This window comes from Tenrec ecaudatus, chromosome 15 (genome assembly GCF_050624435.1).
Source record: "Tenrec ecaudatus isolate mTenEca1 chromosome 15, mTenEca1.hap1, whole genome shotgun sequence".
In the NCBI taxonomy this organism is placed as follows: domain Eukaryota; kingdom Metazoa; phylum Chordata; class Mammalia; order Afrosoricida; family Tenrecidae; genus Tenrec; species Tenrec ecaudatus.
The window spans coordinates 44,034,874-44,106,962 of NC_134544.1; the positions used below are offsets into that span (position 1 = coordinate 44,034,874).

At 42.4% G+C, this 72,089-nt stretch overlaps 1 protein-coding gene across 1 annotated transcript; it reads right to left on the minus strand.

Annotated features, from left to right (window-relative positions):
• Positions 1-6,202: 6,202 nt before the first annotated feature.
• On the minus strand, positions 6,203-39,410 carry MEP1B (meprin A subunit beta). Its single transcript, XM_075533240.1, has 14 exons — positions 39,329-39,410; positions 38,287-38,331; positions 38,145-38,188; positions 33,568-33,646; positions 28,983-29,100; positions 25,431-25,609; positions 24,917-25,135; positions 21,778-21,930; positions 18,811-19,026; positions 17,330-17,773; positions 14,708-14,887; positions 12,800-12,926; positions 9,260-9,464; positions 6,203-6,241 (listed from the first exon to the last, which is right to left on the minus strand). The coding sequence occupies exons 1-14, from the start codon at positions 39,408-39,410 to the stop codon at positions 6,203-6,205; spliced, it is 2,130 nt and encodes a 709-aa protein (XP_075389355.1).
• Between the last annotated feature and the right edge of the window lie 32,679 nt (positions 39,411-72,089).

Below are 72,089 nucleotides of genomic sequence, written 5' to 3' on the forward strand. Positions count from 1 at the left end.
TCACATCTCCCTTCCCCCACTTTTCTGTTGTATGTTCCCCAGGGAGGAGGTCACATGTAGATCCTTGAAATAGGTTCCCCCTTTCCAACCCACCCTCTCTCTGCCCTCCCAGTATCGCCACTCACACCACTGATCCTGAAGGGATCATCCGCCCTGGCGTCCCTGTGTTTCCAGTTCCCATCTGTACCAGTGTATATCTCTGGTCTGGACTAGCGATTTTGAAAGGAGCCCTGCTGGTATAGGGGGTGACCTGTTGGGCTGTGAACACACAAAGTCCGCACTTTGAACCCACCAGCAACTCTTTCAGAGAAAATGGGGCTCTCTGTTCCCATAAAGCTGTACAGTCTTGGAGATCAAGGGTTTCCTATAGGGTCACTACAAGTCAGAACTGATACTTGATGGTCATGTGTCATGATGTTGAAGATGCCATGCGCTCCCCAGGTGATGGAATCAGCAGAACTGTAGGGGTTTTATGGTCCTTTGGGGGTCTCAGATTTAATAGTGCTCAATCTCTCTTTGGTACGGAAGGAAGTTGATTAACTTGTCAATATCCCCAGATACCAAGAGGTGCAAATAGTGAGTAAAAGTGCTTCCATGAATATTTTCTTACTAGGGAATGATTTTGTCTGTAGAGTATGGTGGACCATATATGCTTGAGTAGAAGCTGACCCTAATATCAGCCAAGGTACCAAATTTTACCACAAAAACTGCATTAAAAATGTGCTGGTAGCCCTCAGCTTAAACCTGAGTATATATGGTAGTGAAATTCTATGCAAAATGTGAAGTTCATAAATTCATCATTTGAAATGGCAGAGTATTAGACATATTGATAAAGTCCCCGTGTAAAGAGTTAAAATACTATGACACATTCCAAATTTAAAATCCCTCAGGCCTCTCAGAATTGTAAAGCTAGTGGGCTGCAGGCATGGAAACTAGGATTATGCTACAACCGCAGTCCAGGGTCATGTTGGCTGGGTTCCAGAAATACACATTGTTCTTTTTCAGTCAAAAGAGGTTGGAACAAATAACCCCACAAACTCACAATTACACCTAGAACACCGAGCAGGCTGGCAGAGAATGAGCGCATGGGAAATGGATTTCAGATTTTTCAAATCCCAAACCCCAACATTGCAGGAAAGAAAGCATTCTATTGAAGGAACCCATTTTCTGCATTGAAAGGATGCTGAAATTTCTTAAATGCCTCCAATGGAGAAGCTGCTGTCATTGTGTGTCAGTAGAGGGTAGAGTTGATTCTAATTCATTGTGACTCTATAAGACCGAGGGTTTCCTGGATGGCAATTTTCATAGAAGTGGCTCCTCAGCTCTTTGCTCCCATGGTGGCACCAGAAACTTAGAACACTGTCCTTTGAGCCAGTCAGGGTGCAGCATAGTGCCGAGGAACACTCAACATTCCTCTAGTTCTTTAGTGCTTCCTCCTCCCCACTATCATGACCCCAGTTCTACCTTTCAAACCTGTCTAGACCAGAGCATATACACTGTACAGATAAGAGCCCTTGACACACAGAATCCAGGACAGATAAACCCCTCAGGACCAGTAATGAGAGTAGTGATACCATGAGGGTAGGGGCAAGGTTGGGGGAGAAAGGGGAGAAAGGGCAATCAGATCACATTAATTGACATACAACATCCCCCTCCTAGGGGGATGAACAACAGAAATGTGGGTGAAGGGAAACAACAGATGGTGTAAAATATGAAAATTAAAAGAATTTATAAATTATCAAGGGTTCACAAGGGTGGGAGGGTGATGGAGAAGGGAAAAAAGAGATGCTGATACCAAGGGCTCAAGTAGAAAGAAAATGTTTTGGAAATAATTATGGCAATATATATACACATGTGCTTGATACAATTGGTGTGTGTGTTGTTTATAAGAGCTGTAAGAGCCCCCCCATAAAATGATTTATTAAAATTAAAAAAAATAGATGAAACATTTAAGCACATAAAAAAAAAAAGAACCCTGTCCTTTCAGGCTAGCAACTGAATGCTAATTATTACCTTACCTCAAGACCTTTACCTAACAAATCACTGCGAATAGGGAGCAGGGGGAAAGTAATAAAATAAAAAGGTCCTGGTGCTGAAATCATGCAAGTACATTGGGTGGGATAGAGACTTTGCATTTTTCTTCCTACTTTAAAGCTACTTGAATAGGTATTTGTTTGTTTGTTATGGGTCTTCTGATGCCTGTTACCCAGTCTGATGGCCCCTTGTGATCCCACCCGTTGGTGTGCTTCTTCGATGTAGGCTTGCTGCTTCTTGGCTAGATGGCCGCTTGTTTAATTTCAAGCCTTTAAGACCTCAGACACTATATCTTATAATATCCGGGCACCATCCACTTTCTCCACCAAATTTGCTTGTGCACCCATTTTGTCTTCAGCAATTGTGCTGGGAGCATGAGCGTCACAGAATGCCAGTTTGTTAGAACAAAATCATATTGTTGAGAACAAGGGTTGGTCGGAGAAGAGACCCAAAGCCCATCTGTAGACAATGGGACATCCCCTACAGAGGGGTCACAGGGAAGGGATGAGACAATCAGGGTGCAGTAAAGCACCGACGAAACACACAATATTCCTTTGATTCCTTGATGCTTCCTCACACACACACACACACACACACACACACACACACCACTATCATGGTCCCAGTGCTGTCTCTCACTTCAGACTAGACAGGAGCGTGTACACAGGTACAGATAAGAAATAAGAGCTCACAACACACGGAATCCAGGAATGGGAATAGCGATACCAGAAGGGTAGAGAGAAAGGGGGGAAGAGGAGGATGGGGGAACCAATCACAATTATTGACAGATAACCACACACACTTAATACTAAACCTATAAATACATGCACATAGCTCTAGTTCTCCATCATCATATATAATATATTTACATATGTATATGCCTGTATTTAGACCTCTACAAATGCCCTTGACCTCCTAGTTTTTTTCCTCTATTTCCTTTTACTTTCCTCTTGTCCAACTATCATGCTCAGCCTTCATTTGTATTTCAGCAATTCCTCTGTTACATTGCCCTTGATCAAGCCCTACCAGACCTCTTAGAGTGTCTTTGATTTTCATTCTTCTTTTCTGGATGGACAGAGACCAATAGATGTATCTTAGATGACCATTTCCAAGCTTTTAAAGTCTCATTGTCACTCATCGAAGTAGAATATATGCAGAATATTGTCTCTGTGAATTATCTTATGTCGTTTGACATTGTTGACTCCCAAACACAATGATCCTGAGCCCTGAGCCCTAGAAATGCATTCCCTTGAGCTGTTTGGTTATATCTGTGAGTTTTCCTAACTCTGCCTCCAGTGTGCAGCACCACATGCATGGATGTATTTGCAGCAGAAGTAAATGTTCACATTCAGTGTCCTCTGCCAAAATTACCTGTTTGCTTATCGGTTACTCCGACTCTCCTTCCCACATCTGTTCAGCCTGCATATCCATGAATTTATTAGATCATCATTATCGCAACACTGCCTTTAACTCTTACCTGCTTCTCGGTGCCTCTTCCTGCCCGTATTACTTGTTGCTGGCCTCCCTCTGAACTGTCTTCCCTTTTAGCTAGGGTAGCAATGTCTACATGCCAGCTAACATTTTCCCCTCTCACATCTAGCAGCCATCAAAGGATGTTCCTCTCAGTCCGAAAACTTCTTTTGACGTTTTACAATAGTGGTCTCATACAATATTTGTCCTGCTGTGACTGGCTACTTTCACTCAGCATAATGTCCTTCAAGTTCATCTGTATCCTCAGGAGTTTCACGGCGGCATCATTATTCTTTAGCATTGGGTAACATCCCATTATATATATATATATATTCCAAAGTTTGCTTATCCATTCTTTTATTGGTGGGCATTTAGGCGGTTCTCATCTGTTTGCTATTGTGAACAGTGCTGGGATGAACATGGGTGTACATACATCTGTTGATATGCATATAACTATTTGTGTTGTAGCTCTTATTTCTCTAGGATATATACTTAGTAGAGGGATTGCTAGGTAATATGATATATTATTTCCAACTATTAAAAGAAGCATCACACTGCTTTCCACAGTGGCTGCATCCTGTTATAGTCCTACTAGCATTGGATGAGGATTCTAGTCTCTCCACATCTTTGCCAGTGTTTGTGGAGTTTGAGTAGAATTGGTGTTGCTTCCATTCTGAAAGCTTGGTAGAATTCACCAGTGACAGTCTGGGCTTGGACCTTTTATGTTGAGTTTTTATGTGACCTGATCAAATTCTGATTTTGTTATAGGTCTGGTCAGATTTTCTACTTCAATCTATGTCGAGGTAAGTAGTAAGTTTCTATAAATTTGTCCATTTTTTGGAGATTTCTGATATTTTAGTAGTGTTCTTCCGTCGTGACATCACCCATTTCATTTTTTATTCATGTTGTGTGCGTCTTCTCCTTTTCCTTTCTTAGATTTTCCAGTAACTTATTGGTTTTATCAATCCTTTCAAAGAACCAACTAACCCCTTGTCTTGGTGACACTATTGCGTTTCCGTTTCCTGCTTCATTTATTTTTGTTCTAATCTTTACTGTGTCTTTTGTTCTGGCATCTGTAGACTGGCCTTGCTGCTCCTTTTCAAACTGTTGGGGATGTTGGCTCTGCACTGATTTGGTTCTTCCTTCTTTCTTGATGTCCGCAGTGAGTGCCCACTTTGGAATGTCCACTTTTGCTCTGTCCCAAAGATTTGGTTTCTTTCATTCTCATTTGATGCAAGGAGTTTTTCATTTCACTCTTCAAATTTTTCTATTACCCAGTAGTTTTTAAGCAGAGTGGTATTCAATTTCCACGGACTTGATCTTTTTTTCTTGATCTTCCTATTGGTGATTCCTAATAATATAGCATTATGATTTGAGAGGGTGTTTTGTAGTAGTTCAATGTTTTAAAATATATTGAGTCTTGCTTTGTGGCCTACCATTTGGTCTAGTCTGGAAATTGTTTGATGTTATACATTCAATATCTCAACCAAGTTCATGTACTAAGCGATCATGTGACATGTAAAGTGGGTGAGCGAGCATGTTTCCCAGAGACCACATGTGCCCACAGAGAGTCCGTGAGCTGCCCCTCAGGACAGGCATCAGGAAACTGAGATTCTACAGGAAAGGTCATTCTCACGGGGTGCCGGTCATTCTTGCGTCACTTGTGAGGCCACTGTACTCCCACAAATAAGGGAACTATGGGAAGGACCAGTAACTTGAAAAGCTCACTCTAATTATTGCTTTTCCCTTTACAGACAATAGTTTACTTCAGAATTCTTTCTCTTGTGTTAAAAAAAATCGACATTTCACCAATTTGATCTTTACCCAAAATAGTGATTTAAAATACAGCTAGTTATTTACCAAGAAGGTTTATTTTTAGAAGAATGAGGCATTGAAAAATATTTAAAACTTCATTTTTTACAATTTAGGTGAAATCCATGATGTGGGATCCTTTTCAATTTTGCTTGCTGGCCGTCTTGACTTAATCTTCAAAAAGCATGTTGCTAAAAGAGGAAAGAACAATTGATGACTTAATTTCTAAATTTAAAAACTGTCATCTAAATGCATCACAGTGTCATAGACTCAGTTTTAAATGAAGTCCTCATTAGCAGTCTCCTGGCATCCTCCCAGGTGGCAGGCAGCCCCGCCCCAGCCTCCTCTGCCACGCTCCAGGAAGAGACCTGGCCTACTGGGTTCACATTATTCTGAAACTGGAACATGACGGGGAGCACAGACTTCAGCCCCCGAAAGAAGGTCATTCTGATTTAAGAGATGAACGAGATTGCTGAAGAATCTGTTCTCAGTGAGTGAACAGTAGAAATATCTAGGTGAGGGAAAATATATGTCCTTGACCTTGGGGGAATGTGTTTAAATGGCACACAACTCTGAGCAGCATGCATAGCTTCTACAAGTCGGGTCCCCTTTATTTTTATTTTAAACTTGTTTGGGCCTATAATTACTGCATCATACAATTTAATAGTTCAACTGTATCAAGAATGGCTGTGCAATTCTCATTACAATCAACTTTGGAAGCTTTTCTTCCTTCTGGTACGTGTGAATGTGGACTCTCCCTTTCCCCACCCTTCCCTTCCATGCTCGCAGGCAATCCCTCATCTGGCGACTGTCTTCATGTCACCACCCATCCTGCTCTCCCTCCACAGCTAACCATAGAGATAAAAGGCAAACAACCAACAAGGACCTAGCCACCATGGCCACATCGAACAGAGAAGACCTCAATCTAAGAAAACGCAGAGTCTATCAAAATTTTAGAATAAGTTCACATTGGATCAAGAGGGGGATCAAATTATAAGGTGTTACATGCCCGCAAAATTCACTTTACAATACTCTTTGTCTGATACCAGGGTTATTGTTGCTCCTGGCCTATGTGTATTGGGGATTCACTGGGGACTCAATCCATGCAGGGACCCTGCAAATGGATTTGCGGCTACCACTATCCTCCTTAGTTTTCTACACACTAAGTGTTTAAAATTTAGGCACTGGTACTGTTCCCTCCTCCAGGTTTGGATTTTATTACTTATAATCCTTGGATCACACTGCTGATGTCCTTCTTCCGTAGACTTAGCCTACTCTTCACTTAGATGGATGTTTATTTTGAGACAAGACTTTAAATGGTCAGAAGCTATTTTAAAATCGCTGGGCATCATCTGATTTCTTTACTACACTTTGCTATGACCCCTATGTCTTTAGTATTCTGTTCATGAAGGTGAGTAGTAGGCAGGGTGATGTCATAATAATTAATTGCTCTTTTAATTTAGCCATGATCAAGTGAGAGCTCAAAATCCATTCAACTAACTATGGTTTCTATAAGTACCTGGTTCACTTTTAGAAACATAATTGTCATTTTATTATACTATATCATAGATCATCCCCATGGGGCTTAACAAAATTCTATTAATAATAACATCAGTTTAGTCAGTGATAAAGCACTGTTGAACAAACAATTTTATACATGTGTAGGACGTATTAGACCCCAATACATGAATTGTTCAGTTGCCTATATTCAAAACGTGGTTGACTGGACACTAAGTACACATACCATGAGGGTTGGAGATAAGGCAATACTTTTATTAAAATTCACTTATAACAGAACTATGCCCAATGCCCAGTAGACTAACACATGTCACATAAAGGCATAGAGAGTGTCTTGGGCACCCTCAGTGCAATAGATTAGAATCTACCCAAATTGCCAAGACCACCAATTCCATAACCTGCAGGTGGCGATCGGCTGCTTCTTCTCCCCCTGGGCATTTCAGCTTAAAGTTCAAGGGAGTGTCTCCATTCCTTGGTTCTGATATAAGTAAGTTTAAGGTAAAATATTTAGTGGGGTTTCCAATTCCAGCCCTTCCAGTGTGATCTATGAAAGGTGTTGTGTATCCCAGGACAGTCTTATGCCCGGGTTGTCCATGGCATGTTGCCTGGGTTACCAAAGGTTAGTTGGGAATTAGGTCAAATGTTCCCAGTAAGAAAGCAATACTGGACCCATTTCCCCCTTGGGTTTCTACAAGCAATGGTAAGTATGTTTCTCTATGATGGGATTCCCCACCTGGCCCCCACACCACATTGTCCTTTTTATATTGCATCATAAGACAAACTGGAAGTAATTGTTTAGAAACAAAGTAGCATATACATTTGAAATGTTTTTTTTCTACTGTTTGTGAAGGAATTCATTTACTGATGTTGAGAAGACATGAGCATAGTGTACCACAAAACTATTTGCTCTCCGTTCAGTACCATTGTCTGCCTACGGTTTGACTATGTAAACAAATTTAACATCGCAGTAACAGGCTGTCCACTTTTTAAATCTTAACTATAAAATTTAGTGTGCCTTGAATACCATTTTTCTAAAAATAAAATCCCCTTCCTTTAATTAAAGTACTTTTATTTTCTGAAATATTTAAATGGAACATCTTGTCTTCATTCATTTTGCTAATAATTTTCAGAGACTCTATTTTGGATGAAGCAAAATTGGAGCAACTTTAAAGCTATACTTTGAAGTAACATTCCGGTTTTCTGGCCTTTTGGGGGTGCTCATTTGTAAGTCGGTGGATAGCTAGGCTTCTGAAACCCTCTCCACGGTGGGGCGTCCAGTGGATGATAAGGCCCACTGCGCAGGCCGACCCCGCAGGACAAAATTATCCTGCAGGAAATGCCATCTCCCAATTTTATGTCCTTCCTTGGGGCAGTGGGGTGGGGGTGGGAGTGGAGGTGGGGAGAGGCTGCTTCGCTCCACTGACTGGTGCTGTGGGAAGTACATGGACCCCATGCTTCAAAATAAAGGCTAAGGCCTCTACCTCAAAAGTATCACAGTTCAATTCCTCCCTCTGCCCAGTCCGAGCCCATTCCAGAGGTTGTTCCAGGAACAGTCTCTTTGAATGAAGCCTGCCACATGCAGAAAGTAACTCAACATCTGCTTCTCTGGTGAGCCCAGCCTGAGATGGGGGTAGTAGTAAGAACCTATTGCCCGCTTAGACCTTCTTTCTGAGGTAAACCTGGAGCATCTCACTTAAAAATCTGACCTCAGAGTCAACGATGCACATGACTTAGACTATTTTTTTAATGGAAAAACTTTCCAATCGTGCCTGCCCAATCCTCCTACGAACATGAGCTTTGCCCCTCAGAAAGGCCTTTTGAACTAAAACAGTGGTTACCACTCTCTGTATCTGGAAGATCCGATCTATGGAGAATCACTGACCCTGACTCCAGGAAAGAAATTTAAGAAATGCAACTGTATTCAATTTTGGATAGAATTCCAGGAGAATAATGAACTTTCCCAAGAGTTTCCCACGGACTCCACTTTAAGAGCAACTGGTTTATAATAAAGGTGGCAGAGTTGTATAATCTCAAAGCAGTTGGTACCAGCAAAAATAAATAAATAAATGAAAAGGAAGTTTCCAAAAATATATGTTAAAAATTTCTAACTTTTAAATTTTGGAGCTAGTTATTAGAGCTGCACAATGTGGTTAATAGCACTGAATTGTACATTTTAAATGATTAAAATATGTCTTTTATGATATCATATGTATTTTTTAAAGTTTCATTAGCAAAAAAAAAATCCATGATATTTGAATTCCATTTTTCCACCAGCTTTTTTAAAGCCACCTGTGAGGATGTATATTTATATAATGTAGATGTTCATATACACACACACAATAAAACAAGACATACATACACACTAGTGTCCTCCTTCCCCATAACATGTCATCCATTTGAATAAACAAACTTCAGACACACTTACATTTTCCAGATTCATGGCTGCTGTGTTTGAACTTAGTTTTTCACGATACTTCTTCTTGGTGCAATAGACACTGACGAGGGTGACTATCAGCATCAGGGCAAACACAGCGACAGTGGACGAAGTGGCGATGATGATGGTGTCTCGAGTTGAGCCTCGCGTCTCGCACCTTTCCCCCATGTACCACCAGTCTGGCCCCGACGGACACCTGCACAGTTAAGAACACGACTTGAAATCTGGAAATCTGCTCTCCACTTAAGCCCCTTGCATCAAATGCCTTGAGAATGATTGGGGCAGGGAATGTATGGATGTGCTTTATACAATTGATGTATGTATATGTATGGATTGTGGTAAGAGTTGTATGAGTCCATAATAAAATGTAAAAGAAGAAAAGAGAAAAAAATGATTAGGGCAAAGACTGTACAGATGTGCTTTATACAATTGATGTATGTATATATATGAACTGTGAAAAGAATTGTATGAGCCCCAATAAATTGTTAAAATTAAAAAAAAAAAAGAAATCTGGAAATCATCCAGGTCATTGGCACGTGGAACCATGGCACAGGCTCAGAACAGAAGGAAAACCATTAGATTGATCAGTACCTGGAGACCAGACTTTCATAGAGGTGAAAAATCGGAAAATGGAATTTCTCCTGCTGTACGTTGCTGTATTATGGATTCCTCCTCGCGTCAGCCTCATCTGCACGGAGACCGAGCGCCAGCCCTTCTTCTCAGACACTTCTCTGTGTGCTCCAACCACCACCCTCCAGGTTGGCCTGGTCAAGCCCTTCCCCTTCTGTCCACCTGGGGACTCACAGGCTTACTCTCAGTCTGATCATAACATACCAGCTCCAAAGACAGAGAGGAAGGTAGAACGGACTCTTAGATTCCTAGTGCTGATGGAACAAACAATACCACAAAGTGGGGGGCCTCAAAGAACAGGAATTTCTGTTTTCACAGTGAGAGGGGCAGGGGGGTCGGTTCTAGGTACTGGCAGAACAAGGCTGTCGCTTTCTCTGTGGACGCTAGGGTAACCTCCACGTGTCTTTCTGCTTCTGTAGCTCCACGCTTCCTTGGTTGCTTATAGATGGACGTTCACACAGGCATCCCTCTGCCCTGTGTGTGTGTGTGGGGGGGGGGGGCTATTCTTCCCTCTCTCCCTTTGTGTAATTCATTTTACTTCTTATTCTCCTGGTTGAAAATACAAACAGAAGAGATACCAATTCAACAATTTCTGCATGTGCAATTCGGAGACACTGGTTACACTCTTCACGTTGTGCGATCGTGTGGACCCTCTCTTTCAGAGTTGTTCCTCTCCCATAGGTTCCACAAACATCCACTCACTGGCCCGAAAGTTACCTGTCTAATCTCAGAGTTCCTGGCGCTGATTTGATCCCCAAGAGCTAGTTATTTAAAAGAGCACAATCTTTAAGGCTGGTGTCCTTTACTATTTAAACTATTGCTTGTTTTAAAGAAGACTTCAGGGGATATTTTGGGCTTCGGGTTTAAAGATTATCGCAAGGAAGTAGTCTTGGGTGTTCTGGGTTCCACAAGAATTTGAAATTCTCTTCTGTATCCTCTTGACCCACTTTGATTCTACTAAGATTCTACAGAATCTATGATCAAAACATTCAGTAATGGTGTCCAAGGACCACCCAGTTCTTGTGATATGCTGACGTGCATGGAGGCAATCAACTTACACGTTCAATTTCCTCCTCCTGTCCCTGACTCTCCTTCCTCCTCTGTTACTTCAGGTAAATAGAGACCAACTGATATCTTTTAGATGACCTCTAATAAGCATTTAAGACCCCAGCCACTACACACTGAATGAGGGAGTAGCGCTGAAACCCTGAACATGCCAACAGGCCAATGAGCATGGATGTTCCATGCAACTATGACTCTAAGCCTCCAAACCACAGAGCCAAATGCCATGACGAGTATCAATCTCCATAAACAGCTCATTAGCTGCCCTCTGCTTGTTCTTATAAATAGGAAAACTAATGAAGTACTGCTACAAGATCATAGAAACCTTTATTTAGCCCAAATATAAAAATGTGAAGCTATTGCTTCTTAACACATCCTCCATGTAGCCTGTCTACCCCTGAAGGCATATTTGCACCTCTCTCACCACTCCCCAAAGCATTCTGCATGTTTCCATTCACACCACGCCGATGGTCTCACACCGTGTTCCTTTAAAATGTCCTTTGACTTTTTAGACCAAAAAGATGCCTGGGGGGAGAAACCAGAGTTTTACAGTAAAGTTTCCCAGGAAAACGTCTGGAGGGCTGCTCTTGATACCCATAAAGGCACATTGTCGTGATGGGCAAACGAACAAAGCAAAACCAGACCCATCACCCCCATTCTGCAAGGTAACCCAGACCCTTCCACGAGTGGAGCTATTGCTGCAACTGACAAGTGCCTGCAGTGCCCCCCTCTTCTTTATCATCAGAGTAGATTTTGTGATTTGTGTCTTTTTTTAATGTGTGTATGTATTCGAGTACAAAGAGGCTTAAGAGATCATGGGAAAAGAGAAATGGAAATTTCCACTAACTTTTTGAAGCCCCACCCCCAACCCTGGCCATGTGTCTATAAAGTTTTCTGGACTGTTTCCAGTCCCCAAAGACAAATAAAGATTATATTTGTGAAGCTAGTAATAAATGTAATAATAATAAAACCTGTGAGGAGGTAAAAAAATATCTACCTACATCATAACTGGCTTGTGACTAAGTCATTGAAATAGAGCCTGATGATAAGACAGGAACTGCTTGTTCCCAGAAAGGAGCTTACTGTGACCTCATCCGCATAACACAGGGAAAGTTCTGTTTCCCCACAGGGGCATCTGTACAGGGATTAGGACTCCAGAATGATGTTTTCGGGGCGGAGCACTAGGTATTGGAGACGGGTTCATGTGCTGCCTCCTAGTGCTTCCACCTCTTACTAGTAGACCTTAGTCAGACCTTCCAGAGCCTCGGGGTCTCCAGCTGCAAAATGCGATCAAGCACACTTACTGCTCCACAGCGTGACGAGGATTTAGCAAGATGTACCTTGTGAGGAATATTTCAGTTAATCAGAATCTAACATAAACAGGATTTTTTTCAGGCGATTAGGATAAAATGTGCACATTTTTTCCCCATCTGCTCTTTCATTGTGGTGGTTTCAAGCCCTAAACAAGTAAAGACTCGCGCACAGCGAGTCGATTCTGACGCATCTCGACAGAGTAGAACTGCCCCTGTGGAATTCTGAGACTGTACAGCTCTGCTACGGGAATGGAAAGCCTCATCTTTCTTCCTGGGTTCAACTGTTGCTTTCGAACTGTTGACTTTACAGTTAGCAGCGCAATGCCTGATCCACTCCGTCAACAGTGCTCTACAGAAATTGCACAAAGCACCACATGGAGAGCAAACGTGGAGAGCCTACAAGTGATTTTTATGTGGGAATCAATGAATTTCATCCATATGAAACATCAGTCTCGAATCGCACATTGCGTGAATGATGCACTTCAAACCCCAGAACCCAGAGATCTCATGTCGGTGACCCCTTTACCTGCACTGGGCTTGGTCGTTGTGGAGGGTGCAGATGCCGTCGTTCTCACAGGTGACGTTTTTGCAGGCGTCCTTGATGGCGGGGGGTGGGATGGGCTCCGTTTGTGTAGAATTGAGATGGGAGATGTCTAACGGGTGGGGGGAGAGCAGGGATGGAAAGTCAGCTTTGGCTTTCCCGTGTGAACTTCACATTTCCTAAAATGCGATATTCAGGAAAACCTGTAGCCTAGTCCAGTAGCATTCACAGGCAATGAGGTACAGCACAGTCTGTGAAAGCAAGACCATGTAAGGCAGAAACCAGTCTGTGAAGGAAAATGCAAATATTTTCCACTAATAGAGTTTTGTTTTGTTTTTTAAGTGATAGGATTGCACCCTCTCCCATGCAGAAAAGCATGGCAGTGCCACCAAACCCTGACTGACAGATTGTACTGTAATGTGTGGGCAAGCTGACATCTAGCTGCAAAAGAGAGTTGGGCCAGCCTGCGAAGGCTACAGCTTAACCACACACTTTCTGGACAGGGAGGCTCCCAAGGATCCCATGAACTTGATACCAACACTCAAGAGTACAAAGAAGGAAACCAAAGCTCAGGTGCAAGGGAATCCAGGGCGCCATCCCAAAGTCAGTAGATTTTTCTTGGTGGAGCTAATGGAATCCAAATGGTATGTTCGACCTTTCCTCTGCTTTGCTGAAGGTCAGCCTTTCATGGATTTTAATTGTGCTTCCTTCCATCATAAGTGGCTATTTTACTGAGATGTAAGTGGGTTTTAATAGTAAATGAGTTAAAACCCTATATTGCATAAAACAGGGAAGCCACAGACTTACTGAAAAATGTATTCATTAGTTACCATGGGTAAGTAATTTTACAAGACAATAGACAACTATTATTACTGCCAAAAGACATACAGTCCTGGATTTTGAACGTCTGATTTACATACACACACCCTATAGCGATGACTCCTAATGTCCAGTGAGCCTACTATCTTAAAGCTGGAAGGTATAAGTAAGCATCGTAACAAGGCGATACTACCTTACGACACCCTCCAAACCATTATTGTTATTACTGTGGTATTATGGTAAGACGTTTTAGTATATCTGAATGTTTTTGTAATTTTTTATGCACAAAATGGTAAATCATGTGCTGTTCACTATGACAATCATCTGACTAGCTGACGTCAGATAGCATACCTAATTATTTCCAGTTATGTACACATTTGTCACATTTAGGAGACTCTGACTATAATTTTGGCAATGGCCTATATTCAGAACTAAACTAGTTGCCACTAAGATTTCAACTTATGGCAAGACTATGTGTACCAAGTAGAACTTCGCTCCTTAGAATTTTCAAGGCTGTAATCTTTTGAAGCAGATTGTAAGGTCTTCCTTTCAAGGTACCTCTGAGGAGATTTGAACTGCCAATCTTTTGGTTAAGTAGTTGAGTCAAATGAGTAGTTGACATATATCATATTGATGATGTAATTACTGTATTATACAGATAGACATCTTTGAAACAAACCATGAATGTAGGCCATTTCCTGTTGAATTTCGTGTGTTTTTGTTATGTTTTTATGTCTGGAATCCTTACATATAATTCTGAAGTATGAGCCTGTTAAATATAATAGCTATGCTTTAACTTATTTCCCAAGTTCTCCAGGCTCAAGGTTGCCATCTCCTGCTCCGTGTGGTGATGAGTGAATGCTTCACTCTAGAAGCCTTCTTGCTTCGATTTAAATTATTTTCATATTATCAATGATCCATACTTTCCCCCCACCAAAAAAAAATCACTCACACCCTGTTCCTCCCACATCACTATCTAATATACCCAAAACTGGAACGCTGACGAACACAGTAATCAATCAATGGCCACACAATAAAAGGATGGCTTCTCTACTGCTGCTTGTATTGACATACCTTCCACGGTCACAAGGAGGTAAGCATCATTTCCTTTTATAAAGTCTCTGCTTCTCAGCCTCTGGTAGGTTATAAAGGCGCTGGTCCCATAGCCCTGACTTCTTCTGAACTGAGTTCCATTAGGGAAATTAGCCACTTCTCCTACTTTGGAAGGCCTGTCCCAAAAATAGCTTCCATCATCTGAAAAAGGCAATTTGTATTAATGGATTGTGTTCTGCAGCGTCATAGCTTTCAGTGCTAAGAAAAGAAGAGGTCATGGGAGACACAATCAGGATGGAGTGCCAATAATTAAATGATTGCTACCGACGACCCATGATGTATTTCCCCTGGCAAATCGCGGGCTTGTTCATGGGGACTGTCCTAAAGGAACTGAGATTGTGTGGTAGGAAGGACCATACTCTGCAATCTGAGTGGAGGTAGCCAATGTTTCCTAGGTGGGGAGAGAACATCAGCATTGACTGAACCGTGCAGAAACTCCCCTGACCACTAGACATTGTCTTTAGTGGTCTTTGTAGTCCACGATAGTGCTCTTAACTGAGTTAAAGCAATATGTTGCTAAGAGGGTGTGTAACACTAGAGTAGAGCAATTTATCTCATCAACTCAATTATTCACCAAAGTCCGTCAGGAGAAGACTGACAACAAGGAGTACTGCTTCAGGGAAAAGGTGTTGACCCATTCAGCCCTGAACCCTTCTAAAGGTCATTGAGGAGGTAATGGTTGTTTGTTTGAAGTGAAGACATGCTGATTGTCAAATCCCTGCAATGCTATTCCCTCTGAGAATATTCTTCCTCCCACCCCCATCACATGAAGTCTCTTCACTTTCTCTGACACTTGGGTCCACCCTTTTAATATAAAAGAGTCTCACTTGGCAATATATTGAGTTTACCATTTTTTATTATGTCCCCAAAGGGCAAATAATTTCTTAAATTAGAAATGTGATCATTTATTTCGGGACAATGCTCCTTTTGGGAACTTGAAAAACTAGGAATGATGTCACCATTGGCAAGTCCTCCAGAACTCTACAAAAAGTTAGAATCCATTCCCATACCCTCTCTGACACTCCAGTGTACCTGCTCAGCTTCTTTCTGATAAAAAAAACTCCCCCCAGTCCAAAAGCTGGGTCATTCTCTATAATCCCAATGGTAAGGCCAGGGGAGCATGGGATTGGAGAACTCAGTATCTGTACCAGCCTTGTCTACATGTACTCTGGATCATACTTGATCTTTACTAATTCTCAGAACAAATCTATGAGGTTCTGATTTCAGGCAATTCCCAGGTAACAAGCAAGATGTACCCCTATGTTTGTACGTCTTTAAGTGCACTGTGTGGGGGAGTCAGGCCTGGTACATACGATTCTTATTTAGCCTTCCTTTTGTGCAGGGTGGGGAACCTTTCTTGGGCCAAAGACCATTTGGTTAGTTATAGCATTCACTGATCATATTGGTAAAAAATTTAATTAACTCACCCCAAATGTGTGAGTTAGCAAGATATCCAGCTGGTTACATGTTGGGCTGCCAGCTGCCAAGTCAGCAGTTCAAAACCACCAGCTGTTCTGAAGGGGAAAGATGGGACTTTCTACTCCTGCAGAGAGTTACAGTGTCAGAAATCTACAGGGGCAGTTCTACCCTGTCCTAAGTGGTTGCTGTGAGTGAAAATTCACTCCATGGCAGTGAGTTTAGTCTGGGTTCTTAACATGCTGTCTGGATCTGCTTCAATTGTGAGGATGGTGATATTAGCTGGTATTGGTGATTTCGCAGGCCTGAAAGAGCGTGGTAGTAATGAGGTTTTTGTTTCATTCTGTTTTCTTTGGCAGAGTGCTAGTGGTGTACTGAGCAGCAAGTTGGCTGCCAAATGCAAGATCAGCTGTTTAAAACCACCAGCTGTTCCTCAGGAGAAAGACAGGCTTTCAGATACTGTACAGTTAGTCTTAGAAACCCCCAGGGGCCATTCCACCCTGCCCTATAGGGGTCTCTATGACTCAGAAATGGCTCGATGGCAGCGAGTTTGGTTTTGGTTCTTCAGCCAGTGGCTCACACACACCCCACTCCTGCTTCAGTGCAAGAAAAGGCTCAAAGTCTTTCCATTTTCAGCATGCACAGCAAGTAAAGGCGATTGTGATGGCCAAAGGGGGCAGCTCCATGGTTTCAATGAGAACCAGTTTAGATAGATAGCATCAGAGGGCATGTAGGAGTGGTGGTTAAGGCAGGCATTCATCACCCAAGGACTGCCTATACTGTCCAATGTCACAACTGAGGATTCTGAAAGATGGTTCACCTGGGGTCACGTAACCAATGAAGAACACACGTTGGCTTTGAACCAAGGTCCTTCAGACTGGAAAATGAAAACTCCCTGTACATTAGGAGCCTGTCTGTGGTTCTCAGTTCCCAGGAGGACAAACAAAATCTTCTTGATTTCTCAGGATCCTTGCTGGCATTCCTGACTCCTACCTGGGAGATGCAATCCGTCCCTGCTAAGAAGTTCCCCCTACTTATTGTTGGATCCTAGCATTTGAAGTCCAAAGTTCCCTAGGTACCTGGCAGTGCGGTCTCCCTTTCCCACATCAGCTGCCCCTCCCAAAGTAATAAGCATGCAAGAAGCAATAAAGAAAATGAGTCACGAACCGGTGGTCATAAATGGGTCTGTAGTTACACTCCGCTGGTTGGACATACGCTGCCGGATGTCAGGATTTTGATCCAAGAGTGTCATCGTGGCTTGTTGCCAAGGGCACGGCCACTGCAATTGATCGTCATTGGCCCCAGAGATCAAGTGGAAGTAGATCCCCACATTAGTCAAATGGTTTAGATTCAAGTGAACCTGAAAGGCATAGCCTTTAGAAGAATAAAATGGAGGGCTATAGATGCTTCCATTTGGCTTGTCAATGAGCTGTGTGAAATTCTTTATGTGCCAGATATGATGAGGGCACCGTGTTTCTGAAAGATTGATGTCATCGATTGACAGACCACCCAATGATGAACCAGAGCCTCTGATTCCTCCAAATACCACTCTGAACTTGTTGGTCACGTTCAATGGTACATAGTAAAGTTGCCAGCTCCCAGTGGGTATCTCTGCAAAAGAGTCATTATGATTGCAAAGGAGACGTAAGGTGATGGAAAGGCATACAGTACTGTGAAGACACAGAGACTTCCAATGGGCTCGTTGGAGCTCTAAGCTTCACTGACAAATGCTCACCAAGAAGGACTGGGTTTCTCACTCCCCTCAGCCCCGGCCCATTTACTTCAAGGCCTTTCCGTGGGGTCAGACTGTACTCCTATATTTGGACGCTTATCTCAGAAAGGTGACCCTTTCCCAGACAGGGATAAGCAAACTACAGCATCGGCTTCATGAGCGCTCCGTGTTCTGCTTATGTGCAGAATAGACAATATTCATCAGCGAATCCTCTAACATCATTTGGAGAGAGTTAGAGTCTAAATCATCTGTTTTCATGGGTGGTTAACATGACCCACCTCCCTGACACTTGATTGGATGAAAGCCGAAAGCCTCTCCCTGTTCAGGAAGTGCTGCAGAATTTGAGTTCAACCCGACTTGAAACAGTCAAAAGGCCTGCACTGAGAATTTTTTTAAAGCTATAAATTGGCAAGGGGGGTGAGGGGGTGTCCCTTTTCCACTCTGATACATCTGATGAAATTTGAGCTGGGGTTGAAACAGCCAGAGTGCTTGTGGGCATAGAAGCCATTGGGAGATGAAATGAGAGGTCACTGCCAATGTTCAGGGGCAAGGCCCATTCTCCCTGAGGCCCATTCCTCCCTCGTCCATCGCACAATGGCCTTACATCGAGTTAGAGCTTTTCCCATTTCGTCTAAGTTAATCCGCATCGGATCTGTATTTCTCGCCAAGAACTGACCTCTACCGTGTCAGAGACAGATAGACAGTTTCTGAAATGACTCTCACAGCCCACAGTGCACAGAGGATCATTGTTTTTCATTTTCCTATGTACAGATAAAATAAGGAGGGCCAAATTCGAAGCTGAGAAGCCATGAGTCCATCGATAGCCTCTGTCCTCTTGAAAGTGTGGCATGAACCAGAGCATGGGAAGTGGCCTCACGCTAAACCCAAGCAATGCACGAGAAGGTTGAGAATGTACCTTTTATTTCTTTCACAAGGGTTAAAGTGCCATTCACATGGCCTGCAGAATACTCCCGGACATAGATGGCCAACTGGTCGTTTTGACTTCCGCTGTTATACAAATAAAATTCCAAGCACTGAAATCCACGCTTTGGGTACAGTGTTCGACTTTCTAATTGTGCCGTGGCTCCCACGTTCACAGAGCTACTGTCAAAATGCATGAAGAAACCAGAATCTGTCAAAAAGCACAAAAGCAGAATTGAGGGAAACACATACTGGAACATGGGTCTGTTAGCTGTGGTCACTGACAGGTGGCCCACCTAATGCCAATATCGAAATCACAAACAGAAACTTCCGAAGTCTTAGCTCCACATTGGCACTTGGCAAAGGTAGCCGATGGCTGTAATAAAGCAAAGCTCAACCCTATCTATCATCTATGAGATGTTTACTTACAATAGGAAGGAGGAGTTTGCTTGTGGACACTGATCTTTGCTTACTTTCCCTGGCTGTGGGTTAAAAAGATACAGAACATTTAATCATCAAACGATACCCCAAACAGAAAAAACTAATGCGGTACAGAAAATACCAAGCAGCAGGACCAGAAGACATATGATGCAAAGACCCCATGTAAGTGTCCCCACCCTGGTCGATCTCTAAGTGGGACCAGTTACCCTTGGTAAGACGCCACAGAGAGCTGCAGACCTCTGAAACTATGAAATAGGGTAAGAGAAATTAAGCCCAAGGGGGCGTGGCTAGACACCTCGATTGCTGGCCATTGCTAGCATCAATGTCTCACCAAGCTGACCCCTGGAGAGCCTTTCAGAGGGCTAGATGCACTGCACTGAGGACCGGAGGAAAAAAGCCAACCTTTGTGCTGACCTGTCGCTTGTGTATAATGCTTCTCAAATTCTTTGACTTTAACAACAATAGCAACAGAAAAGTCATTCCACCTCTAGAGATATGGGAAGTATAGCAACCAGCAAATGGGGATCCTCCTTCTAATGATGAGACAGTGAGATTCACAGTGAAAAAGTTGGGAATAACTGAACTAGATCATTTCCAAAGTCCTCTGCCTCTGTTGTTTATAGTTCTCACCCTAGCTCTAAGTCAACTCTAAGAACGCACAAAGCTCGTACTTCTGGTTTGGGGGTGCCTATTCATTCTCACTGTCTTATTTCAAATATTGGCTTAGTTCCCACTATATGCTGGGCACATGCGCTGCTGATTGCAAGGTTGGTGGTTCAAACTCTTCAGTCATTCCAACAGAGAAAGATGAGGCTGCCTGCTCCCGTAAGAAAAATGCATAGGCCCAGAAAACCCATGGAGTAGGTCTGCTCTGTCCAGTAGAATCAATATGCCTTGTAATGGAGTTGATGGCAGCGGCTTTGAATGGGAGTTTGTTGCTGTTGTTTGTTTGTTTGGTATTAGGCATCTAACTAGGCTTCTAGTAGAGGCAGTTTATGAAAGAAACCACATGAAGCTACCTTGCTCTTAATTCAAATAGTAGCTTTCAAAAACAGAAACAGGGGTCAGTTAACTAGGTCTTACTTCCCTTCCCCCACCCCCCAAACTCCCCAACTTTTCCTCTTACCCTGAAACCCCATGTCATTATCCCAGAAAAACCAAACTCACTGCTTTGGGGTTGATTCTAACTCCTAGTAACCCTACAGGACAGGACAAACTTGGCCCTGTGGGTTTCTGAGACTGTAACTTTTTACACAAATAGAAAGCCTTCTCCTCCTCCTGGTGGTTTCAAACTGCTGACCTTGTAGTTAGCAGCCCAGTCTGTAACCAGGACACCACCCCAGCTCCTTCCCCCTAAGGAGTCCTGTCAGTGTTAGACTGCTAACCATGAGATCAAAGTTCAAACCCACTACCTTCTCCACAGGAGAAAGAGGAGACTCTCTGTTCCTATAGGGACGTACAACCTCAGAAACCCTTGTATATAAGGTCACTCTGAATAAGAATTGACTTAATGGCTGTGGTTTAATTACCCCTTAACAACTCCATGTGGTCCAGTGGTCAAGCACTCCGCTGCTAACTGAAAAGGCAGCAACTCAAAGCTACTCAGCAGAAATACTGAGCAAAGTGGCAATCTGCTTCCAGAAGGATTTACCGCCTTGGAAACACACGAGGGCAATTCTTTGTCCCATAGGGTCACTGTGAGTCAGAATCGACTGGGTGGCATTGTGGCTTGTTTTGTTGAAATCATCCCCCTGCTTAGCTCATTGGAATGATCAAGGCTTGGTCCTGAATTCTAATGTCTCATATGTAGTACTTATAGCCAAACCAAATTAAGGATGAAAAAAGATAGTCATCTGAAGAGAATTAAAGAAATTACACTTTTTACCTCCGTTTTAAGAATTTTTGTAACAGGAGCTCAGAAATCACAATCTGTGGATGTTCTGAAATTGAATAGTGACCCAGCCCAGTGCTCTTCACTGGGAAGAGTTGCTTGTATTTTACAACCTCCCAGGAGACAACCTCACTAAACTTGTGGTGAGGAAACCCTGGCTACTTACTAGTGCCTTTCAAGTTGGGCTGCTAACTGCCAGGTCAAGGGTGCGAATCCACTAGTAGCCCCATGAGTGAAAGATGGTCTGGTCTTGTAAAGATTCAGTCTCGGAGACCTAAAGGAACAGTTCTACTTCCTCCTGTGGGTCATCAGGAGTCACAACCAACTCCCTTTGATGGCAGTGGATTGCCCCTCAGGCAAGAGCCCTTCCAGAAGGTGCCATTTTACCCTAGGGCCTTTATGGATAGAAGCATCACTACGGTAACTCAGAAAAAAAAAATCAGGAATCATGGCAAAAATTATTTTGCCATTTCCTAATTATAAGTCACAGAGCCCATTCCTTTGTTGCAATCAAATGGATTATCATAGATAATGCTGAGAGTAATTAGAAATAGAGTCCCAATCTTTCATAGCGAAGGGAGAAGCTATAGCCATTGAGTGTCAAGTAGAGAAGGATCTTGCTCCTGTTACCTTTGCACTGGCCCATGTTGGAGTGATCATTCTGTGGGCCCCCGGGAACCTGGGAAACACGCTGCCAGTCAGCATGATCTCCTGAACTTTGGATCATGCCACATACATTTTCCAGTTCAAAATTGCACGAGTCCATGAAGCTGAAAGACGAGGCTACATGAGAAAGAAAATAGTTATTGACACACATAGAACAGGATGATCTAAGGACTCAAAATGGATTTTGTCTGGAATGTGTGGCCAACAGACTTAATGGTGCCCGGCTATGTTTAGTGAGCATTTTGATCCATGATTTCATAGAGGAATCCCAATCAAAACAGGGAAATACAAAAGACAATGTCAAATTTTCATGGAATCCAGATTGTCTGCAGCCATGAAAGTTGCATGAACCCCTAAAACCTCTGTCCTGGGGGTATCTTTAAACTTTGAAGCAAAAAAAAAAGAAAATCTCTTTTGGAATCTTCACAAAACAAAGAACAAGTTCACTTACATGGCGGGCTAACTACTAGAGCTTCTACTCCCTGGCAGGGGCACATTCCACACCGGTGGGGTTGCTAACCACCAGTAACTCTCCAGAGAAAAGAGCTGAGACCTCCTGCTCCCACACAGCTGTACGACCCCAGAAACCCACAGGGGCGGGTCTACCCTGCCCTACAGAATCACCATGAATCATAATGGACACAATGGCAGTGTGTAAAAAATACCTGCTTTCGCCTTGTGCCCCTTTCAGAACTATCTTTGTGGGATCAAACTGATCATGGCAACTCCTAAGATTCAACGGGAACCTAGGAGGGCAGTGTCTTTGTGTGAATGGGGAAGTAAGGCATAGTTGAGTCCTCAGCCTCAGTGGTGGAAACCCACCAGCCGCTCCGAGGGAAAACGAGGTGGCAGTCTATTTCCATGCAGATTCCCGGGCTTGGAAATCCTGCGAGGCGGTGGTACCACGAGGCCATCATGAGCTAGCACGGACTCCGCAGCAATGGGTTCTCACAGAAGGCCCACTCAGAAAAGGAGCGTCGCATGTTTACACACGTGAAAAGCGAAATCAGTGTGATGGGACGGTTCGTGTAGAAATGGTTGAATTGGTTCAAACTTTCCTGTACATATTCTCAACAATAACAATATATAACTGTTTAACTTTTTAAAGCCCACCAAAGCAAACGAACAAACAAAAACCCCTGAGCTGATCGGAGAAGTACTAGGAAAGCTTAATGACATGTAAGGAGCCATCCAGTGTCAGATTAGCACGGTTAGCGCTGGTCCACTGGGTCAATTCACTAACCTGGAGTGAGCACTTTCACATGACCCCGCATCAAGGACTCTAATTCTAGCGATGGCTGGTCTTGTTTCTCGCTCAACCCCACGGCATCTTCCTACAGACTCAAAGCCCCTGTTCGAATTTACAATTCCTGACAGAGAGAAAGCACCCAATGTGGAAACTGGGAGCAGATGGAAACTGAAGTCGTTCGCTACGGATTACTGAATAAGCACAAGCAAATCAGTGTTTACTTAGCGTACTGGGTAATCTGACCCCGGAAACACCTCATGGATTTCGGGTGACTGTGGCTTGAAGAACCACTCTACCTGTGGAACCACTGCCAGGAGATGGGGAGCCAATCCACTCTCGCCCCCATCCAGCAGTTCTGTGAGAGGAGGAAAACCCGATGGGCAGTTCTACTCTGAAGCACGTGCGATCGCCACTCCACAGCAGCTAAGAGCAAGGAATTAGTAGAAACCTGAGTCTCTTACTCTCCAGGTTGTTTAGAATTTAAAGTCCCAGCCCAGACTCTTTGATCCCACTGATCTGCATATGGAACTTGGACATTGACTGAGGAAGACTGAAGACCAATCCGTGCATTTGAATCAGGGTCCTGGTGAGGAATAAGAGAGAACCAGGACTGCCAAGAGAACAAACAAATCCGTCTTGGAAGGACAGCCAGAATACTTGGAGCAGGTTCATCAGGAGAGAAGGGTCTTTGGCAGAGGACATCCCGCTTGGTAAAGTAGAAGTGAGTGAAAAAGAGGAAGACGGCTGTTCAAACCCAGCAACCGCAACATGCCAACAATACGATGCCTCATTAACGAAAAGGAGTTTTGACCCTTAAGGTTTGAATTAGTAACAGCTTAAAAATCCGGCCTGGGAGGTAAACAAGCAGCCATCTAGCTCAGAAGCAACAAAGCCCACCTGGAAGAAACACACCAGCCTGTGTGATCACGAGGTGTCAAAGGGATCAGGTATCAGGCATCAAAGAATAAAAAGAACATATCATTGTGAATGAGGGGGAGTGAGGAGTGGGGACCCAAAGCCCATCTGTAGGTCACTGGACATCCCCTTACAGAAGGGTCTCCGGGAGGAAACGAGCCAGTCAGGGTACAGTGGAGCAATGATGAAACATACAACTTTCCTCTAGTTCCTAAATGCTTCCTCCCTGCCCCCACTATCATGATCCAAATTCTACCTTACAAATCCGGTTAGACCAGAGGATGTACACTGGTACAGATAGGAACTAGCAACACAGTAAATCCAGGACAGATGATCCCTTCAGGACCAGTGTGAGAGTGGCCATACCAGGAGGGAGGAGGGAAGGTGGGGTAGAAAGGGGGAACCGATTACAAGGATCTACATATAACCTTCTCCCTGGTGAGACGGACAACAGAAATGTGGGTGAAGGGAGATGTCAGACAGCGTAAGATATGACAAAATAATAATTTATAAATTATCAAAGGTTATTGAGGGAGGGGAAACAGGGAGGGAGGGGAAAATGAGGAGCTGATGCCAAGGGCTTAAGTGGAGAGCAAATGTTTTGAGAATGATGATGGCAACAATGTACAAATGTGCTTGACACAATGAATGGATGGATGGATTGTGATAAGAGTTGTATGAGCCCCCAATAAAATTATTTTTAAAAACCCTGCCTGGGACATTTTCCTACTGAACCTAATTTGTTTTCAGATCTGCAGGTCAAGCCTGTGAGAAGAACATTGCTGCGTCCAAATTTCAGGTTGGGATCTCTTCTGCATTTTCCTGACAATCAAATGATTATTCTTTCAGAACCCCACAACACTCAGCCAAATGTCACCATCTGACATCTTGCTGCTTAGCGAAGGGCACTAGGAATTGGTGAACGAGCCTATCACATACAGCAGTTATATAGTCGGTTCAACTTTAGCAGATCAGAGTCGCTGAAATCCATTCGCTGGCCGATCACATCCATGAAGTCGGGGATCCTCGTTACGATGGTTGGCTCTGTCCCATTTTGAAAGGCAGTTTTACTGTAGTGCATGACCGAAGTGTAATCATAGGGCACATTCAATGAGTCTGACTCCTGATCATTATAGGTGTTAAAATTGTGTTCTCTGCCTAAATGACAAATGAAAAAAAATTAATTGTGTTGTTTGCACAAAATTCAGTAATATCGAGAGACTAATCTTGGCTACAACTGCTACATAGTTTCTTTTAGGAATGCTTCATGTAATAGTCAAGCTTAGACTTGTACTATCCTCAAGCACACTGAGTATAGCCAAAAGGTGTTTATAGGTCTTTACATGGAACATTAGTATTAGACCTATGGTTCTAAGAAGTGCTTGGGGGTGGGAAGAGGCTTCTAAAACAAAATTGTCTTTAAAGGATGTGAGATCCAACAGAGCAAGCATACCTGACTGGATTCTGTCCCACATGATATTGACGTAGTCATCCCGATCAGAACGTGATTGCTCATGCCAGAATCCCAGGGCGTGGAGGAACTCATGTTGAATCGTGGCTATTCGGTCACAGTTGGCCCCAATGGAAAGTTCTTGCCTCCCGACATGCCTATTTCCGACGGAAGACCAGCATCTATAGGAGAATGTAACAAGAAGTGGGAGCGAGTATGACTGACGGATTATGGTGCAGGTTTGACTCCTCAGAGCAAAATCTTCAATGTTGAGTCACTTCGTCTCCTTCCCCAAATCCTTCACTTGTTATCAGGACACTGTGTATTCTTCTCAGGTGTGACTATCTTCCCAGGTAGGGAACTCATCCAAATACTGTATATTACATAGACACAAGCCATTTCCCAGCCAGACTAACTCTGATTTTTCCTGTGGAGTTCAAAGTCTTTCAGTTTTCTTTGGTACCCTGGTGTCCACTAACAAGGACATTACAGGGACACTCAATACTACTTGGAATTGCTGGACTTAATGAATGTGGGAAGAGGGAGAACTGAAAGTGATATAACTATGGAAGTGTATGATATGTGAATATTACATTATGAAACTACTTAAAATTTTTATCAGGTGTCAAAAGATCCAAAACAATTATATAAATGTGAACAAGGGGGGTTGGAGTGGAGACCCAAAGCCATCTGTAGACAATTGGACATACCCCCACAGAAAGGTTATAAGGAAGGGATGATTCAACCAGGGTGCAGTATAGCACCGATGAAACACGCATCATTCCTCCAGTTCCTGAATGCTTCCTCTACCCTAGTACCAGAACCCAGTTCTACCTTACAAATCTGGCTAGACCAGAGTGCACAGATTGGTAGAGATAGGAGCTCTCGACACATGGAATTCAGGACAGATGCCCCTCAGATACAGTAGTGGGAGTAGTGATATCATGAGGGGCAGGGGCAGGGGAGAAAGTGGGAGTCACAGGTTGGATATATAGAGCGCCCCCCTCCCCACCGCCGAGGGAACACATAACCAAAATGTGGGTGATGGGAGACAATGGACAGTGTCAGATACAAAATAACAATAATAATATATAACTGATCAGTGTTCCTGAGAGTGGGAGAGCGAGGGGATAAAAGAGGAGCTGACTATGATGCTCACTCTCCCGACACAACGGCTGGAGCCAAAGTGGGTGAACAAATAAATGTGGTGAAGAAAGCTGATGGTGCCCGGCTATCAAAAGAGATAGTGACTGGGGTCTCAAAGGCTTGAAGATAAACAAGCGGCCATCTAGCTCAGAAGCAACAAAGTCCACATGGAAGAACACACCAGCCTGTGTGATCGAGTGGTCCCAAAGGGATCAGTTACCAGGCATCAAAGAACAAAAAATCATATCATTGACTGCACACCTCCATGATAGGATCGCTGAAGACAAATGGGTGCACAGCAAATGTGGTGAAGAAAGCTGATGGTGCCCGGCTATCAAAAGAGATAGTGTCTGGGGTCTTAAAGGCTTGAAGGTGAACAAGCGGCCATCTCGCTCAGAAGCAAATAAGCCCACATGGAAGAAGCACACCGGCCAGTGCGATCACGAGGTGCCCAAGGGACCAGATATAAGGCATCATGCAAAAAAAAAAAAAGATATAATTGTGTGTATGTATGTGTATATATGTGTATATGTATATATGTATGTGTATATATATTATATTAAATGAAGGGGGAAGTGCAGAGTGGAGACCCAAGGCCCAAGTGTCGGCCAATGGAGATCCCCTCATAGAGGGGTTTAGGAGAGGAGATGGGTTAATTAGGGTGTGAGGTAGTATCGATGAAGAACACAGCTTTCCCCCAGATCCTGGATGCTTCCTCCCCCCAACTACCATGATCCGAATTCTACCTTGCAGGGCTGGATAGGACAGAGGCTGTACACTGGTACATATGAGGGTTGGAGGTACAGGGAATCCAGGGTGGATGATACCTTCAGGACCAAGGGTGTGAGGGACGATGCTGGGAGAGTGGAGGGTGAGTGGGTTGGAAAGGGGGAACTGATTACAAGGATCCACATGTGACCTCTTCCCTGGGAGAGGGACAGCAGAGAAGGGGGGAAGGGAGACTCCGGATAGGGCAAGATATGACAAAATAACGAGGTATAAATTACCAAGGGCATATGAGGGAGGGGGGAAAGGGGAGGGAGGGGGGGAAAAAAAGAGGACCTGATGCAAGGGGCTTAAGTGGAGAGCAAATGCCTTGAGAATGATTGGGGCAGGGAATGTATGGATGTGCTTTATACAATTGATGTATGTATATGTATGGATTGTGGTAAGAGTTGTATGAGTCCCTAATAAAATGTAAAAGAAGAAAAGAGAAAAAAATGATTAGGGCAAAGACTGTACAGATGTGCTTTATACAATTGATGTATGTATATGTATGAACAGTGAAAAGAATTGTATCAGCCCCAATAAATTGTTAAAATAAAAAAAAATTAAAAATATATATATTAATAAATTTTTTTTTTAAAAAAGAGGAGCTGATACCAAGGGATGAAGTAGAAAGAAAATGTTTTGGAAATGTTGATGACACCATATGTACAGGTGTACAATTGAATGATGGATTGTTATAAGATTTGTAAGTGTTCCCCAATAAAATGATTACTTAAAAAAACACTTGGTCAGTGGTTACCATGGATGAAGGAGGAAGAATTCTTAGGGAATGTTGTTATGGAGTTTATGTTAAAGTGGTGGAATAATTTGGGGAAAATATCAATAATGGCTGTACAATGTGAAGAGCGTAATCAAGGGCACCGAATTGTACATGTGGACGTTATTGGATTTGAGCATTTTTATTGTGTATGTTTTTGCCACAATTAAAAACATAATTACACCCATAACTAGGAGTACACGGAAGAGGAGCATTCCACAACTGATTGTGGTAAGGATCACACGGCGCTCCTCGGCATGATTAAACTACTGAAGTGTACGATACGGGGATGCAGTACCAAATAAAACTGTGAAAAATTTTTAAAAAGAATGGCTGGACTTGGTATAGATAGCACTACCTTCTTATCTCAAGTTATGAATTGCTAAACATATGCATATATAATTCTTCTGCCCATAAGACACTCAGAAGTCAACCTTTCATAATACCACATCAGCAAAACACATGCACTGTAAATAAGTTAGTAATACATATAAATAAAAAGAAGGAAACAATGAACAATTCTCACCATTCACCCATTCTTTATAAAGAAATTGGTCTTTAAGTGATTGTGCATTTCTTGAAGGGGCAAATAAACAAGGAAATTACAACCATTTGCCACCACTCACAAGAGTGTGAGATAGAAGAAATCGATCCCCTCTGCCTCATGCCAATCACTTTGGTGGGCTGGTTACAGGTATGAAACATAGTATTTGTTACAGCGAGAGGACCTAGGTTCCACTCATCATTTATTCTTCAGCAACCAGCAAGAGTTGCCCGCATATTAACGGTCCTAACCCAGGCCAATGTCTGGGATATGATGTCCCTTACACAGAGTTCTCATCTGAGCCAGGTCTTCAACCTACCCGCTGCCCTTAAACACGGCTATGTAGTTAGCTTCTCCAGCCCAAGGCTTGAAGTCAATGCAAGTTTTTAGGCGATAGCGTTCAAACGCATTGAGGATCGCTCCCTTCGCATTCATTTCTGAAGAAAGAACACAAGCAAAATAGATTTATTAAAATAATGACCACGTATTAAATAATTCACTGTGAAAATAGACCGTGATGATATTGCTTGAACGAGTGAAAAGGAAGACGGTTCTCAATGAAACAGATTGACAAAGAGGCTGCAGCAACTGGACTCAGACATAGCAAGGTTGTGAGGATGGGCCCGGACCAGCTAGTGTTCCCTGCTGCTGAGTACAGGTCCGCAAGGAGTCAGAACCTGGAACTGACTCATGGTCCCTGACAGCAATAAAAACAACCCCTTAAAGGCAGCCAGTGTTTTGTTTTCATAAAATTTAATATTCAGCACCAATTAAGTAAGTGGCATACGCAAGTGTTTTATTATTCTTCGGATCCCTTGTTTTGCCTTTCCCACACATTTCTCAGGAGCCGTTAGATTCCTTGTGGAACAAGAAAATGGGCATTTCTTTACCTAGGAGACTAGACGTTGGAACACAGGACACTAAAATAAACAACTATCACATGTTCCACCCAAGAACCTACAATGTGTGCATGAAATGCACCTAACATTTAATAGAAGGACCTTGACATTATTTACGGGGTCCATGAATGCTCCGAAATAGCATGTAAAGTGTGTGTGTGTGTGTGTGTGTGTGTGTGTGTGTGTGTGTGTGTGTGTGAAAGAAAGAAAGAGAGGTGCATTCTCTGGGAAGAGCTTTCATAAGATGCTCAAATTAATCCAGGGCCCCAAATTGGGTTAAGAACCACTGCTTTGAAGGAAGCGTGGTGCTATTGGGATGGGTAAATATGTAGAAATGAAGAGGCTTGAAAAGCCACAAAGACGTGTGGAAAAGAAGCTCTGGTGTCACGTGGAGGGAGCAGCTGTCTCAGCTGCACACGGAGAGACCACCTCCAGCGGGGCCAGGTATCAGTGAAGGGAAGGGCGCTGGCCTGCCCGGAGGTGGGAATGTAGTGTGGCAGAGGAAATCCCTTGGACTTTGGAGCCAGAGAGCTAAGTTCATTCCTGTCCTAACCTTTGCTGATTTAATGAACCTTTGGAATGGTAACATGAGGAAGTAAACCCGCATCGCAGGGATTTTGTGAGAGTACGAGCAGAAAATGCAGGTGGTGTCCCAGGTAACGTGAGTGTCTATTATCCAGGATTCATTTCCTTCCTCCCTTCGTTAGGGACCATTGCCCAGCCTTTCGGGGAATAATACTCTGAGCTCCTCTTTCTAAGCAGGTCTAAGAGGGTCAAGAACAAGGTTCCCATAAGTGGGTTTTGTTTGGCTCACTACCCCGGAATCAATCCTGATTCATACAGCCCTGTCGACAGGGTCAAACTGCCCCTGTGTGTTTCTGAAGCTGTAAATCTTTACAGGAGTGGAGAGTCTCATCACTCTACCACGGTGCAGTTGGTGGGTTCGAACTGCTCACTTTGTGACTAGCAGTCCAACACATTGGCCACTACGCCACCAGGGCTCCTTTCCTAAAAATAAGGTCCTAAACTCCATGCATGCAAAAAGGATACCCAGAGGCCAACCTTTCACACTACCACATACTATGCATTCAGCAGTTCGAACCCACTCCTTGCTGCTCCTCTGGAGAAAGAGGAGCCTTTCTACTCCTGTAAAGAGCTAAGAGTTGGAATCAATTTGATGAGCTTGGTTTGGGTTATTTTTTAATTTTTGTATTTTCACTAAATATTATATCATGAAAATATGCTTCATTGTTAAATATTATTTGTATCCTTTGGGGAACTGCATTGTATGTCCGGAACATATTTCAGTGCTTCCTTGTGGCAAGTATTTAGGACTCCGGGTGGTGTAGTGGGTTGTGGGTAGGGCTGCTAACCTTAAAGTCAGGAATTCACACCCACCAGTTTCTCTGAGGGAGAAAGATGAGGCTGTCTCTTCCTGTAGAGTTTTAGCCCCGGAAGTCCTAGGGAGCAGTTATTTATAGGGTTACTATAAATCAGTGGTCCTGGTTTGGACCTTTGGTTTGGTCAAGTATTTAAATGTTTTCCCAAATATTCTCCACTATAAATTTACATTACATTTGGATCATTATTTCAAGTCTAACACCTCTTCAAAATAAGGCATGATGACACCAACCTGCGTGTTACTGTTTTAAAAACATGAACGTACTGGTTCGTCCTTAACCTTGTATCAAAGCTCAGTGATAGAGTCATTTTGAGAATCAAATCAGAGAACATATCTGCAAGCTTCGCAAACTGCAGAGCCCCCTACCAAGATAAGTTCTTTATTTACCAAGGGACTTGATTAACCAAGGACTTTAATTCACTTACTATCATAGATGCCAGATGTCAAAGAGCTCCACCTGGGATCATCCCACGTAGGTTTTTAGGCTCTAAATCTAAAAGGATAAGCAAGCCTGGAAACCAAACAAGCAGCTGCTCAGAATTTTTACCCCCTGTTAGTCCCTTTGGGTTCTTAGCACGTTGGTCTTTATTTCTATCCCCCACCTTGCTTACCCTACTCCACACTATCTCTGGTACTCAGACATGAAATTATAACTTACTCACTGGGGGCCATAGTCACCACTTCAAGTGTTGTCACTTGCAGTTGACCTGCATCTAGCAGTCAACCAGAATCAGAAAGCAAAGCTAGCAGACTAATCTGCAGGGGGACGACAATACTAGGGAGACACACACCCTTTATATGAATCAACCACTTCAGATCAAAAAGGCTGCATTTACCCAATGGCCAAGGTACGAAGGCTAAGCAAAAAAGGAGTAAGCACAGGAAACAGTGAGGAAGTAGGATAAGTGATGGAGCATTGAGAGGATTACAATGAATAAGCAGAAACAAAATGTGTACGAATTGTTGAATGTAAAACGGATGATCTGCCCTGTAAACTTTTACCCAATTCACATTTTAAAAGTTTAAAAAACTAAACAAAACACTAACACCTACTAGTAAAATTTTACGGGTTTGTTTACCAGAAATCACTTTTAGAACTCACTTCTAGAAAACTCTTCATAAACATTTACTTTGCTACATGTAAGCATGAACTTGCTTAGTGATTCTATGGCCCGAGTCATTTCCAGACGTTGTACATTTCTGGCCTGAGAAGGGACACTCTTCTTTTTGGAACAGAGGGGGAAGTTCAATTCAACACGATTACCCTGGAAAGATATTTTCTCAATTGGAATCAAAATCACAGAAATAAACATTTTAAAAAGTCTTTTTAAAAAGATTTTTATTATAATGGTAAAGACTATGTAGCATGAGAAAACAGACATAAAGCAGAAAAAGTACTGGAATTATATAAAAACATGCACCATTTGCATTAGATCTGGGCTAAAATAGTTACATCTAGTGTGTTTCACTCGTGAATGTTTATCAGTTTATTTTATTATTATTTATTAACTGCTTATTATTATAATGCTAGGAACTGTGCTAAGCCTCCAATTTGCAAGATGAAAATGAGCTCCTGTCGTCAAGGAACTCACTATCTGGTTTTATTTTAAAGACAAATACCTAGAGCTGCAGTGGTTCTCCGCCTTCCTACTACCAAGACCCTTTCACACAGGTCCTCATGCTGTAGTGACTCCAACCATAAAATTATTTTTCTTGTTACTTGCTGTAGTTTTTCTACTGTTGTTACTAGCTGTAATTTTTCTACTGTTATAAATCAGGCAACCCCTGTGAAAGGGTTGTTAAACCCCCAAAGAGATCGTGACCCACAGGTTGAGAACCACTTGCTTATATAATAGGCTAGGGTAGGGTCACTTTGGCTTAAAAAGTGACAAAACCCTCAAAGATGCAACCAAATGAAAGATCACTAGCCTTTCATGGACTACTCTTAGGAGAATAAAATATGCTAATAAAATATATAAAATAAAATAAGATGTATTTTAATTCATCAAAAATTAATTAACCTTAAAAAACTAATCACAAAAGAGTAACAATTGATCTCTCTTCACCTGGAGCAATAGAGAAAGACTAGAGGAGGAAATGGAAGGTGTGACTAATTGCCTCTGTGAAAAATTAACTCTTTGGAAATAGAGGACAGAACTAGGAGGCAAAGGGCATTTATAGAGGTCTAAATACAGGCATGTGCATCTGTAAATATATTTATATATGATTATGGGAAGATAGATCTATGTGCATTTATTTATAGGCTTAGTATTAAGGTCGGAGATGGACATTGGGCCTCTACTCAAGTACTCCCTCAATACAAGAACACTTTATTCTATTAAACTGGCATTCCATAATGCTCATCTGCCCGACATGATCACTGAAGACAAAGTGGGTGCATAAGCAAATGTGGTGAAGAAAGCTGATGGTGCCCAGCTAAGATAAGACAGAGCAGAGATACCCCTGGAAGCTCCTGAACCACCAAGCCACAAACAAACCAGCAAAAACCTTTAAAAACCAAATGAGTCGTCTTTGGAAATATTGTAACAATAGTCAATCAAGAACAAACATTAGTTATTGCTATTCTACGGTGGATTACTAACCCAAGCTGTCTTCCAGTACATATGGAATGGTGTGAGGCCATCTATATTTTTCCCCGATTATGGAATTTCTCTCTTGTGCCTGTCAACAATAAAAGAAGAGTTCATTAAATGAATCTAGGTAGCAATTTCCCAATCAACAATTCATCTGAAAATAAAGTTTAAAGCTTTTCTTTTACAATGGTGTGGGTGTGCATGGCATGTGTCTCTACTTCTCTCGTCGTACAACGAGGTTTCCTGGAGGAATTCATTCATCTCAATCATCAGTGCCATAGCGAACCTTAAATACGTAATGCAAAATGATATAAGGAATTAACTTTGGGAAAGTAAGCTAGAAGCACTGGCTGTTGCTATTAAGTGCCATTGCGTTGGCTCCGACCCGTGGCAACCCATCCTCCACAGAACAGACACGGCCTCGTCCTAAACCTTCCACACGATTCTCGTTTGGTTTGAGCCCGTTGTTGCCACCACTGGGTCAATCCCATCTCATGGCAGGCCTTCCTCTTTCTTGTTTTTTTGATGCTCTTTAACTGTCCCAAGCATGATGTCCTTGTCCATGGCCTGGTCCCTTCTGACACCATGTCCAATGTATAGGAGCTGAAACCTCCTCATCCTCCCTCCTAAGGGCCATTCTAACTGCACTTCTTGGGAGACAGATTTGTTCTTCTGGCAGTCCACAGTATCTTCAGCATTGTTTGCCTGCACCACGATTTAAACGCATCGATTCTTTTTCAGTCTTCTTTATTCAGTGACCAACTTTCACATGTACATGAGGAGGCTAGAAATGCCAGGGCTTAGCTCAGCCACATCTTAGTCTTCAAAAGACATCCTTGCTTTTCAACACTTTATGCAGCAGACTTGCCCAATGCAAACATGGTAGAATTTTTTTTCAAACATGGTCGAATTATAGATTCACTTCCTACACTAGAAATGAAAAATATACAAAAAGGAACTGAGCCAAAAAAACCTCAATTATCTGCATTTCGTATACATGAGAAAGTTGGACATTGACTAAGGAAGACTGAAGAACGACTGCATTTGAACGATGGTGCTGGCCAAGAAGATAGAAAGAACCGTGGGCCGCCAAAAGAACAAACCAAGCTGTCTCGGAAGAAGTATAGTCAGAATGCTCCTTAGAGGCAAAGATGGAAAGACTTTGTCTCATGTGCTTTGGGAGTGTTGTCAGGAGAGCCCGTTCCTGGAGAAGGACATCGTGCTTGGTGACATAGAAGGGCAATGAAAAAGAGGAAGGCCCTTGACAAGACTGACAGACACAACGGAGGCAGCAAGGAGCTCAAAAGTCAGAACAACCGTGCGTAAGGCGAGACAGCAGGCAGTGTTTGGGTTCTGTTGAGTCAGAATCGGTCGATGGCACCCAACAACATAACAGCACCAGGTCTCGGCGGAACAGAAAGCCTCGTCTTTCTCGCGGGGAGCAACCCAACTTGTAAGGTGCCTCTCCTCCAGGGCTCCGGAGACGAAAGAGAGATCGTGCACAGCCCTGGAAACCAAAGAAAGCCAATCCGCTGCCATCAAGTCGATACCAACTGGACCTTTGTTTGTTTTTTAATGCAAGGGGAAGCTGTTTTCATAAAATAATGCCAGTTGTTTATTTTCAAGACCACCTTGCTGTGGAGGCTGAAGAACATAGAGTAGAAAGCTCTCTGTTGCTGATGCTGTGGTGGTTGTGGCTGTGGTGTTGTGAGGTGCTTGTCGAGTCTATTTGGGGGGTCACAGCGATCCAGTGTCGCACAGTAGAACTGCCTCCTGGGGGTTCCTTCTCCATGACCAGGTCTTTTCTCCCACAGAGCTGGGTGGGTTTGACCTGCCACCTTTCCATTAGCAGCCCAGCATCTAATCCTTGCAATATCTGAGCTCCTTGGAAAAGATGATAGGAAGTCAATATTTTGAAATAGAGACTAATTAAAAGGTGGTGGGGAAGATCCAAAGAAGAGACGATGGATGTCAGGCTTGGCTTTTGGTGAGAACTGAACTGATTTGGAACACAGGCGGGAGGGTGCCTGGTGAACTGAAAGAAAGGGGAAACAACAGTGACTTCTGATGTTGTCACTTATTCAATGGCATAGGGAGGCGGGTGGTGATTATTTTATCAAGAAGGAAGCCCAGGGAGGAACAATTTGTGCGATGCTGGGAGTTTGGTGAAGGACACCTGAGGTTTGAGACATTGAGACCTTGAGATGGAACTGACACATTGTCCTTTGCAGAGATCAGTTTGGAACTCGGAAGAGAAAAGAACCGTTGTTGTTGCCGTCGACTTGATGGTAATTCAGGACAACAGCCGGGATGCGGAGCAGTGCTGCTCCAGAGGGTGTCAATGGGGTGAACTTTCAGAAGCAGGCCAGCAGGCTTTTTATCCCAGGTGACACCTGGGTGGGTTTGAACCACGAACTTTCCTGTTCATAGTCCAGTACTGAGCCATTTGGACCACTTTGGAATTCAGAAGAGGAGTGGCGTCCAGATAGATGTTGCAGTCATTGACAAATCAATGGTAGCCAACACCTGGCCACAAGGTGAGATGGAGCAGAAAATGCAGATGGAAGAGTCAAGCCAGGATGCATAACTGATTCTGGAGAGGGCACCTCCCCGAGGCGCTAGAGGGCTGTTCACTTTGCTTTAAAGGAGTCTGGTGGCACAGTGGTTAAGCACTCAGTGGCCAGCTTAAAGGTTGTGTCATCAATTGGAGCCCACCAGCTGCTCCATGCAATCCGCTCCCATAAATATTACAGCCCAGGAGCCTGGGTGGCATCCTTGATTACACATTGGGCTGCAATCCACTAGGTTGGCAGTTCGAAACCACCAGCCACTCCGAAGGAGACAGACAGGGCTTTCTACTCCCATCAGGAATGAGAGTCTCAGAAATCCACAGGGGGTTGCTATGAGTCAGCACTGACTCAACGGCAGTGAGATTTTGAGAGAAAGCCCTCTGCGGCAGCTATCCCCTGTCATCAACGGTCACACGACTCCTAAATCAGAATTACTCATCAGCACACATCACTTATGATAACAAATGTTTACATGCCTTTAAGCTATATAAGAAGTGCCTGTGTATGATTGCTTTCAATAAAAATCAGTATATTTTTAATGACAGATTTGGAGGACCTTTACTTGGAACTACTATTTTTAGCTGAAGTCAGAAGCCATAAAACCTATTTACTATGGTAGGAAGCCTGATTTATTGAGGAGGTTTATAAATTCTATTTAATTTTGCTTCTATTGGATTTGATTGGTTAGGTTCTATTTTTAAAATGAAGATGTCATTGCTTCAATGGTGAAAATCAACCCAATCACTAAGATCAATTACAGTAAAATGTATTTCTGTCTGTGTTTCTTTCTTTGTTTTTAAGCTTTTTCTTGTGGATGGATCACCTTTATATGGCCATTCAAGCTAGTCTTGTAACAGCCACCAAATGATCGGGTGTAAATAGAGTGTAAGAAATCTAACAAGGAGATTTACTATCATGCAAGCCCAGAGCAGGAGGTGAGACCTGAGTACTACCAAGGAGAACAGACAGGAGTAGAGCGTGTCTTTTGGGCCCAAGGTCACTATGCTGAGAACTTCCCAAACCTGGGACACAGAGAGCGTAACACCAGAGATGGCAAGAGAGGGCCAGGAGCAGCAGCGGCAGCAGAACCAGATGGCCAGTGCGCTTCCGAGCCCACTGAGCAAGATTGCTGAGCACCTTTGGGAAAAGGCTTACTGGCAGAGTGGGGTGCCTCCGGGCACTTATTGGTGGACCTAAAGAGCTTGGTAATAACACGTGTTAGAACAGGGCAGAGCTCGGGTTATCTCAAGAGAACTGAGGGACTAACAGGGAAAGAAGGAAAGCAAAGTTTGTCTGTGGGCACAGCTGAGAAGAGGCTGTCCTGATAAAAAGAACAGTAGCTGAGCTGTTTCTAATCCTGAACTGTAGCCTGTTAATTCCCATGTGGCCTGTGAATTGTGTGTGCTCTTGCAATAAATTATCGAACCCAGCAGAGAAGTAGAGACTGCTGTGGGAGGGATGGTTGGTGTCAAAATCAGTAGGATAGTTGGAGAGGGGAAGCCTCACAGGAACCAGTCTTGAACTGTTGTTCTTTATTCTCTCTCCCCTTGTGAATTTAGAGGAGGCCAACTGCCTCCACCATGCCTCTTTTACCGCATATAGCGTAGTGATTACATGTCGGGCTGCTAACTGCAAGGGAGGCAGTTCAAAATCACCAGTGGTTCTGAAGGAGCAAGACAGGGCTTTCTACACCCAGAAGCAGTTCCAGTTCCAGAAACGCCCTGGAAGCAGTTCTCCCCCGACCTCTAGGGTGGTTATGAGTTGGCATCGATGGCAGTTGGGTTTGGGTTACACATAGTGAGTGATGGGGGTCTTGATCACACAGGATGGCTGAGTGATGGACTACGAATAGACTGCTATGCCGATGTGTTCATGGGATAGATACCATACCATGCATTCTCTACCCTTCAAGATGGTTGGCCTTAACAAAGTCCACATGCCCAATCATTCCCAGGTACCCTGTATTGTAGCGTGCAGTACTGAATGAAAGACCTTGCTGGCATTGTTCCAACTCACCCCATCAAGTTTGATGTCCCCCTCAAAAAGATCCAGCCCCAAATCTAGGGAAGAAAGATCAAAATACATGTTAGCAAATTTTTAACTTGAACACCTCACTTTAAAAAGTAGATTCTTCATAAGATAAAATTAAAAAACAAACCTTCATTAATATCAAATATGTCCTGGTCAATTCCACCATCGACATCTCTGACTAAAATAACAACAAAAAGAACATATTGAGTATTGTGGTTATGAAAAAAAGGCCATTTTTATCAATTATCACATCAGAAATATGCAAGGTGCTTTTGCCTTAGATAGATGATTAATAGTTTCTGATTCGGCATACATTGGTTGATTAAGAAACTCCCATAAACTTAGATCTGGAATTTTGCACATATATTATACACTACCCTCTCTTGCCCTCCATATGAGTTTAGGAATAAGACACACTCTCCAATATGAAACTTAATTTGGAAGATTCAACTATATGAATGGGTTGAGTAAGAAATAAATGTTTAAATGGGATCAAGCTAGTGAAGTCTATCCAAATACATATCGTCCTTGCCAGTACAACTTGGAACACTCCAGAAAAAAAATTAAATTTAATTCATTCTTTTAAGTTACATAGGAGTAAATAATCTAGGCAAATATGCAACTGGATAGAAGTAGACTGCATTATCAAGTCCATCATGATTTAACATGAAAAAACAATAGAGTCTCTAGGAAATCCTTTGAGATGCAGTCAATTGCTCAACCACTTGCTAAAAGGTTGGTAGTTTAACCCCCTGCCCCCACCCCAGAGGACCCTAGGAAGATGGATCTGTTGATGAATTACTGAATGGTCACAGCCTTAGAAAGCCTACGGAGCTGTTCTCCTCCGAACACACATGGTTTCAATCAGTTGGAGTCTACTTGATGACAGTGATTGTTGCTGTCGTGTGGGCTTTCTTTATGTTTGTTTGTGTGGGATACTCATGTGCCAACTATTTAGTGGACCTATGCTCGACCACCAGTTATTATTCTAATTGACATATGGGTCCTTGCACCAAAAGGCGAGAGTTTTGTTGACCGGTCAGTGCAACTCTGTTGAACCAGACCGCCATGACTTAGCATTCAATGTGCCCTGGGTTCCTCTGCTCTGCCGTTAGCTATCCCCATAACCTCCTTTTACTATAATGTAGAGGAAAATTCAAAAGACTCACCAAAGCTTTCTGGAGTTGGCTGGGAAAGAAATACGTATACACAGACAGACATACACAAAGAGACATTAGGATACCACGACATGCATTATGTTCTTGGTCACTAGCATTACAGATTGCTTCCTGGTTTATATCCAAGACTGCTACACTGGAGTTTAAGAGAGCTTCTTTGATCAAATGGTCTTCTCATTTCATACAGAAAATTAAACTGCCTGTTACATGAATTTGAAGCTGAAGGAAACAAGAAACTAACTTCACAGATTTTTTCCAAAAGACAGATGTTAAAATCTAGCCCTTAAATATGTAAATTAGTCATTAGTATGTTCACTTTAAAAAATATTTTCTAAAATAATTGTTCATGGAACAATGTTTGAAAAGCTGAAAAATCTATTTCCAGTGTGAAAATATTAAAAGAACTCTTTAAAAGAAACTTTCTTCAAAACCTTCATATTCACATTCTACTTTCATGTTTCCCTCAAGAAAGCTTTCAGACACCAAAGGTTAAGAAAAATTTTTTTATATATTATGATAAAAAATAATGACATTTTAATAGATTCTCTACAAATAATCAAGTGAGACACTAGGCTATTGCATTAAGATAAGTAAACTTGAGAAATTCCTTAGTCAATGTCATCTACTAAAGCTCATGAAACTGATAGACAGTAAATCTGGGTTTCATCAACTAAAGGCAAGTCACTTTACCTGCTTGATATTTAGGCTATTTATAAAATATAGACTGCAGTGATACTCGAAGTTCACCTTTCAGTCTCATCAAAAGAAAGCACATTACACAACAAAGAAATTATCAGGTAAAATCCCAAAACTTTATGTCATGTCTCTGGCCCCTTCTCCTTTCTCATTCCCTAGCCCCAGTTTTTCCCACTCACCAAAAAGAAACACTCATGTCACTTACACATTGAAATTATTTTCCAAAAGGAGAAATACATGGTTATTTAGCAGCCAGTAGGAACTAGCTCACATATTTCTAATCATTTTTCCTACATGATTTCCTTACCAAGCCAGAGACCACGAGGAAAGCGGCACAGCACAGAAACCAAGGCAGACAGCATGCATTCATGCTGTGACTTCCAGATGAAAAGTGCACACTGTGAAACCCAAAGTAGATTCCACCTTTTAAAAGGTAAACATCGTAACATATAGCCTTTGATCTCAGTGACCCATCTTACAGGCCAGCTCTAGGAATACTCCCATTCAAGGAGGTAAAGTCCAGGATCCTCCCCACAGTTCTGCAGCAAGCTGTAGGGAAGGGTGGTGTGTTGTGTTTTTTTTTTTTTTACCTCTTTCTCCTATGTCAATATTCAACAGCCAGGTGCCTGGCTGAGATTGGTCAGTAAAATAAGTTCTATAATATCTACCTACTGTTCCCTAAGAACATGAAATGCCATGTTAACAAAAGAATATACCAAACTAATTTTTCATCTCAATCTTTCTCATACTAAACATTGAGGAAGCTTCTCTTCATATAGCCTGTGCTGTTTAAACACCCCGAGTTGTGTCCACTGCATTGTTGATCCGTTGCTTTATTTAAAAACGCATTGAGCTATTTTAGCTTCCTTAGGAAAGAATGCCTGAAGAACTGTCTATAATGATTACAACTGACAACAGCGACCCAAAAGATGACACCGGAAGTTTAGGGGACATGAGTTTGTGTCCAGGTAGGGGACGCGCTCAGAAAAGGAGCGGTCAGAATGGTGCACAGCTCAAAGAACACGATCAATGTCACTAACTTGTACATGGAGACTTGGTTAAGTTGGTGTGTGATCTGCTGTATATATTCCCAACAGAAAATAGAAAATAAGTCACTAAAACACAAAATTGAAAACTTGAGTGCTTACTAATTATGGCATTGCAAAGTTCATTGCTATGCTGGAAATCTGGCCTAGTTGATACTCAGCTACAAAGAAACAAAATAGCAATATAACTCATACTTGACAATTCCCATCAAGAGAACTTGGGTAGTGGTAAAAACAAAACAAAAAAAAACTAAGAATGGTCACTGGCTTTCTAATAAAATAATGTTCATAATCTATCTTGATTATTTCTGGGGTTTTCCTTCTTGTGATAGCTTCTATCCAGGGAAGTCTGCTTTCTGACTCCATTCCATGTGTCTTGATCTCACCTTCCTTGCGTGGTCGGATAAACATTTTGAAAGATCAACCTTCCATAACATTTTCTTTCCCACTCCAGCTTAATATTTATCCCAGTCTGTGCTAAAGAAACAATGAGGCGATGGGGGTGCAAGGGGGGGTGGTGGTGGGAGGAAATAAATAGCGATAAGGTATGTACAATATGGAGGGTGCTATCTATATCAATAAATTACATAGATAATAAGGGCTGAAATATAAAATCTATTATCTAACCACAGTTTTTTAAGTGTTTAAAATAAAAAATAAAATAAGGAATATGAAAAGACATGTAGCAAAAATAAAATATTTGGGAGAATGCTATACAAATAAGTATTCCCACCATCTCTGGGTAAGACAAGAGTTAAAGGGTTAGATATTGATCCATTTCTGATTTGCTCCTAGAATCCCCCAAATAATTTTTAAAATATAAATTACAAACATTTGAAGGATATTAAGCCAACTGCTGAAAACAGAGAATACCAGAAAGACATGTACCGGTATTTGTGCCTTATTGACTATACAAGCAATGCCCATGAAAACAGCGGTCAAGAGATCAAACGATGCATTTTACTGGGTAAATCCACTTCACAAGACCTCTGGAAAGTGTTGCAAAGCTCGGATGTCACTTTGAGGACTATGTGTGCCTGACCCGAGTCATGGTATTGAAAGCACTGTGGACGACCCAAAGAACCAACACATTTGTTTTGGAAGAAGTACAGCCAGAATGCTCCTTAGTGGTGAGGATGACAGGACATCATCTTTGGAACTTTGGACATAGTATCAGGAGAGACCAATCCTGGAGAAGAATATCATAGTTGGTGAAATAGAGGGACAGTGAAAAAGGAAGGCCCTCCATGAGATAAATCGCCACTGCGACGGCTGCCATGGGCTCAAACACGGCAATGCAGGCTGGCGCGGGGTCGCTTCACTCTGGTGCAGAGGGTCGCGACGAGTCGGCACGGGCTCGACAGCACCTAACATCACCATTACGAAAACAAATGGCATTAACGCGGCGCGTCTGAGTTTGTGTGTGTGTGCGAGAGCTGAGATTTGTCACTCGACCATCGAACACCAACCACTCTCTGTGTTGGGGCTGTTGGCATCTGTGCTGAACCCTGACTGCGCTGTGGAAAGAGTCTCTCGGGGAATCCCAGGAAAAGCCGTTGACGGAGTGATTGAATGTGCTTTGGCGATGACTGACGCAGCCTTCAGTCTTTGTGGAGTGGTCAGCGCAGCTCTTGGAGACAGCAGCTACGCTTGCTTGGTTGACGCATGTGCAGCTCCCCCTTGGATCCCCAGTAGGAAGAAGCCATAACTTCCGCGTGGGGTCTCAGAAATCAGTCTTTGCCTTTGGTTACCGCTCCACCCCTAGTCTTCATTTGTTCCCAAACAGTATCAGGAGCAGGGAGCCCCAATCCTTGAGACGCTAGTGTTTGTGGATTCTCGGAGACCATCAGGACGCATCAGCAAAGAGTGGTCCTCTTGCCAATGTCGTTCTCGGAAGCCGCATGGAATAAGACTATGTTCTAAACCTGAGGGTGGCAGATCGGGAATGGGAAAAGGCTTGCTTAAGGAAGTGGTACAGAGTTTTCAACAAAATGTCCTGTAGACTGAATCCTTTCTCTCGCAATGCCCATGCCCTTCATCTCAAAAATAAATCATGAATATGGCGCTGACGCTGGGCGGGACCATCTACTGCTGCATCGCCCTCTACATGGCTTCCCAGCCCCGGAACAAATGAGCACGCCTCTGGGACTGAGAGCTTTGGGGCATACATCCCTTGAAGTTTTCTTTCTTTTTCTTTCATTTTCAAAGCTTTGAATGGGCTACCTAATTTTTTTTTTGTAAGAAAAATGGAAAAATTGTGAAAATACTCTAGGCTTGTTCATGAAGTGCGTGCATATGGCCTGTCATGTAAACAAACGAGCCTGGACCCCGGTTTTCCCAGAGGTGCCAGCTGCCAGCTGCGCTGCGTGTTCCAGAGTAAGGGATGGGTGCGGGAGCCTTTCTGGATTTGGGTGTGACCCAGGAAGGCAGAGGGGCCAAGCCCGGGTGCGGTGCGTGGAATCGGCGTGGGCGTTCGCAGTCACCTTGGGGATGTTCCCGTCAGGCAGTACAATGTTAATGCAAGTTCTTTGCAGCCTGTTTCTGGGCTGTTTCTTTCAAAGGGTGGCGTGCCGCCCCTCAGCTCCTACTGGAATCTCCTGTGTAAGTGTTATGTATTTATTCCCCCACGGCAACAGGACACACCTGTTAGGGTTGCTCTTTAGATCCAGGTCAGTTTCATTAATGCAGCTGTGCCCCAAATTCTCCTTTAACTTTAAAAAATGGCTTTAAATTGTCATTCTTTTGACTGGAATAAATACGTGAATGAAAAAAAAACCAAACCAACCAAAATGTCCAGAAACAAGAGCATGGTTATTTTGATAAATGACTCTTGGAGTAGAAAAACTTGTCCAGATTTGGAAATAAAACAAAAACAAACTAAAATAAATAAATAAATCATGAATAAATGATAATTTTATTAACTTCATCCTAGTACTTTAGTAAATCTGATAAGAATTCTATGGCATATTATGGAGGGTACATTACTTGACAATAAATGAAATGGATTGAGGTAGTTAGTTTATTGTGCCAACCTGGCTGATAAACACCTGTGGGGTTAATTGAAGGGCGGAGGGATAAATGACTCAGTGAGCCTTGCCTTTCTAGTTCTCAGGTCTCTTGCTTTGTGATCATTGGACCAGGTTGCAGCTGCCTTAGCCAGTTCCCTGCTTTAGCTGGCAAGGCTCACTTCCTGCAAGATATCCCCAAAGAGAAGCCACATGGACCTACCCCAGTGCAGCCCTGGGTGCTGGAGCACCCATGTGGAGGCCCCTGCCAGCGCTGAGAGGCTTACACATTCACTGACCCAGCTTTCCTCCTGCAGTCAGCATCATTGCGTCTGTTTCGTGAGATGGAGGAGGACTGTGTGGATTGGTGTTGGACATATGGGTTAATGTTGGACTTGTGGGCTTGAGCAGCACTGGGTTGGGATGTTTTCTTGATGGGCACTTACCCTTTATATAAAACTCTCTCTTATACATGCGTTTCTGTAGACTTGTTTCTCTAAAGGACCCAGACTGACACATGGATCTAGGAAGAGGTAGAGAAACCCTGGTGACACCGTGGTTCAAGTGCGTGACTGCTAACCTATAGGGCTGCGGTTTGATTCACCAGCAGCTCCAGGGGAGAAGGAGATGGGAGTCCGCTTCTAGACAGATTTACATCCTTAGAAACACAATGGGCAATGGTAGGATTCAGTCAGTTAACACTGGTTAGGCAGAACCAATACCTAATATTTTGTTGAGTTCAGTGAACTAGTTATCAAATGGCCCTTGTAACCAGTACTCTCCCTGAGGTGGGTGACCAGGCAGCCACCCAATGTGGAAATCACAAATTGACATGCCTTACTCTAAGAGCTCGTGGTAATGTTCAGTCCATCCATAGGTATGAAAAATTAGATTGCGTATACTTGTAATACTTATTTAAACATTTCATAAAACTTGTTATACTTTTGATGAGGGGAAATATTACATTTGTATTCCCTTGCATTTGTTACTTCAGTAAATAAACATATAACATAAAGAGAAACAGTGCAAAACAACCAGCTTTGCCCTCTGCCCCAAATTCCCACGAGATATTATGAGTGAATATGCAATTCTAAAAGAGTTCAAAGAGCGAAAAATATTGTAATGACAATTACTAAAAGTCCAACAGAAGTGAAGAGGGGTTTTTCCAAAATGAACATAATACGTTCAGAGAAGAGAAGTCCTCTAACTCTTTCTAATATGCCAAAGACAATGACTCTTGCTAAATGGCCTCCCTCTAAAGGAATGGCACCCTATTCCTACAGAAAGAGGATCACCCAGCCGATGATGCTCGGGTAAAAGCACAGAATATCGCAAGTGAGGACACCAACCAAGAAGCAACATGGAAATGTCTTAACAATTTTATTGCTTTTGTGAGGTATTATTTAACATTTTTCATTCATATTTTAAAATTTATTTATAACCTAATCTAGTTTTATGTATCTCTTGTTGTTCCTATTTAAGTATTAATTGTGTGAAATAATATACTACTTTTGGTACATAGTTTTTAATACTTAAAATGATCATTGGGCCACAAACCAGTTGATAAATTATTTGAATCCCATCTCGGCCTGGGAGTTGTGCTACTCTGTATTAGGACTCAGTAGAGGTTGGGATTGGTTTGGTCTCCTTTCATATTAGAAAAAAGAAGGACAGTGGTAGAGTTAACTAAATCCCTGAGTAGCTATTAGAGCATATATTCAATAGGGCCCCCTAATTAATTAAACAGCAGAGGATCTCAGGACATTATCCTCTATACAGAACTTTTAAGCCCCTCCCTGAATTACTACTGCTTAGCCCATTTTTCAAAATTATGGTATATCTTGTTGAGTCTCTTCTATTATTTGCAAGACTCTTCATGATTTCCTGTTTATAGACACACCATTATAACGGAGCTCTGGTGGCATAGTGGTTACACTGGCCTGCTAACTTCAAAGTGAGCAGTTCGAAACCACCAGCCATTCCTCAGGAGGAAGACAGAGCTTTCTACTCCTGTAAAGAGTTACAGTCTTGGAAACTCACCGGGTCAGTTCTATCCTGTCCTGTAGGTCAGTATGAGTCAGTATTGACTCGATAGCCGCAAGTTTGGGTTTGGTTTTGTTTTTTGGTTTTTTGTATTATAATAACAACTCTTGACTCATGGCAGCCCCATTGGCCAGGGATTGAACCTGCATGAAAAGTTGAAGGTTGGAATCCAGTCAGAAGTTTATCAAAAGAAATTCCTAGAAATCTAACTCTGAACAACCAGCAATTAAAACCCTAATGTAACACAGTTCTATTTTGACATACATGGCATCCTAGTGAGTCAAAATTGACTATAATAACTGGCCTAATTCACTCAATCTCAAATGTTGTCTATTGCCATTTTTGTGCAAGCCTGCACACATGTGGATAGAAGAGATTAATGACTCTCGTTGATGTTCTAGATGGTGCTAGCATCCTGCATCAGTGATCCTGCAATTGATGGAGCAGCATTCACAAAATGATTTGTCCATTTCAAAAACCTCATTGCAGTAGTTACATCATCTGGTGTCAATTTGGGACTTGAAAGGATTAAGAGTGAAGGAGTGGAGTCTGGTCTGTCAATTGGATCATAGTCAATGAGGCCCCTGTGTGGGCATGGCTTTCTCCTGGGAATTCTGGAAAATCTGGTTTCTCACTCCCTGGAAGACATTGCAACTGACAAGACACATGGAACTACGTTAGTGCCCTGAACTGGAGAAGCCACATGGACCTATCCTGATGGAGCCCTGGATGCTGGAGAAGTCACGTGAAACCCTGCCAGCACTGAGATACTTACAATGCCACTGAACCCAGAAAACTTCCATCCCACTGGCCTGTGATTGTTCTCCATTCGGCATCATTGAGAATACTTCTGGAGTCTGAAGAGGGCTTTATAGATTGGTATCTGGCATAGAGCTAATATTGGACTTGTAGGCTTGGACTGGACTGGACTGGGATGTTTCCTCAATATTTAACTGTTCTTGTATATAGACCTCTTTCTTATATACACATGAGTTTCTATGGATTTGTTTCTCTAGTCTACACAGACTAACACACTCATCCAGCAAATGAGGTCCCTCTGCTCACTAAACATGTATATTATTCTTTCTATAGACTTTAATGTTTTCAGGAAGAGTATTGATCATACATCTCATATAACATTGTCTTGTAGAACCATTAAAATAATTATTGATATTTTACAAATTAATTAAATAAATAAATATTGACTTGCCCCAAACACAGTGTCCAGTATGATCTTCAAAGTTTCTTTCTTGAAACAGACTGAATTCTTCAAACAAGCCCAACAAGCTCACTTCTTGCAAGACATCCCCAAGAATAAGCCACATAGATAAGATGATCAGACGTCCCGCTTTTGGTGAGACAGTCCTGATTTTTAACAATTTTTCCCACGTCCCACAGTGTTTTTAAAAAGTCCCGATTTTTGGAAAGAATGCACGACAAGCTATTTTCGGCTGCCATGTGGCTATTTCGCCAGGATATGAGTTTTATCAATGGTGTCCCACTTTATCAATGTTAAAATCTGGTATGGACCTACACCGATGCAGCCCTGGGTGCTGGAGCAGCCGTGTGGAGACCCCTGCCAGTGCTGAGATGCTTACACGTTCACTGATTCGGCTTTCCTCCTGCAGTCAGCATCACAGTGTGCGTTTTGTGAGATGGAGGAGGACTTTGTGGATTAGAGACATATGGGTTAATTGTACTTGTGGGCTTGGGCAGCACTGGGTTGGGATGTTTTCTCTCTTATACATATGAGTTTCTGTGGATTTGTTTCTTGAATGTACCCAGACTAGCACACTCACAAAGGGGTCCACCACAAGAAATGATTAGATACCCTGCCCCTGGGTACGAGTTTCCCTCTCCATGGTGCCCCATCTGCCCTTGGAGAATACTGCACTACAGTCTCAGGAAGGGATAGGCAGTCTTTCATGCCAGCTCTAGGAAGCAGCCCACACCATCAAGCCAGAGGACTGTGGGCAAGCTGTTACATCCATTAGGTGCCATAGAAACAGGGCCTGGGACCAATTCTGAACAAGGCTGTCTAAACAATGTTTGGGACCTGTTGGGGGGGTGGGAGAGATGAGGAATATATATATATATATATATATATATTCCCAACTGAAAATAAAGCTACAGATGTGATATTAATAAATGTTTAATTATATGATCTACCAAATACATGTCAACCTCATCTGTTGTTAAATTGTTAAATTTAATATTCATAAAAGTATTGCATTTGGAAAAGATCCTACAGACCAACTTCTCTCACTTTTCCAGAAAGATATCTTGCCAGAAAGGTGACTGTGAAGAAAGGCGATGGAAAAGTAAAAGTTACTCAGAGCCAAATGCACATTTCAAAAACAAAATTATAAAAATATGTCCAATATTTTATGGGGGCAAAAGTCTGTTGAATGTAGCTGTCAGTTCATTTGGGGATTCTTGGAAGAGTGTGAGGAGGGGTTTCCAAAACCAGAAGGCTGGCCAAGGTCTGGAAAGGTCTCCAGACAGACCTGACAGGAAGTTGTACCTCATCATCTTGGCTCATCCAAGGAGCACAGCCTCCGAGTTTCTGTTTGAAAAGATTTCCAACGTTGAGATCTCCTTCCTGTCACTCTCCCAGGTCTCTCGGTCCCTGCCCCAACCTCCATCAGACCTCACGGAAGCTGCCTCTTTCTCAGAATCTCATTCCCCTGGGAGAATGGTGCAGCTGTCCTGGCATGAACACTTTTTGCTAGGGGTCTAGAACCTCAGCCCTTTGGGGCTTTGCTGGAATGGGAGCTGCACTTGGCTAAGGGAGGGCTCCAGGGAGTGGAATGTGGGGAGTTGTCTGTCTCACTTGGCTTTTCTCTCTCCCGCAGCAAGGCTGTGTGTCTGCTTTCCTGCAAACCCCAGACAAGCCCACCTGCTCAGCCTTAGGAGGGACTCCGAGGAGAGAAATTATTGCTAGTTATTCGGCCTTCTAATAGCACTGAGCATTCACGTAAGTAGGGCTTGGCCGGGGGGAGGGGGGCGCTTATCTCGGCTTGTTTTGTTGCTGTGGGGTGATTCCAACTCACAGGGACCCCATATGGGAAGGGCAGAACTGCTCTAAGCCTCTCAAGGCTGTGCCCTTTGGAAAGCAGATGCCCAGGCCTGTCTTCTGCGAGGCCTCTCACTCTGAAACGCTCAGTCATCCAGTCAAGTGGGACTCACAACTACCCTATAGAATGGAGTAGAACTGCTCCTGGTGGGTTTCTGAGGCTGAACATCTTTACAGGAGCAGAAAGCCTTGTCTTTCTCCCAAAAAAGCAGCTGGTGGGTTTGAACCAGAGATCTTGTAGCTAGCTGTCTCATGTGCAACCCAAGATCCTCAGGGCTCCTTTCAAAAATTCAAACTCACTGCTGCTGAATCGGTGCTCATAGTGACACTACTGGACTGGGTGGACTGTCCCTGTGAGTCTCTGAAACTTTAACCCTATGGGTGCACAAGGCCTGTCTTTCTCCCACAGAATGGCTGGTGGCTTCAAACTGCTACCCTGGAGTTAGGGGCCAACACACAACCACTATGCCATCAGGGCTCCTAGAAGGTGGTTCAACTCCCCAACTGTGTGAGCCCGGGTAGACTAGAGAAACAAATCCATACACTCATATGTGTATAAGAAAGAGCTTTGTATTGAAGAACAATTGTATATTGAGAAAACATCCCAGCCAACTCTGTGGAAACTAGCATTGAGGGAAACTAGCACGAGGATTATATTCCCTAACTTATAGCAGAGGGAATCATCTGTTGTTAGAGACCTTAAAGAGTACGTGGCTGATCTTATCTTCCTAGAGAAGTAGACATCCTTTTGCTATCTTTTCTGGCCGGGTCACCCAATCCCCCTTATATCTTCCCCCAATGCTGGTATTAGGTTTCCTCACCTGTGAGCTCAGGGATCTTGATGTAGATACCACCCACCTTGCAACGCATGTAACTACTGAATAGGCATGTCTTAGGGCTATGTATAAATGTGTCAGTAAGGGCTCACTCTCACCTCTCCTAGTTCCACATGGTCCACCAAGAGGAGCTGAGATGAGCATGCTACCATAAATGTGTTTGGCTCCTTTATTTTACTCCCTTTCCCATCTTTCTTATCCTCTATGACGTTACTGTAATCTTTATATGTGATCACTGTACAATTGCACCTACTGGCCTTTCAGTTGTTGGAGGCTGGTTTCCTCTGACCAAGTTCAGATTAAGTCCAATATTAGCCCAGATGTCCGATACCAGTCAATACATTTCTCTTCAGACTCACACATACATTCAATGCTCCGAATGCAGGATCACAAGCCAGTGGGTCAAAAGTCTTGTGGACCCAGTGGAGGTGGAAGCATCTCAGCACTATCATGGGTCTCTACGTGACTCCTCCAGCTCCAGGGATCTAGCTCCATCAGCATAACCCCATGTGGCTTGTCCACAGGAAGGTCTCACAAGGAGAGTGTGTGTCCTGCCTCCAGAGAGGAAGACAGAAGTTTCCAGAATCCTCAGGGAAAGGCCATGTCCACACAGAAACCTCTTTGATTATGACCTGATTGACAGGATAGATTCCACCCCCTTCACAAGTTGACAGAAGATTATGTAACTGCCACACCAACCTTTTGCCCGCCTAGTAGTATAGCACCGATTTATGCCAGTCAAGGGCTCCTGTCTAGGGCCAGTAACTCTATAAGAAACATACAAGAAACTGTTCTTAGCATTATTTCTGAAGAAAGAAGTTCTGGAATCATAAAAAGACCTTTTTGTTATAAAAAGGGGCTTAACTGTTTAGTCAGTTGGACTAAATACTTTATCGTCAAATGGAGCCAAAAGAGAAGGCAAACATTTGAAAGCATTTGACATTGAATTGATTTATTTTAAAGCACCAGAAAAGTCAAAACTTTTAATGCTCTTTCTTATGCTTACACTAACTAGGTAACACATCTAAGGTAACAGGACCAGGTTGTCTGAGTGTGGGAGGAGGTGGTTACAGGCCTCCTTGGTGACCTTGGCCTCTACTACTTGAAGATCAAGAAATGACTACAGGATTTTAAGCAGTGGAATAATAAGATCAAATGAGTGTTAGTAATATTATTTGGTCTGCTACTTTGGAAATAGATCGAAGGGTCAGCAAATATAGATTAGAAGCTTATTTCAAAAATGCCTAAGAGAGATGAGGATGGCTTGAACTGCCATAGTAGCAGTGGAGAAGGTGCAAAGATGTTGAAACTTGGCATCTCTTTTGAAAGTAGAGTCTGCAGAATGTGGATCTGGAATGTGGAAGAAAAGGAGTTGTCAGGGATGAACCCAAGTGTTTGGCCTATGCAACTAGAATAATAGAATCATTAACTAACATGTTAAATGTTAAAGGACAAAGAATCTTGGATGGGGGCGCAGGAGGATCGGGAGTATTTGGTTGGACCAAAAGAAGACAGAGGAGGAAAAACAGAAATAAACCAAAAAATATCAAACTTATCAGATGACAATAGCAAATCTGTAGACCCAAATTCAACCACATTAAAAATTATATTGATATCAATTCATTTTTTTTTCAAGAGCTCAAGTAGAAAGCAAATGTTTTGAGAATGATGATGGCAGCAAATGTACAAATGTGCTTGATACATGTATGTATATATAGATTGTGATAAGATTTGTACGAGCCCCCAATAAAATGATTGAAAAAAATCTAAAACAAACAAACAAATAAATTATATCAAATATAAATGAACTGAAATCCCTAACCCACTGAAATTCTGAGCCAGCCCAGTTGATACAAAACCTCCTCAAGTTGACTCTGACATACAGTAACCTATGTATAACAGGTCTAACTCTTCCCAGACCTGCACTAGCTTCCTGATCATTAGGATGTCTGAGTACTTTGTTGCCACTATTGTTGCTTATCCATTTCCATATCATTGCCTCTCTACTTAACCAAGCACAAAATTTGGCAGACTAGATGCAATAAACGCCTGATCAGAGTGAACTTAAATGAGAATGAAATAGAGGAGTTAGCAACAATGAGTTTAGACACGTTTTTTGAAGTGTTTTTCACTAAAAGGGACAAGATGGAGCATTACCTTGACAGTAAAGCTGGGTTAAGAGAAGTGCATGCTTTTGTTTCTGTTTTCGAAATAGCAGTATGTTTGCATCCTTCAGGAATGCTCCAGTTAGAAAGAAAAAGCACAGTTGTAGATAGAAAGGAGAGACAATTACTGGAGCAACGCCCTTTTGGAGGTGAGAGAAGATGAATCGAGCATACACTTGCAGGAGTGGGGCTCTGAGAGACGTCGTTCATCCATGGTTGACCAAGTCATCCATAGTAGACCAAGGTCTTGAGGTCAATAGTCTGAAGACTGAGGGAGGGAGGGAAGAAGGGAGAGAGATAGATGGGGGATAGGAGGTGGTAAAAGTTCTCTTCTTATTATTTCTGATTTCTCCTTTCTGTACAAATGGTATTGAAATATCAACTGAATAGATTGACTTGGCGAATTAAGTTAATAGATGAAACACAGGAGATAAGGAACAATAATTAGATATTATTCAAACATGTTCCAGTTGATCTCATTTGCTCTCATGGTTACAATAGCCTCCATTTTAAGATTTAAGTCCAGTTTCTGCTGGACACCTCTCAAGTCAGCAAGTCTAGAATTTAGCTCACTTTGTCACTCCCAGTGCCACCCTTCCTTGGTAGCTTATCAGAGTCCCTGGATTCTCCTCCTACCTGGACACATCAGCCAGACACTGTAGTTTTCTGGAGCTCCTCTTCTCCCTCCCACTCACACCTCATATTCCTATTTTTTTCTTCCCAACATTTTTTAATCTCCTTTGTTTCCCTCAACACCCATCATCCCTACCACAGTTGCCAAGACTCAGAACATCTATCCCCTTAACTGTGAGCTTCTAACTGGCCCCTTCTGTCAGCATGTAATCCCTCTTCTACATAAACCAAGTCATCTGTCCAGAATGCAGAAATCCATGTCACTTTCTGGGTGAAATTCTTCAGTAGCATCCTACAAGCTACAGGATCAAATCCAATCGATTCAGCCTGACACCTGAGGCCTTCCAGGCGGTGTTTACATTTTTAGCTAGATCTTCTGGCCCACCCAACTTTGTGATTTATATGCCTATCATATGAAAGAATTACAACTTCCCTGGACAACCCTCCATGAGACCACATACCCCAAACTGTTTAATATCATCACCTTTCCACTCTTGGCTTAGTTCTTATGTCCTCCAAGGAAATCCCTCTGACTTCTCACAATTCATATGATACTCCAAACCCAATACATGATAGATGCTCAAGAAACTTGACACCATTACTTTAAATGAATAAACTACATTAAATGACACCTTGAAGGGGTTGTTTCGGTGCTTTGTGAAGGAAGTTTTGTTCTGTATGGGTCATGGCTTTATTGAGATGTATTTCACACACCATCACCACAGTCAGTTTTAGAACATTTTCATCACCCTACACTTGATGGAAATCACAATCATTCCCTTCTAACCTCCCCAGCCATAGGAAATCACCAGTTTTCTGTCTCTATGGATTTGCCTATTCTGGGCTTGTCACTTAAATGGTATGATCCAATATGTGATCTTCTGCTACTGATTTCTTTAATTTTGCACAGTGTTTTCAAGGTTCATTCATGGGGTAGCTCAGTGTTTCATTCATTTATTGCCAAATAGTACTTATATGGCTATTGTGATAGTTAAGTTTATTGTGCCAACCTGGCAAATAGGATCATGTGGGATTAATCAGGTCGAAGTTTGATTAAAGGGCAAAGAGATAAATGGCTTTTCAAGGCCCATCCCCCAACCTCCCTTGGCTCGCTGGTGATCGGATCATGCTGGAGCATGCATGCTGATGCTGTAGCCTGTTCTCTGCCTCAACCTGTGACGTACACTACCTGTGGGCCAGGCCAGCAAGTGGATTGTGTCACTAGGGCTTGAGGCTCCTTCAAGACCTGCTACACCATGCTACTGGTGCATACATTGTATATCACTTGAACTTGAGGCTGATGGATCTTATTGCCTTGCATTGCTTGCGTTTGATATCCCATCTGGGCCAGTCAAGCTACTGACTATTGGTGTCCCACCTGCTTGCTGCCTGTGGGCAGACTCTGCTTGCCCTGCCCCAGGGAGGACTCTGCTGTCTGCTTCCTTGACCTTGGACCTGGCAGCCCACGTGAGTTACAACGCATGGAAATGAGTTGAACTGAACCCTCTCTACTGTTGTGTGGACTAATTAATTAGCTGTTATATTCCTTCTCGATAGATAGATAGATAGATAGATAGATAGATAGATAGATAATTCCTTTCTCTAGAGACCCCTGCCTAACACAGGTATAAAACCAAAAACTTTACTGCCATCGAATAGATTCTGATTCACAGCAACCTTATAGGACAGAGGAGAACTGCCCCGTGGGTTTCTGAGGCTGTGAATCTTTACAAGAGAAGAAAGCTTCATCTTTGTCCTGCCGTGGCTTGTGAGTTTCACCTGTTGACCTTGCCGTTAGCAGCCCAGCACATCCATGGCTCCTCTAAGGCTCTTCCCATGAAGATGACAGCCTGGGAAATCCCGGGGCGCAGTACTGTGGGTCACAGGTGACTTGATAGTACACAAAATCAATGACAATATATAAAAGGATATTTTGGAGACTAGAATAATTAACCTATGTAAATCTCACCCTTCTGTGTTTTCATAAATGAAGAGGTAGAAAACTGGACTGAGAAGTTTGGCCTCAGTAGTTGCTGATCCACACTGTCACTATTATCAGATAGACATCTTATAAAACTATGTGAATGCATAGATTCTCTGTCTCTCTCTTTTCTTTTTGATATGAATTAAGTAAAGGTTGACAGAGAAAATTGGCTTTTCATTCAACAATTTATACACATTCTTCTTCATGTTATTATTTGCAATCACCATAAAGTAGTAAGTTGACAGGGCTCCCTGGCAGTGAAGTGGTTAGTGGTGGAGTTGCTAACTATAAAGTCGTAATTAGACTGTTAATCTTACTTTTTTAATAAATACTTGATTTTCCTCAGATTTGACCTATGAGTAAATCATAGAACATTCAAATTTTCCCTTTTCTGGAGGCTTCCTCCTACTTCTCTTTTTAAGTCTTTTACAATCTGCTCCAATGTTCAAAATCAAGCAAACAATGCCTCCAAGCCCCTTATACTTAATTATAGCCCTCACCTAAAAACAATTAGTTCTTATGACATGGCCCTCCTAGATGCTCCCCCTCCTGGAGAGATCACTGAAGATATGGGCGTTATCATGAAGTGTGGTGAAGAAATCAAATGCTGCCCGCTTATCAGAAACAATATTGCCTGGGGTCTTAAAGGCTTGTCTTCAAACAAGTAGCCATCTAAGTTAAGTGTCAACTAGAAGCACACTAGTTTGTGTGCTCCAAATAATAAACTCCAAAGCCAAAGGAGGGAACTGTCTAGCTGACCACTCAGCTTGAAGGAGGATCTGGATGACAGTAGAGGCTCAGAATCTGCGGGGTCCCCACGTGGATTGTGCCTACAGTGAACCCCATCTGACTATGATCCAGCGGTATGAGTCGACTTGCTATCACAGAGAGGGTATTAATAGTAAAGCTGATTACAGCACTTGTAGTTACGTTACAATGTAACCGCCTATCATTTGATATTTCTTTGGACCCACTTTAAAGTTGTTTCAGTTTTTAATATTTTCTACTTTCTTTTTGATTGAGATTTTTCTCTTGTTTTGTCATTGAGCTTTGGGTTGGTTGTTTCTTGTTCTTGTTTTATATGATTTTCTGTACATAGGTGAATCCATAGCAACAGGACCTGGATGAATTATTGCCTGGGGGCCTGGCAGGTGAAGCTAGGAGGAAATGGGAGGGGACAAGGCGTACCAGAAGAAATGTTCTGAGATTGACTCTGGTGATTATGGCACAGGTTACCTTAATAGGTGTGAACTACAAAATTGTATTGCATGTGAATTACATGCCAGTAAAATCGTGTTTTCAAGGACCCCAGGCCTGTGGTGCTCAAGTCCATTTCATGAGTCCAGGGGTGTCACACTAGAACTAGACTCCTAGGGGTTTCGAAGACTTTTTTGAGGAAGAAATCTTCAGGGCATAACTCTTCTATAAGCCAAACGATAGATTAGCTCCACGAGTAAAGAGTGTCAACCTGGAACTGCGGTTTTTTAAGGATTCTGTGTATGGGATCAAACTGACAAGAGCAGGGGAAGGACTGAAAGGTCAGGGGCTTATGTTAATGAGAGAGTGACCATTCAGAAACTAAACTCAAAGTATCTGTAAAGGGCACATGCAGCTGAATCAGTAAATGCTTTACTATATGTGTGTCATCAAAACTTTCAAAAATAAATCCAATGAAAACCAAAGGAACCACAACAACAAAATGAGTGGCTGGCCAGCTGATGCGCACTCACAGTCCCTCTGCATGTGTTGGAGGAGAACTGAAGGGCCTTAGGGTTTTCCCTAGCTGCATTTCAGAGGCAGGTCACGAGACTGTCCTTCCCAGAAACCTCTGGGTGGGCTTTTGTTACCAGTCAAGTTTGTCACTGTTGGCATCACCAAAGCTCTCCTCATCAGCCATGGTTATTGTTGTCAGGTGCTGTCAAGTTGATTCCCATCCATAGAAACTCCATTTGACATAGTAGAATTGCCCGATAGGGTTTCCTAGGCTGTACTCTTTAAGGAATCTGATTGCCAGATCTTTCTCCTGCAGCTGTTGGTTGTGTTTGAACTGCCAACCTTTTGGTTAGCGAGACAAAAAACCTCACTGCTACTGAGTCAATGCTGACTCAGAGGCACCCTGCTGTGGTCGTCTGAGAATGCAACTGCTTATGGGAATAGAAAGCCTAGGCTTTCTTGGGCAGAGCCAAGCAGATCGCAGCCCCGCATGTAACCACACCCCCAGGGCTTCTTCGCCCTCGTGTGCAACTGTTATATCACCATGGTCCTTGCATCAGTCATTCGGAAGACGAAAATCAAAACCACTGTGAAATATCACTTCTGTATCTACTCCCTGCCCTTTGCAAAATAGCCATAAAAATGATACCACTGACATTGAGTCAAACACAACCATAGCACCCCTTAATTGGGTTTTGGAGGCTGTAAATCTTTGGGGAAGCAGATCACTCCCCACAGACCAACTCAACCCATTGCTTACGCAGCACAGCCACCAGGTCTCCATTTTTGTTTCAGAGAGCTTGGGGTGTAGTGGGCTGTAGATCGAGCTACTAACCTTCAAGGAAGCAGTTCCAACCCACCAGCTGCCTCCTGTAAAGATCTGCATCCTGCAAGTCTGCTCTGTCCTCCAGGGTCGCTATGAGGGAGAAGTGAGTGAACGGCCACGAGTTGAGCGAGGTTTGCTGCAAACTAGGTGTATGGTGGGAGCCCTATCTCTATGTGAAGTCTCTCCCTAGATTCAAAATCCAGGGGTCTTTCTGACCATTGATCAGCAATGTCAGCTTTGCCCTCAGGTTTGTTCCGTGTATGTTACAACTCCCAGACCAACCCAGGAGAGGCAGGCTGGTCTTAGGGAACTTGCCTGGGAGCGCCCTTAATGAAAACCGGGGGATTAGGACCAGGTTGTCAATGGTCATACACCAGTTTGGTCATACACCAATTGTCTGAGCTTTTCTAATCTGCAATAGCATAGCTACCGATCCCTGCTTCTTTCATGCTGCCTGCATCTGTGATGAATCGATCTGCCTTCAAGCATGACTTTGTGACGATTTTCTTAGTTTACATGTCCTGTTGAAGTAGTCATGTGACTGTGGATCCTTTGGGACTCCAGTATAGCCTCGTGCTCATGGTCTCCCTCATCTGGATGATTTGGTTTGTATCTTTGTCCTGTTTTAGACTTAACAGAGGTGCTTCTAGAAATTATATAGGTATTGGGGGTCTCTTTTTCTCCCACTAAGACGGTTATGATTAAAAACCGGAAAACAACATTCATTGCCTGCAGGATTTTAAAATATACAGTCACTGTGGGAAACAATACCGAAATTCCTCCAAAGTTTAAAATTGGATTACCACAAAATAGCTCATGATTGTCCAGTTTATTTTAACTGTCAATTATAAGTGTGCGATGAATCTATTGACTATGATGAGCACTTTTACTGCTCAAGGAAGTGAAAACAAGCTTGGCTGTCTGGATTGTGACTCAGGGTGAGACCATGTTGCAGATTTAATCTGTGCTTCCAAGGATTTTCTTGGCCGTAATCTTTTCAGAATCTTTGCATATCAGCAGGCTTTACTTCTTCAGTGTGCGATCCCTAGTGACATAGTGGTTGTGCGTTGGGCTGCGATGCACAAGGTCAGTAGTTCGAAACCATCAGCAGCGTTCTGTGGGAGAAATATAGGCTTTCCACCCCCGTCAAGAGTTACAGCCTCAGAAACTCACGGGGGCAGTTCTACTCTGTCCCACAGCATCCCCGTCCCATGTATCAGACTTCACAGCGGTGAGTTTGGTTACCTTTTTTGGTCCCTCCACAGTGTCAGTGAATGGGTTCCCATCTCTGAACACAAATTGTTCCACCCAGAGACCTATGTACATAGAAGCTGAAAGTTGTATTTGATGGCATTGGGATTTTTTTAAGTAAAAGGAAACATCCTGTATGTGTCTAATCATACCTCAGATCAGGATAGTCTGCATACTGTGCAATTTCGGCGTGCTGTCGCCCTGTTCAAAGACCTGCCCTCTGCGGCAGAGAGCGCTGGGTTCCCGGAGTCCTCGCAAGCTGCTCCCGCCTGCCTGCCTCCCGGTCTTATCTCCTGCCACACCTTCCATGGACTTCGTCACTCTGCTCCCCCCCTTCGTGAACACCCCTTCCTGGGTCTGTTTCTTGACCCTCTACAGGGAGAACACACCCCTTCTGTGATTATCTGGGTTTCCTTCACCCCAGCAAGGGGGGCTCTCCCTCCTGTGGCTGGGCGGCATTGATTTGGGCCATACATTGTTAATTACATGCTTTTCATGAATATGCTATCATTCCCAATATCATTTCCTTGGAGGCAGCGATGTGACAGTACCTTTTGGCCGATATCCATAGTTTTTAGCCTAGTGCTGGACTCAGGAAGTATGATATTGCTAAAATATCGTTTTCAGGGTTAATACTTAACCAGGAGCCCTGGAAGCACTGTGAGATAAGCACTGGACTACTAACTGCAAGGTCAGTAGTTCAAACCCATCAGGTCTAAGTCTCCTGTAAATGCATTGCCTTTAAATTCATGGATTCTCTACATTGTTTTGTTGTGAAAATGTAAGCAATAAAACCTTCACTGATTCAATGATACCCTGTGTATGATTCAGTGACACTTATTGCATACTTCATGGTGTGCAACTTTTATTGATATCATTTTCCAAATGCTTTTACCATCATTAATGTAAACCTAGTGGTGATTAAGCATAAACTTCTCCATCCCCACCCCCTCCTACCCTTGCTTATTTCATATAAATAAGAGCATACATATTTGTACCTTTGATCCTGACTTATTTTGTTGAGCATGTTTGTGGCATGGATCAGATCTTTATTTCTCATTTCAGTTGAAAATTATGCAATATATTTGCATATATAAACCACCCCAAAAATGCAAAAAGTTCCACTGGTTGAGCTTTTATAGTATGCATTTTCTCCAAAGACAAGTGCACCCAGTGGTGTTTCCTGGGAAGGTTCTCTCTGGTTGCAGTGCATTTTCTCATGAAAGCCATTTTGCTCAAACTTCATTTTTTGTGATGACCAATTTAAGAGAACCAAGTGTGACTGTGAAGTTTTGTTTCCTGCTTGAGGGGAAAAAATGCCACAGAAACTGTTGTGATATTGAACACAGCTTAAAAGAATGGCATTATGGATAAAACTCAAGTGTAAGTATGAGTGGTTTCTCATCTCAAAAATGAAGTGTCAATTGATGACAAACCTCATTCTGGACATCCATCAACTTCTGGAACAGACAAACAATGTCAATTTGTAGTGTATTTGGAGTTCATTCCACCAGGTCAGATTGTTCATCAAACTTTCTATTTAGAGGTTCTGAAAAGACTGTGTAACAGTGTGTGACAAAAAAAGGCCTGATTTGTGGCAGACAGGAGGCTGGTTTTGCAACCACAACAATGTACCTGCTCACGCAGTCCTCTCAGTGTGCAGTTTTTGGCAAAAAACAGCAGGCTTCTCTTACTCCGCACACCTTACTCACCTGACCTTGCTCTGTGCAACTTCTTTTTGTTTCCTAGAATGAAGAGGGATATGAAAAGACAGAGATTTAATGATGTAGAAGAGGTGACGAAAAAAACAAGGGAGTGCTGTCAGCCATCCAAACAGATGAGTTTGAAAAATGTTTCCAAAAATCAAATCACATGCTCACCTTCCCAACACGATCACTGAACACAAGTGGGTGCATAAGCAAATGTGGTGAAGAAAGATGATGGTGCCCAGCTATCAAAAGATATAGCAGCTGGGGTCTTAAAGACTTGATGATAAATAAGCAGCCTTCTAGCTCAGAAGCAACAAAGCCCACATGGAAGAAGCACACCAGCCTGTGTGATCATGAGGTGTCAAAGGGATTAGGTATCAGGCATCAAAGAACAAAAAATAAAATTATTGCGAATGAGTGGGGAGTGTAGATTGGGAACCTAAGATCCATCTGTAGGCAACTGGACATCCCCTTACGGAATGGTCTTGGGGAAGAGATGAGCCAGTCAGGGTGTGGTGTAGCAACGATGAAACATACAGCTTTCAATGCTTCCTCACATCCCCCCTACTATCATGATCCCAATTCTACCTTACAAATCTGGCTAGACCAGAGGATATACACCAGTACAGATAGGAACTGGAAACACAGGGAATCCAGGACAGATGATCCCTTCTGGACCAGTGCAGGGAGTGGCAATACGGGAGGGTGGAGTGGAAAGGGGAAACCTTCTACATATTACCTCTTCCCTGGGGGACAGACAACAAAAAAGTGGGTGAATGGAGACATCAGTGTAAGATGTGACCAAAAACTAATTTATAAACTGTCAAGGGTTCATGAGGAAGGGGGGAGTTGGGAGAGAGGGTAAAAAATGAGCTGATGCCAAGGGCTTAAGTGGAGAGCAAATGTTTTGAGAATGATGAAGGCAACGAATGTACAAATGTGCTTTACACATTGATGTATATATGGATTGTTGTAAGAGTTGTATGAGCCCCTAATAAAGTTATTTTTTTTTAAAGAAGAATCAAATCACAGATTCGACAAATGTCTTAAGTGTAATGGAGAGTTATTTGAAAGTAATAAGGTTATTTTGCACACAAAAATCAAATGCCTAGATTTGAAAAATATCCAGTTGGGGGGTACCCCCTTGTATCTTATTTCTTCCGTTTATTTGTATAAGCAAAGGAGAGCAGCATTTTATAAGTGGGTTAGATTCCAAGGTAAACATGTAAGTTGAAAACCAAATTATCCTTGGAATGCCCTTAAATAACTTATAAAATACGCATAACAGGCACACGTTAACAGGAAGTATGGTCCATCCAAGGGAAAGCTAATTCCTGCTTGCATGTCAGCCACACACTCCTAAGAAAAGTCCCTTTTCATCAGGGTTGGCTTTTGTGTGGGTGAGAACGAGGCTCTCTACTCCCGTAAAAAAAGAGTTATAGTCTCAGTTCTACCTGATTCTATAGAGTCGCTATGAGTCAGCATCGACTCAATGGCAGCGTGTGCGTGTGCGCGCGCACGCGTGCTTGCTCATAGTAATCTCGTGTAACAAAACTGCCCCACTGGGTAATCTTGGCTGTGATATTTGTGTAGACAGGCAGGTGTTTCTCGCTGCCAGGCTACTTTGAACTCTTCATTAGCAGCCCGGTGCTCACACATTGCACCGCGTCCTGGATCTTTTCTCTTTGCCTGTCCGAATTGCTTCCACATGCTTTGTATGTGCTCTCCACCTCGGCCATTTTTCCATTTGGTCTTTGAGCGGTGCATCGGTATGGCACAGTTCTAAGCTGCCACCTTGTGGCTATTTAATATATATGTTTTAAACTTGTCCTCCCTTGATGTGGGGTTTTGGTGTTGTGAATGGTAGATTTATATAAAACAAAACGTGTCATTTTAAGAATCCAAGTGCCCAAGTCAATGACATGCATTATGTTCACCAGATTGCACAAACACCCCACTGTCCTGCTTTCTCGCCTCCCAGTGGTGTGTGTTCACAAATTACTTCAGATAGGGCAACCTATGAGCATAGTGGCATTTGCACGATAAATTCATGTCATTAGTTTTTTTTACCCAATTTTGTCATCCTTCCAAACAGAAATATAGTGCCTCCCAAATTCTATTTTTCCCCTCTTCTTAGCCTATGGTAAACCACTAAACTTTTATGTCTATGTATTAGTTTATTCTATATACTCATACTTCATATAAGTGGAATTATGCAAATTTTCCTTTTGTGTCTGCCTTATTTCAGTCTGGATAATATTATCAAGGTTCACCCATGTTGTCACCCTTTACTATTAAGTTTACTTAACTCTACTTGTAATTTAATGGCATCCATAATACCGCCTGCATTTTCACCATGTCTTAGACTGCGTTCTCAAGAGGAGTAAAACATAGGATGTATATATAAATATACAGATAAGTATTTATTTCAAGGAATGGCTCATGCAGTTGTAGAGTCTGGTAAGTTCCACATACATGAATCTGGTGTCATGCTGGAAGCTTCTAACCCAAGTGGCTTCAGGGACTGAAGAACCCAAAATCAGCAGGTCAGGTAGAAGGTTGCTCACTCACAAGGCTGCAGGAGTTGGAAAATCTCAAAATCTGCTGGTCAGGCAGCAGGCTGCTGGCTCATGTCTTAAGGAATGAAAGGCAGAAAATGGTCAATAAGATGAAGAAGAGATAGGGCAAGTTTTTCCAGAAAATTCACCTATATTGGATTATTGGATGCAGGCTATCACTCCCCCCCCCCCAAAGAAACTCTCCTTTCAACTGTTGGCTGATAACATAAAATTACAAAATAGAGGGTGGTTACATAATATCTGTCAAAATACTAAAAAACCATGCCTTAGCAAACCTGACAGATAACCTGAATTATCGCATCACCACTACCACAAACTTTCTTTGTTTTAAACATTTAAAAGCTTATTGCTTATGTGACAAGTAAATAAAGTAATTTCTTCTCCCAGAACTACTAGCTTCTTATCATAAAATCATGAAAGTGGATCACAATATTTTTGATCCTTCAGGACAGAGTGTCCTGAGACCCTCGGAGTTCAAAATCATGGAAAAGCTGCACTTTACCTAGAAATAATTTTAGTTTTCTCCCAAATTACCTTGTGATCTGTACCATAAAACCCCTGTGCCCCACAGAAAATAACAAATCACCTCACTAACCACCTCACTGCCTTCAAGAAGCCCTTTTGAAGTAAGCTTTGTGCAGCTACCCATGGTTCAAATCCACCTGTGGCTCAGAGGGAGAAAAATGAGGCTGTCTGCTCCCATAAAGATTTAATCTTACACCGCTATGGCATAGTTTTTACTCTGTCTTACAGGTTGTGACAAGTCAGAATCAATGAGATTAGTTTTTACTTTGGTTCATTGCCTTCAGGAATTCACAGCTTGTCTGAACCACAGGACAGTTGCTCAGAAAGCAGATGGAATTCCAGACAATAGGTGCCAAGGAACAGCGACTCCAGTCTCCCAGAAGAGCCATGGCAGCTTCACAGCAGGAAGTAGCTTAAGCTGGAAGGTAAAGAAACCAGGTTGAGGGGAGGTAGCTAGCCATTCCCAGAAGGAAGAGCAGTGTTGAAGGGAAAATGCCACACACCACTATTCTAGAACATTCTTCTCAGAGTTTTGCCAGCCCAAGCAGGTCTCCAGGATCTTTCTTTTAAAGTAGATATCATTTAAACATTGTTAGTAGGAGAAGTATTTTCTCAAACAGAGTCTTGCACTGAACCATAGATTTAGGAAATACAGTTCTACTACGATCTGTATTTCTTGAAGCTTTCTCTTCTTTTCTTAAGTCTTTTCCATTTTAAAATGACTTGTTCTAAAGCATCAGTAGGTCTTTTAACAGCCCATCACTGGGAAACGAACTGAAGCTTTTCTCCATGAAGCCACTGAAATTTGCACTGTGGTACCCAGCTGCTATTGTTAGGTACTGTTGAGTCCATTTTTGACTCAAGTTATAGAATAGAACTTTGCCACAGGTTTTTCTGGGCTATCATCTTAACAGAAGCAGACTGCTCTCCAGAAGAACAGATGGTGTGTTTGAACTGCCCACCTTTCAGTTAGCAGCCTAGTGCTTAATCTCTGCACTACCAAGGCTCTTCATCATAGGGGACAGGAAAAGACACAAAAGGAAAAATTTTGCTCTCCCTTCTGCTAGTAATACATATCTTCAGATTACTCCAGAGATGAACTGCCCGTGGGCACCAGACCCTTGAAACTTTTAAAGAGTATAGTAGCAATATTGTAGTAAGTACTATCTGTAGCAATAAGTAATATACCACAAATATAAGCTATATGGTTCAAATATACATTAAATTCTAAGTGAATAATAAATTGTAAATTTGCTTAGAGTTGTTACTGGATTCATAGAACTATGTATTTCCTCAATCATTGGTATCAATTTCTTTTTTTTTCATCTTAAAAAAATACTTTTATTGGGTGCTCTTACATCTCTTATCACAATCCATACATTCATCCAGTGTGTCAAGCACATTTGCACATATGCTGCCACCATCATTTTTTAAAAAACATTTTATTAGGGACTCATACAACTCTTATAACAATCCATACATACATCAATTGTGTAAAGCACATCTGTACATTCTTTGCCCTAATCATTTTCAATGCATTTGCTCTCCACTTAAGCCCTTTGCATCAGGTCCTCTTTTTTCCCCCTTCATCCCCACTCCCCCGCCCTCATGAGCCCTTGATAATTTATAAATTATTTTGTCATTTTGCCCTGTCCGATGTCTCCCTTCACCTCCTTTTCTGTTGTCCATCCCCAGGGAGGTCACATGTAGATCCTTGTAATCGGTTCCCTCTTTCCAACCCACTCACCCTCTACCCTCCCAGTATCGCCTCTCACACCCCTGGTCCTGAAGGTATCATCCACCCTGGATTCCCTGTGCCTCTAGCTCCTATCTGCACCAGTGTACATCCTCTACTCTATCCAGACTTGCAAGGTAGAATTCGGATCATGGTAGTTGGGGAAGGTGGGGGGCGGCGAGGAAGCATTTAGGGACTGGAGGAAAGCTGTATTCTTCATCGGTGCTACATCACACCCTGACTGACTCATCTCCTCCACTAGACCCATCTGCAAGGGGATCTCCAGTGGCCAACAAATGGCCTTTGGGTCTCCACTCTGCACTTCCCCGTTCATTCACTATGGTAAGCTTTTTTTTTTTTTTGTCTGATGGGTATCAACTTCTTTTTAAGAGTGATAGAAAGACATGTTGCTGAATCGTATGTGTGAAAAAAATAGGTTGCAATGGCAAACGTTTTGTTATGCATACACTTAATTTTCAAAAATCAACTATGTATCAATTAGTGGTCTAAGATTCAACTATTGGTCTCTCCTTGTCTGGAGGAAAGTTGAGTGCTGAAAATTTAAGAAACATGGAAACAAATACTCCAAAGGCTTAATAGACCAGAAGAACTAGATGGTGCCCACTCCCACTGCTTGCTGCTTTGAGAGGGATCACAGTAGGTGGCCCTGAGTAGAGTGGAGAAAGTTTTGAAACAAAACTCAAAGTTAAAAAGACTACTAGGCGACTGACAATTGGGACCATTTTTCTCTTCCTTCTTCCCCCATTTGTTTAGTTTAGTTTTAATTAATAAATATCACATACCTTTAAAAAAAAGAAAAGAAAAGACTACTAGGCTTCCTGGGCAAATCGAGACTGGTGGAACTCCTAAGACTACAATCCTTAATCTCTGTGTTAAGTTGGGTTCTCTAGAAAAGTTAAACCCATAATGCTTAGACAAGTAAATGCATTTATATCAAGGCAGTGGCTAATACAGTTGTAGAAGTAAATAAGTGGGTAAGTCCAGTCCTGTCCAAGTCCATGGGTCAGAGTCACATCACCACTGGGGCTGACGAACCAGGAAGCAAGAAGACAAAGCAGGAAGACCCACAACTGCTGGGTACAGATGCAGATGAATACAAGGTCAATAGATCATATGGCATTCTCTGATGGCTCCCACGGTCAACAGACAGTATGCAGGGCCTTATCTTAACTCCTAAGAGTCAGAGATGAATTAACCACAGTTGGGATTCAAACCAAGAAGAAACAAAGAAGCTCTCCATCTTCTTCTTATTCATCAAACAGACCACACCCCAAGGAAATATCAGGCCTGTGACCTGAGTAAGGAGTTCTACTCTACCCTAACATTTTCACGACTGCATGTCTGCTCATAGTAGCATGTATAATAGAGTTATCACCTTGTTTTGGATTATATCATGGGGGAAGCATCAACTACCAAATTGCTGAAACTCCTGGCCCAGCCAAGTTGAAACAAAGTCTATTACAGTCATCCTTCAGGTCTGGAAATGAACTCACCTCCATAGCTCAAGTTTCAACCAAATAATACAAGTAAGAACAGTAGGGGGGGTACACAATTCTCAGAAGCACCATTTGACCTCACATGGGCACCATTTGCCCAATGACAGACTTAGAAGGCAGCAAGGGGTAGGAAAGAAAAAGAAATGGCAATGGGAACCAAGGCCAAAGTGGGATAAACAATGGTACATTGTGGGGACTGAAATTAATGACAGGAATCAAAATGTGAACATACTGTTGAATGGAAAATGGAGTTTTTAGGTTCGAGATCCCAGCCAGGAAGGGGTGGTACACCTAGGTGGGCCCATCTAGGTCAGGGGAATTTGATTCAGCCAATGGGGTCAACCGATACCATGACCACACCTCCCAATGGGGGGTGGGGGTAGGGGCATGGAGGGGTGGTGCCTGAAAAGCCAGAAGTCTTTCTCCCAGCAGCACACACACACAGTTCAGTGAGGCCAGGCCATGGTCCTGAACAACCGTGTCGCGGACTCTGGCTTGTGTTCATTTACTGTAAAACCTGAAACTGCTTCTAACCTTAATAAAACTCACCTTCATCACAAACCAGGCTTCGGCGTGAATTCTTTCTAGTCTGAAGCCAAGGACCAAGGTATATTTCTCCCACGAGAGAAACCTAACAGATTTGCTTTGTAAACCTTTATCCAGTTTGTAATCAAAGAGTGATATAGTTAAGGTTTATTGTGCCAACCTGGCTGATAAACATATGTGGGATTGAAGGACCGTTTAATTAAAGTATGGAAAGATAAATGGCTCAGCAAGCCTTGCCTTTCTTGTTCTCTTGTCTCTTGCTCTCTGATGGTCAGTCCAGTGTGCAGCTGCCTTAGTCAGTTCTCTGCCTCAGCTGGCAAGGCTCACTTCCTGGGAGACCTCCCTGAGAAGCCACATGGACCTACCCTGATGCAGCCCTGGGTGCTGGAGCAGCTGTGTGGAGACCCCTGTCAGCGCTGAGATGCTAACACGTTCACTGGATTGAAAGACTTCTACCCACTGGCCTGAGATCCTCCTGCATTCGGCATTATTACGTGTTTGGTGAGTTTGAGGAGGACTTTGTAGATCGGTGTCAGACATAAGGGCTAATGTTGGACTTAAGGGCTTGGACTGGATGGGGTTGATATGCTTTCTGAATGTACACTTACCCTTTATATGAAACTCTCTTTGATACACATGAGTTTCTGTGGATTTGTTACTCTAGTCTACCCAGCTTAACGCAAAGAGCTTTAAAAATCAAAACATCCAAACAAGAACTTGGTATCTGTCAGGTACTGGCTTAGTTCGTCGCTCCATGATTTTATCTAATGTCCATTTCAGCATTAGAGGCAGATCTTTTAATTCTCTTGGAAACCAAGGCACAGACAGCCTAGTCACGTGTTCAAGGTCCCATAAATGATATTGTTGAATTGAATTTATCGGTTTATTTTTTTTAGCTACTGCTCAAAAATTCCTTTACAGCTAGGTGCAATCTACAGCCCCTTAGTCAGAACTTGTTTATTGTTCATTTAGACACAAATCTAACACATTAGGTTGTTTGTTTTTAAGCGTAGTTGCAAGCTGTATGGAAGCATCACAGACACATATTTAAACAAAGTGAAAGTCATCGAAATGCAAACACAGGAAACAAAACAATAGTATGGCCATATTGAAATGTCTGAAACCATTCAAAGCATCATAGGATATTTTTTGACGTTGAAAAATTCCTGACACTGCTAAATGGTATAAAACATACTCACCTTGGTGAAAATTACATAAAGTTTACATATAGTACCTATTAAACATTTTGCTACAAATTAAAAATTTTGCTACATATGGATAATAATAATACTTGATGGCAGGATCCTAAGTACATTTTGTTTTGATTTAGTTTTCAAATTTCTCTAAGACGGGGTTTTCTACTTCTGTTGACTTGAGTCTCGGAAACTCACAGGGGCAGCTCAGCACTGTCCTATTGGGTTGTTATGACTTGGAGCTGACCCAATGGCAGTGAGTTTTTTTGTTGTTTTTATAGGAATATACACCTCTTCTTTTCCCCCCTCTCTAGCTTAGAAAACCAAATTCCTCATACTGGACCAATGGGTAACATCAAGATAAATGGAGGCAAGATTGAAGTGGTAAAAGATTTTATCTTCCTTGGACCAATCAATGCTCATAGAAGCAGCAGACAGAAGATCAAACTATTCATTGCATTGAGTCAATCTGATCCACAGGACTTTAGCGTATTAAAAAGCAAGGATGTTACTTTGAGGACTACAGTGCAGCTGACCCAAACCTTGGTATTTTCAATTGCCTCGTACATATGTGAAAGTCGGACATTGAATAAAGACTGAAGAATTATTGGTGCACTTGATTGTGGTGCTGCAGAACATTGACAGTACCATGGACTGCTAAAAAGACAGGTAGTGCTCCTTTGAGGCAAAAATAGCAAGACTTCATCTTACGTACTTCGGTTGTATTGTCAGGAGAAACTAGTCCCTTGAAGTACAGCGTGTTTGGTAAAGTAAAGGGGAAGCAAAGGAGAGCAAATCGCTAGAAATAGACTGACATGGAAGCTGCAACAAGAGGCTCAGACATTAAGAACAACTGTGAGGATGAGGCAGGTCTGGGCAGGCAGTGTTTCTTTCTGTCATGCATACGGTCACTATGGGGTAGGAACCAACCCAATGGGACCTAACAGTAACCACACCTGATAGAACACACAGAAATCAAAGAGATTGCATCTGCGGAGTGAGATAATGGAGCTTTTTGGTTTTTTTTAAAAGAGGAAGTTGGTTTTTTTAAAGTCTGTACAACAGGTAGATTTGGAAGAGAAATTTATTGTTCTATTGATTGAAGTTAAATATCCTAGGATCAGGAGTAAAATTCTATGTTAATTTTCTGACTCCTGTAATCATGCACAAGTTATCCATTCTTTGGGCCTTGTTAACCAGAAACAGTATGAACTATGTAGGATAATGACTACAACAGTCTTCAGATGTCTTCTCCCAATTTGACTAAATTTGTTCCTGGGCACGTAGGCTGATCTCAGGAAAATACATAATTAAATCTTTGTCATTTGCTATCAAGCTGGCTTCAAAGGCACTTTTCTGAAGGGTTTAAGGGGGTAGAGGGTGATGTCTGTTGGACTACAAACCAAGGCAAGGTCACTGAAGAGGAAACAAAACAAAATGGGATGATGAATTGGTACAAAAAGTTTATCAAGTTTTGTTTTAAACAAAACTGTCCTAATTTTTGGTTTGTTTAATTTTTGGAGTGGGTGAATATCTGGTCCATTGGAATGAGCGTGAAAAAAGGGTAAATGAAAGAGTGAAAAGCAGAACTATATCTGAATGGACATTATAATAAATCACACTCAAATCAAAGCAAGATGTGTATATATTCTTTAAAACTAGTCACACATAGAAATGTGATTTATCAATAATTAAAGTACGAGGATGGGAGCTGATAGCATTGATGATTGTATAACTCCTCTTGAGGAGACTGAACAATAGAATTGAGAACTATGTGTGAATAGATATATTGGATTTTATAAGATATGTCAATAAAACTAATTTTAAAAATAATAAAGTAAAATAAGACAAATCGAAATCAGGAAAGAAAACTGAACTGATGGGGAAAAGACAAAATTAAAAACTGAAATGGTGCAAAATTAATAGAAACTCAAAAAAAAACCCACTACCATTGTGTCAATTCCAACTCTATGGGACAGAATGGAACTGGCCCTCACGTTTCCGAGGCTGTGGTGGGTAGGAACTGCCCATGCTTAACTCCCTCTGCCACCAGAGCTCCTAGCCTGATAGAGAGGCTGGTGATTCCAACATTCCCCACACCAGCACTGCAGTTACAAGGAAAAGAACTGAGAAATCTTCAGGAGCTATTTTGCTGAAAAAACACTTCTTTTGTTGTTGTTTAATTTTAAACAGACTTTTTGAAGTGGCCTATTTTTAAATATTTGAAGGTTGATTAACACAATAATCAAAATATTTTAAAAGTATTTTCAAAACAAAATACATAAAAGAAAATGTTAAATATACACAATTTAATATAAAATACATTTCTTCAAAATCTTAATAATTTGTAAATCATCAAGAGTTCATGGGGGAGGTTAGGGAAATGAGCTGATACTAAGGGCTAAAGTAGAAAGAAAATGTTTTGAAAATGATGGCAACACTTGTACAAATGTGCTTGACATAATGGATATATGTATGGATGTGATAAAAGCTTTAAGAGATCCCAATAAAATGATTTTTCTTAAAATACAACACACTGAAGGGAAACAATGGACAGTATAAGATATGACATAATTTATAAATTATCAAGGATTCATGAGGGAGGGTGATTGGAGGAGGAGGGGAAAAATGAGGAGCTGATATTAAGGGCTCAATTAGAAAGTATTTTGAGGATGGCAACAAATGTACAAATGTGCTTGACACAATGGATGGATGTATGGATTGTGATAAAGAGTTGGATGAGCCCCAATATGATTTTTTTAAAAAATCCAACACACACTCTTTAAGTACAAAAACCAAATTAACAATCAGTTCAAATTCAAAATCAAACTCACTGCTGTTGAATCAATGCCAACATTGTTGTGTAGGAGAAACGCAAGGCTTTCTACTCTGCTAGTTATAGGCCATTCTACCCTGCCCTGTAGTGTCACAATGAATAAATCACAACCTACACACAAAAATTAATTTCCCAAAATGATGGGTAAGGATAAACAGACACACACAGATAACCAAAAGTTTATTGCAAATGTAAACTTGCTTAAAGTAAATGCATAAAATATTGGTTAAAGATAGGTCTCTTCAACAATCTGCTAGAAATGTTCTCATTTTAAGGTTAAAAAAAATTTAAATCATTTTATTGGGAGCACATACAACTCTTACTACAATCTGTCCATACATCCATTGTGTCAAGCACATTTGCATATTTATTGTCCTTATTCTCAAAACATTTGCTATTTGAGTCCTTGGTATCAGCTCGTTTTTCCCCTCCCTCCCCGACCCTCTTCCTCATGAACCCTTAATAATTTATAAATTATTTTGTCATATCTTATACTGCCCAATGTCTCCCTTCACCCACTTTTCTGTTGTCCACCCCCCAGGGAGAGTGACCAGTTCTTCCTTTCTATTCCACCTTCCCGGTATCACCACTCTCACCACTGTTCCTGAAGGGTTCATCTGTCCTGGACTCCCTGTTTCCAATTCCAATCTGTAACGTGTACTTCCTCGGGAATAGCCGGATTAGTAAGGTAGAATTGGAATCAAGATAGTGGGCGAGGTGGAAGCATTAGAACTAGAGGAAAGTTGTGTTTCATCGTTGCTATACTGCACCAACTGGCCTGTCTCCTACTCACGACCATTCTGTAAGCGGGTGTCCAGTTGCCTACAGATGGGTCTTG

What these genes read in the sequence shown, in the direction of transcription:
- MEP1B (XM_075533240.1), bottom strand. Translation starts at nt 39,410, where the DNA reads ATGTCGTGGTATCCTAATGTCTCTTTGTGTATGTCTGTCTGTGTATAC. An exon ending in TGTACTGGAAGACAGCTTGG is followed by an intron (nt 29,101 to 33,567) that starts GTTAGTAATCCA and finishes TTCTTTCTTCAG; the next exon opens with AAATGAATGCGAAGGGAGCG. An exon ending in CCTTGTGAAAGAAATAAAAG is followed by an intron (nt 17,774 to 18,810) that starts GTACATTCTCAA and finishes ACTCTTTTGCAG; the next exon opens with AGATACCCACTGGGAGCTGG.